General features: G+C 33.8%; 4 protein-coding genes and 1 long non-coding RNA gene across 7 annotated transcripts in view; 2 read left to right on the top strand and 3 right to left on the bottom strand.

The window, feature by feature from the left end:
* LOC129941550 (SH2B adapter protein 2) overlaps positions 1–17966 on the bottom strand; it is a 25970-nt gene extending 8004 nt beyond the window's left edge. For all 3 annotated transcript variants that reach the window (XM_056050222.1, XM_056050223.1, XM_056050225.1), the window contains exons 1-2: positions 17802–17966; positions 8007–8785 (exon numbers count right to left, since the gene is read on the bottom strand). In XM_056050222.1, the coding sequence (XP_055906197.1) occupies positions 8007–8648 (642 nt within the window). In that variant the 5' untranslated portion in view covers positions 8649–8785; positions 17802–17966. The remainder of the gene's footprint in view (positions 1–8006; positions 8786–17801) is intronic.
* A 6995-nt stretch (positions 17967–24961) lies between these two features.
* Positions 24962–47446, bottom strand: LOC129941553 (signal peptide peptidase-like 3). The gene is made up of 7 exons (XM_056050228.1): positions 46730–47446; positions 40213–40794; positions 40029–40151; positions 33733–33924; positions 33215–33668; positions 33019–33139; positions 24962–28484 (listed from the first exon to the last, which is right to left on the bottom strand). Exons 2-7 carry the CDS (start codon positions 40466–40468, stop codon positions 28416–28418), a joined length of 1215 nt encoding a protein of 404 aa, XP_055906203.1. The 5' UTR covers positions 40469–40794; positions 46730–47446; the 3' UTR covers positions 24962–28415.
* On the top strand, positions 47179–47792 carry LOC129941557 (uncharacterized). The gene is made up of 2 exons (XR_008780880.1): positions 47179–47316; positions 47369–47792. It is a non-coding gene; the product is annotated as an uncharacterized LOC129941557 (long non-coding RNA).
* Positions 47793–51127: 3335 nt separating this feature from the next.
* On the bottom strand, positions 51128–52814 carry LOC129941468 (short-chain specific acyl-CoA dehydrogenase, mitochondrial). Its single transcript, XM_056050106.1, has 3 exons — positions 52595–52814; positions 52307–52519; positions 51128–52249 (listed from the first exon to the last, which is right to left on the bottom strand). The coding sequence occupies exons 1-3, from the start codon at positions 52626–52628 to the stop codon at positions 51276–51278; spliced, it is 1221 nt and encodes a 406-aa protein (XP_055906081.1). The 5' UTR covers positions 52629–52814; the 3' UTR covers positions 51128–51275.
* A 3042-nt stretch (positions 52815–55856) lies between these two features.
* Positions 55857–67737, top strand: LOC129940120 (TBC1 domain family member whacked). Its single transcript, XM_056048370.1, has 4 exons — positions 55857–56246; positions 64781–64993; positions 65065–65429; positions 65515–67737. The coding sequence occupies exons 2-4, from the start codon at positions 64787–64789 to the stop codon at positions 66020–66022; spliced, it is 1080 nt and encodes a 359-aa protein (XP_055904345.1). The 5' UTR covers positions 55857–56246; positions 64781–64786; the 3' UTR covers positions 66023–67737.
* The last annotated feature ends 4352 nt before the right edge of the window (positions 67738–72089 follow it).

Genomic DNA, 72089 nt, shown 5'->3' with positions numbered 1-72089 from the left:
TTTTTTTTTTTTTATTTTTTAATTTTTTTTTTTTTGTATTTTTTTTGCGCCACCATGCCTATTCTACTTAAAACTAAACCCTAAAACAAGTATGTAAGCCGGCCAAGGCTTAAACCCTATCCCGACTAACCACTATCAAGTGCCGATTGAAGCCACCAAAACTGGTTCTCCTGCTTCACCCTATCAGTTCAGTCCCGCTCGGACACAGCCCTACTGAACCGAAGGAGCTCTGCTCCGCCTTGTGCCATGACGTCCCGATTGTACAGGAGTCGCCTATCTACGGTTCTTCGTCTGACGTGGTAGATTAACGGAACTGCCAATCTATCCTGTATCAGACCGCATTTGTCTAAAAAGAGGAATGCCTCTGGTGGAATGAACCCGCTCAAGCGTGCACTTTCAATCGTCGTTCGGATAGAACGCCCCGAAAATTAAATTGTTGGTCGAAGACATAGCTCTTGCAATGTGACCTCGAACGAATTTTATCACGAAATTGTCAATTCTGTTGATTCGAGCCCCGTTGTATAGGACCTCGTTGGAATAGTAATGCACATAAGAAGATTCGGCTGTTCGATATAAGCCGGTACAGCGTCGTAAACACTGCCGCTCGAACACCCGAAACTTCTCCATCTGGGAAGGGGCAACGTTGAACCACACAGGACAACCATACACTATCATTGGCCGTATGAGGGCCATGTAGCAAATTACCTTCACTCTGGGGTCAAGCCGACTGCTAAAAAACAGCCGTTTCGTCAAAGCGAAGGCTCCTCTGGCCCTGGCCAGATACCGAGGTACTTCACTACACTTTTGCTCGCTAATGGCTGCCCGTGAAGATCAACGATGACCATCTTGCGCCAATTCTTACACGTATCCCTCGTGGCCCTAGCCAACGGAGTCCGGAACAGAATTGTCTCTGACTTCTGGACATTTATTTTCAGTTTCCAGTCGTCGCAATATCGCTGAATCTTGTCGAAATCACGCTGCAAGAGAATTCTAATAAAGTCAACCTTTCGGGTCGTTCTGTACGCAATTAGATCGTCGGCGTACGTGTAAATGCTGAAGAGAATCGGCGAATTCACCGCTCCCTGTTGAAGACCATTTTTAATTGAGAATGTTGTGGTAGAAGTTACATTGCCACTTTTGACAACAAACTTTCTACCGTTAAGCATATCATAAAGTATATACAACAATGGCTTGCTGATGCCAAGCCTGCTGAGTTTTAGGTAAAGACCCTCTAACCATACGGTGTCAAAGCCCTTTTCCAAATCAACCAGAACAGCACATGGCAATGTTGCTGTTTTTACATTTGAAATGTGTAAAATCACGTTAGTTCATCCATTCGTTGTTCGCTCTCATGTGCAAGGTCCTTTACTTAAACGCCAATTTTCGTTTTTGGAGCAGTGTCGTTTTACTGGCGTTTCATTATTAGTATTGCGAACTAAAGCATCTTGCACATGAGCTACGAACTGCGAACTGTGAATGAGCTTTATTTCTATTCGCAGACAGCGGCGAATTGCCAATTTATAATCACCCTTTTCAACAAACAAAACAAGAGTGGTATAATTTTTAGGTTAAGTTGAGCTCGAAGAATTTATTCGATGCAGTGTGGATGTTATGTGGAACGCGAATAGAGTTTGATAGTTCGTAGAAGCCACATTGCAATTCGTTACTACAAAATTGTCTTGTTTAAGAGAACAAAATGCAACTTTTATTATCCTAACATGGCTGAAACACAAACACGATTCAGCTTCGGCTTTATCTGCGTTAAGTTGGTCATTAGCAGCTGTTATTTTTTCTCAAAATAAAAAAAGGAGTTTTGAAATCGAAAAATTTAAATTTAAAGCGGAAGTAGCTTACAAAGCTATTATAATAACCAATGGGAATCCCTCCAAAAGCAAATTTATTTTGTTTATTGACATTTTTACAACTGTTGAGCTGTCAGACAAAGCAAATGTTCAGCAAATTTGAACTAGAGCTTTCGTTTGGAGTCACATTACGTTATTTCCTTACGATTGTCAAATGAAACGTGAGGTCGAAGCTTCATTGTGATAACATGCATTGAATTCCTATGGCTGAACTAAACGTCAGGCGAAGCTGAAGCGTGTTTGTGTTTCAGCCATAAACGCCAGCATTTCTCTCGCTTTTACATTCCACAATATCCATGAAAATAGCCAACACTAAATATAAGTTATTAAAATTCAATTTAAAAAATTGGGTTTACATTTACATATGTTCTTTTTTGAGTTATAAGTAATATTAATTCAAAATACAATCAGCACAGAAATATATATTTTGGAAAGACAATTCTTGTGGACGACGAAGAGGAAAATAGAAAGAAAGATTTATTGCTTCAGAAGAAATGAATTCGATACAAAGCAAATCCATTAGATTTACCGAATCTAACTTGCCATTGGTGACGAAAATTTGACTTTGATCATAGGTGTCGCCGGTCTCACGGACCGGGGTTTTCAACTGAAGATTTTTCGAAATGTGTTACTAATATTTCGTGTTTTTTTTTTGTTAAATATGTGCTCCTTGACAATAAAACAATAATATTAAAATAACAAAACCGTTCTCACAGACCAGTAGGTCACCATTAAATTCTTAGTTTATTATTAGATTTAAAATTTACTTTCGTCTGAACAAAGAAAACTTCGAGTATGTAAGTTCGAAGGCTATTACAGCCTTCATTATTAAAAACACCCAATGAAATGTTAAAAATCCTTTTATATAAATTATTAGAATTATAAAATCAAAAACTAGCGAAAGTCTACTATTTTGGTGTATTTTCTCTAAAGTCGTTAGAAAATGTTTCGAGGACATAAATTGGCATAATTGCAAAAGTTTTCGCTATGAAAACGACAAACGCAAGTTTAAAAATAAACTTATGTGTCGCACAAGAGAGAAACGACAAATTAGCGTTGTCCAATAAAATTGTGATCTATATTCGACGAAGAGAAGCGAATGATGTGCTGAATTAATTACATTGTACCTTTATCTTCTCAAAAGGTAGACGTGTGCATTCAAGAGGACACAAGCGTCCACAGGTTTTTCTCAAAACCCACTTCTGTCTATCAACTCCTACTCTCACCTATTGATATTAGTTTTTTGTTCAAATTTTCTAATAAATACAAAAATAAATGAAATGAAATTTAAATGAAGTAAAATAGATCTTAGGGCCGAAAGGCATTAGTTTTAAGTGTTATAGTTTAACTTAGAGTGTCCGTATGGGACCATTAAGTTAGTTGTAAGTTATGGATAATTAGGCTAGTTTTATAAATTTTTGTCTAGCTTTAAGATAGGTTTAAGATTGAATAAATAAAAATGAATTTGAAAAAAAAAAAAAAAAAATCCTACTCTCACCTCCCCGCGGTGAACATTGGGTGCCTAGTACCTGAACTGGAGATTAGGGTCCAACTCCAGTGGAAAGTTGTTGGGGGCAGCAAATGAGAGAGGGGGGAGAGGTGTTTCCACTAAGGTACCTCTCCCTATCCAGGCGGCAGCGGACGAATTCTCGAGATGGAATCAATGGTGGCGTCTACAGTTCCAGTAAGGTTGAACTTCTTAGTGAACACCTTATAGGGCTTCTTCAACATATTCGGAGCCCAGGCCTGTAAAGAGCGGTTTATCCGGCTCCCCTTACTTAGAGTTACCCTAAGGATCTGGCCCTCTAGGTTGGGGGTTGTGCCTTCGGGGTGACTTCCTGGCCACGTAAAAAATACCTTTAGTTGCGAAGCACCAACAAGCCTCGGATACGGACGGATTCACTGTTGACAACCCACGCAAACGAAATAAGGACAACGAACTTCGGATCTGTACGTGAAATGTTAGGTCCCTAAACAGACCACGTGCAGCCGAACAATTAGCGGAAGCCCTAAACTGCTGCAAGGCAGATATTACCGCCATACAAGAAGTGCGATGGAATGGACCGAGCAAACGCAAACTAAAGACAATCCGCATCAAGGCTAAATTCGCCAACATAAGCCTAATATGCGCGCATGCCCCAACAGAGAAGAAAGATGAAGACACCAAAGACATATTCTTCGAGCTCTTGGACAAGATATATGAGCCGTGCCCTGGCTATGACATTAAAATTGTCTTAGGAGATTTTAATGCCAAGCTAGGAAGAGAAGACATCTTTGGTGGCATAATCGGGAGATACAGCCTGCACGACACCACCTCCAACAACGGATTCAGGCTGGTCGATTTCGCTGCGGGGCGAGACGTTCTGGTAGCTAGTACGTTAAGCCTAGTACATACTTGTGAACCATCTCGTGAACCCATACAAATTTCAGTTTTTGGTTCACCCGTGAACTTGCTCGTGAAGATGAGTGGAGAACAAAGTGGAGAGTTTTCGTTCACGGGCAATTCACGTGCAAAATGTACGGGAACTGTTGGTGAAGCTTTGACATTTGGTTTGTTCATGTTCACAACGTGTACTCACAAGTGTGTACCAGTGAGCAATGTCAAAAGTTCACTTTCTCCACTGGCGAACGTTCACTTCACGAGGAAGTATGTACTAGGCTTTAAAGGGAAGAGCTCTACAGAGCAATGTCTAATTTTGGCATCCCTGTCAAACTTATCCGTTTGTGCAGAATGACGATGGAGAATGCACGCTGCTCTATCAAGATCGGAAAAGATCTTACCGATGCATTTTATGTCAAAAAAGGTTTTAGACAAGGCGATGCACCGTCATGCGACTTCTTCAACATCGTTCTGGAAAGAATTATGCAAAACTCAACCGTCAACACTAGAGGCACAATCTTCCAAAGGTCCATCCAATTACTCGGATACGCAGATGATATTGACATAATTGGAAGATCAAAACGTGATGTCAGCGGAGCGTTTTTGAGCATTGCGACGGAAGCGAAGAAGATGAATTTAGTGGTTAATTAGGGGAAGACCAAGTATATGCTGTCATCAAAAAAGGACACTGAACGACGACGTCTTGGACAAAACGTCACCATGGACAGTTATAACTTCGAGGTAGTTAAGGACTTTGTCTACCTAGGCACCGCTATAAACACAGACAACGACACCAGCGCTGAAATCAAACGAAGAATAACTCTTTCAAATCGCTGCTTCTTTGGACTTAGAAGGCAATTGAGAAGTATAGTCCTCTATCGAGCATGTAAAATCACCATCTATAAGACACTCATCATCCCGGTTCTCATTTATGGCGCTGAGGCCTGAACCCTGTCAAAGAGAGATGAGAGCGTCTTAGATGCTTCGAGGTGATTTTTGGTCCCGTACGCATAGATGGATAATGGTGGAGAAGATATAACGACGAACTGTACGGGCTGTACAGCGACACTGACCTAGTTAGCAGAATTAAAGTCCATCGTCTTAGATGGCTAGATCATGTAGAGTGGATGGACATCAACGTTCTAGCCCGGAAGGTCTTCGAATCCAATCCCTAGCGACGGCGCAGTAGAGGAAGACCGCGACACAGATGGCGCACCCAGGTGAGAGAGGACCTCAACCAACTTGGCGTGCGAAACTGGAGGCAGCTAGCTAGGGACCGTTTGCCCGACGCATTCCCTGTGCTAATAAATTATACGTTGTTTTTGAGAAAGAGAGTGGTCTAGGCCAGTAAGCACAGGTAGAATGCGTTGGTCAAATTGAAATTGTAGATTTTTACAAGGAACGTGGCGGTCAAAGCAGAAAAAAATGTGCATAATTTCTTCACAAAAATTCTTTTTTGCTGTCAAAACAAATATTGAATTTTGAAATAAATTTCGTCGAGGTAAGTAATATTATTTATACAATTTCCTTACATAATAAGAATTATTTCTTTTTGTTTTTTATTTAAAGAATATGGATGAGAAAAAAAAAACAAAAAAAAAGGAAACTTTGGGGGAGATGCGTGGCAACAGAAAAAATTGCGGTGACTATTTACGGCACTGGCGGTTCTTCTATGATCCTCCAGAGTTTCAAACGCTCTTTGTTAAGCGAAGAACCGGAAGTCACTATTGCTACTGGCGTGACGACCCCAAACATGAGGAAGACTTGCTAATAGTTCGTAATGACGTTTCGAAGGGATGCGTCTTCAAACTCGTCGCCACAAATACATATGTTCAACGCTTTCGCTTACAACCTGGAGAAAGACTTTCCGGTAACTCCGTTCAATCACAAGGATTTGGGAGATATGAGAAAGGCGATAAATTCATTTGTGCAGGAGAATAAGTATAAAAGAAAATTTCTGGTGGAGGCTATTCCCACAATGTAGGAATCGTTGTTCCAGTGAATCAAACCACAAAAGTGAGCTATCGCAACTTTATGAACAACCGTCAACATCAAGAAGATCCTCAGTGCATTGGACAAACCAGGCGAGTCCTTAAAGGAAAAAGCCAAAAGAGATAGTCATGGAGAAATTGCAGCCCATCATAACAGCTTCAGTGATCGCTCTGGATGAGTGTGATTTTGGTACGAACCTGGAACTAGGAATTGACTTTCTCTGCTCCGGCCATAAGGACCTATAAAATCTTTAAGTTCCTCAGATGGCAACAAAAGCAATAGACATAAGCTCAGTATTTTGGATTGATTTTGTTGTGAAAGAAAAAGAAATTGAATTTTTTGCAAAAGTTTTGTTTGTTGTTTATTCTAGGATATATTTTCTAGACAATTAGCTTCTCCTTAATGAATTGTTCGGACCGGGTGAAGTGAACAAAGAGGATAGCTGCAGCCAGGCGAGCTTGTAGTTCTTGGTGGTTCATGTCGTGAGTCCATTCCAACCGTTCCCAGAACTTTATTAAAATCAATTTGAATTGGTTAGAATTAGTTTTATTTTCACAAATAATTTGAGAAGAACAAAAATGATTACTCACAAATTTGTTCATTAATACAAAATTTGACAGCTAGTGTTAAACAAATTTAAATTTCCAATGAAAACGTGTTCGGTATAAACGATTGTTGGGTTTTCGAAAACATTTAGCCGAAAACCCGGTTTTGGGTTTGGTGTGAAAAGGCTATAAGATGAAGTATGGTTTGTTGTGGAACTTGACTTGAGTTTGACAGTTAGTTATAATCACATTGCAATTTATTTTGAAAATAACTTAATCTATATTTCTATCGTTTTGTTTCCAATTTTGGTTTATTAATTATTTAAAATCATATTGATTCATTCATTCGTCGGTGATTGGTCACGTGAATAGTCTTGTACTTAGCCTTATACTAAATTTTTAATTTGTTGTCATCTTCATGTTGGTGTCATCCTACGTGATAATTACCGACGCATGATAACGAATTTCTTTGTGCCGAACCTGCAAGCTACATCGTACATAGATTTCATCGTGCACATGGTTCTTAACAGGATGGTGCGACCGCACACACGGCTAGAGATTCGATAAATTTGGTTTGGGAAGCTTTCCCCAAAAAACTTATCAGTCGCTTTAGCGACATCCCATTGCCACCGAGATCTCCTGACTCAACCTCAATGGATTTTTTGTATGAGGCTACTTCAAAGAGAGAGTTTACAGCAACAACTCCCGAACTCTAGTGAACCTTTTAAGGAAACATTCGTCGATAAATCAGCGCAATTAAATCATGTTCACTGCAGCGTGTGGTGCGTAACACAAGGCTCCGTTTTGAACAGTGCGTGCAACTCGACGGAACACATTTGGATGGCAGATTGTTCAAAAATTGAAATCCGCATTTAAGTCTGTCATTTAATTTTTCAAATAAAACAATATATTTTTTTTAATTTAATTATGAAAAAATAAATCTGCCACCAGACACCCTATATTTTAGTTTAATTTTAAAATAATGTCTAAATGTTATTAAGACTTTTTCATTTATTCTATTCTTAATCCGGAATTTTTGTTTAGTTTATTTACCTTCGTGATATTGTAAATAAAATAAAATAATCTGTAAGCCTTATCAGAATTATAAAAACACCAAATAAAATCAACGTTTAAAAAAAATCGTCACAATAATTATAAGAGAATGACAAACAAATAAAGAACTAAAGTATTAATATATATTTTCAAACAAACAAAAACAACACCCACCTTTAAATGATTCTTTCGCCGGGTGAACTCTACTTCAAAGCATTCTCCAAATGAATCCAAAAACTTTTGCATGAAATTTCGATGTGAAATAATTCGTGCATCGTCAATTAGATTAGTGTTAATGTAATTAATACAGGATTTGGCAAAATCTGTTGCTGCCGCTCGGGCATGTCGTTCACAGAATTCCTCCCATCCTGTTCCAATTTGATAGGAACTTCCACCAAGTCCACTGCCAACTATACCACCAGCTGTAGCACTTCCACTAACACCAATACTATTTTGCATTGTTGTTGTGCTACTATTACTATCTCCGCTTGTTGGCGCCATAAAGCTGCTGCTGCTGCCACCTCCAACACTACTACTATTTAATAACCCACCAGAAGAATTATTGATAGACGTTGCTGCTCTCGAAGTAGTGCCTCCTCTGCACTCTGTTGTATTACTGTTGCTAAAACCACCTACTGAGGCGCCTGATTCTTCACTTGTATTTATATTGCTTCGTACTAAGTTTATATTTGAAATTGTGGGCTCGCCCATTGCTGAGTAGTCTTGTTGCTGAATTTGATGGTTATGTTGTTGTTGTTGTGGCTGTTGATTGTTATAGTATATTGATTCTCCATCGTTTGGCGATGCAACAGCCATAACAATTTATCAGAAATCACAACTAAATAATACTTAATACAAAAATATATTTTGTAATTACTGCTGTTTTCTTCTTCTTATCTTTTGGCTCTATTTATCTGTTTTGGTTTTATTTATTTGCAGAATATTCGCGATTTCTGTAAAAGAAAATAACAAGAAAAAAACATAAATATATATTATCAGTCGCCGGGCATTGATAAAAATACATCTACTCATGCATAAAAGACTATTATCTGTTATTCTTTTCTACCCACAAATTTATTTAAAATGATTGTTGATTTGCCACTTTCTGTTTAAAAGAAAAGAAGAACACTTTTATTTTAGCACTAAAAAGATAACAACAACAAATTTAAGTTTTTTAGAATTTTTCTATTGTGCTTCTAAGGGATTTTTGTATTATTTAGGATTTAATATTTTTAGTTCCAGTGGCGTAATGGTTAGTGCGTTGGACTGTTATGCCAGAGGTTTTGGATTCCCTGCCCGTGCCATTTAAAGTTTTATTTCACGTGTATTGCATCTTGCGAGGAGTTGAGAAATCCTCCAAGAGTAATACTTGCCATTAAAAGTGCTTTCTCAAATTAGACGTTCGGGTTCGTCATATAAACTGTATGTTGTAAGCCACTAGGCCCTGGTTCGCTATGAACTGTTGTACCACTTAATTTTATTTATAGGATTTGATATTCCTTTGTAGGGGCATTTGTGTTACAAAAGAGCGATTCGTGACATGGAAGCGGTGGACAGTAAGTAGTAAACAGTCAATCAAATCCTTATTTGTACAGTAGGTTTGAAATATTTCAAAAACTAACCAAAACTGCATTTATTGCAATTAATTAAAATTACAAATAATCATTAACTTCATTAAGTTAAATCATACAAATTCGAATAAATAATGTTTAATCGACATTATTTAGTTCATCCGAAAATAATTTTCTATAAAATCAGATCAAATTCATATTCGTACAGAATTTTATATGCCCATTCCTTTCATTTAAACGTCTGCATATTTCAGTATTGTGTTTGAATAAAACGCCACTTGAGCTTAGAAAAATGATTGTTTAGTACCATAACGATGGTAAATCATTAAAACAAGTATCGGTCTGGTTGGCAGACAGAGGTCAAATGTCAAATCAGTACTTAAAAGCTTTCAAAATGAAAATCATATTTAAAAAAATCCGAGAAAAACCACACACAAGTAATGATAAACATGAAATAACTAAAAATCCCCAAAGTTTTGCACTTAAATTGTGTGAGAGGTTGCGCCATGAAATCAAAAAGGAAATCGACAGAAACCTAGAGGAAGTGCATTCGCGACCATGGTTTAAACGGTCGAGTTACTCGGAAAAAAAGTGTTCATAAGTGCTTTAAAAAGAGTTAAGCAGTTTAACTTTGCAAAAGAGGATCATCCAAGGATTTTGACTTCTGTAAAAAAGTAATTTTTGGATCGACGAAACCGATCGGAGATAAATTCTCACCGATTCGTCCAAAATGTAAGAATTTTGTGTCATAATTTTTGTTCCGATTTTCTCTGACAGAAAAACGCTGCTGTTGAAGACATTTCTGAGAGCAAAGGACAATGGGCATTTTTGTCCCCATAAACATGGTCATAAACAAACACTAAAAGCACTTTTATCTAAAAGCTTAGTAAATTTTATCAGGCTTTTAAATTTTTGTCAGTTTAACCAAGCTTAAAATGGAAAATTTCAGGGATATTTTAGTTAAAATAGAGTAAGGAAGTGCAATAAATTGCTTTCTCATTAATGCTATATGGTGGGTTACCTTTCGTACGATGCGGTAAGCAGATTTGGAAAGATCCTGTTGATTTAATCTGACGGGTTTATTTCGGTTAGTTTTATGCTCAAAATGATGACCAAACAAACTCAACAACTGTTCCACAGATGTTTTGGAAAGTAGTCAATATAATCATAGTCTGAAAATGGATTCTTGTGAACGCGGAATACTTTGAACGGCGAATACGTTGTTCTTCTTCGTCACATGAAGATGACCAATCTTATATTCTAATTAAGAATTAAATAGTAATGGAAATTTGAATTTGTTTACCTATTCATTCGGTATCTCCAAATATTGAGAATACAAATTTTACGAAACATAAAATCAGCTGTCATTTTCATTTTTTAATGACACTTTTAAAATTTAATTATAAAAGTTGTTTATGAAATTGGGCATAAGTGTGGTATAATTTAAAAGGGTTTATGTATAGGAACATTTTTTATTATGGCAACCAGCCTGTTATCTCTTTTAATTAAATCTCTGTCCCTTCTAACCCTACTGGAATGTGGTGTCTGTTTTGTACTATAAATGGAACAGCAAAATCTTAACTGTGTGATGTGTCGGCGAGGCCTGTACCACGAAAAGTTACCAACACTAATTATTGAGAGACGATCTATGAAGATCGTGATCAGAGTTCCCGGCGTGTATACAAGAACATCCTGATTATAGGTCCTATTGTATCGTAACATATCTTTAAACGGAGCTTTGTATAATATATATCTCTTTAAGGTTTTGAATCATTCGGATGAGTATGATTGTGTCGAGATAAGTCTATTTTTTATTCGACAGTAAAAGAACTGACCTCGACGAGCTAATGGAGAAGACATATGAGCGGATCCCTTGCTATTTCATTCTCCAATATGGCGCTGAGCATTGGGATATATCAAGGCAATATGAGAACGTCTTAGGGTGATTTGAGCGAAAAATTCTTCGGGAGATTTTTGGTTTGTCTACATAGATAGAGAGCGGAGGAGATGATAAAATGACGAAGTGTACGATCTCTTTGTTAAATGCTTCCGTAAGTTTTATTTTCTGAAGAACCTGAAGTTCAAAAACTGCATCTGTACAATTTCTTTAAAGACCCAATACGTTCAGCCTTATTTAGAACCCATCAACTTTTTCTTTATTCCCAAACATCAAAAATACATAAGTACAATTAGTTTCTGGACAAAAGAAACTTTTGGTGCATTCAAAAATTTGGCAAAAATGTTTTCAAGCCATTTTTATTAACAAAATAAATATTATGGCAGAAATGAAAGCCACACTAATAGCGTTTAACAAAGTCGTTTAGCAAAACTAAGCTTCATCACTGAATATTATTGGGTGGGTGCTGCCTTCCCCTTTTGTGAACTTAATTCTTTACACTGAATGTTTTGACTTTATAATTTTGTCATTGAATTACGGGTTCTAGTGAAAGTCCAGATATGTCAAGAAAACGCATTTATTATCAATTGAACACAACTTGAAGACAACTTTCAAAGTGTGTTCTGGTAAAAAAAAAAAGAAACATAGTAATAATAGTTTAGTAATTAAATAAGAGAATAATAATTTATTTTTTAAATCCACATAAAATAACTTCACTCATTTAAAACGTTTCATTCACCTAAATTAACAAATATTTGCTAACTTTTGACTTAGTGATTGTTGTGTGCGATTCATTTTTTTCTTGGCTCTGGCTAACATAATACTGCTAATAGAATTGCACATAGTATAGTTTCTCTTTTGTTGGAAATGTGTTTAAAACTTTTAAACTGCTTAGTCATGTTATGTTGCAGTGCAAGAAATTGAATTTTAGATAATTATTTAAGCAATCCCAAATATAAATAACGTTTCAATAGCACATTTTAACGCATTAACAGAAAGATCATTTCGTTTTAAACATTAGACACATTATTTTAAGCCCAACACAATTTTTGTAACAGACAACTAGATTATTATACTAAAAACAATACAAATTAAGTTGCATTGGTCGATATGAAACTATACGAACACTTGAAAGACTATATTTAAATCTAAATATTCAGAATGTTATTTCAAAGAAACCTCTTTTCGCAAGAATGATTAAATTTATTTATGTTTTTGTTATGTTTTATATTATTCGGATCTTATAAAAAAAATAAAATTCATTTCGATCAAGTGGGTACCGCAGAGGGCTACTTGGCGACGTATGACAGAAGTAACGAAGGCGTCAATCGTCTCGATCTTATCTTTACAGACAAGTGACTTAACCCTACGAAAAATAGTCCAACGATGTTAAATCGCAACACCTTAGAGGCCACGCCACGCGAGATAATGCTCTCACCAAAAATGTTCTTCAATAAATTGATTGATTGGACCTTTATTTTCCTTTAAAAATGCAAAAAATTGTGCAAGTTGTACTGGAATAAGTCTGTTTATTATGAAATGGCAACCCAAACTGAGCATAAATTAAGTGACAGCTGTCAAAAAAAAAAGTATTGCAAATGTAGAAAAACTAGAAAACATCATAATTTGATACGCGGGCGGTGATATGCCACACAAAAAAGGGGATTCCAATAACATTGGGACCTTAAACACAGAAATAGAAAAGCTTTGAGATAGAGGCCAGTTATGGCTATCATTGAATTCGTTCCTCAAAAATTTTTGAATCGATATTTGACAGTGTGAGTAGATATAAAAAGTGAAGGTTTTGAATCCAAAACGTTTTCAATGTAAATATTTTTTTTGCTCACTTAGGTAGAAATGGCGATCTCAAGGCAACCTGGCCTGAGATCCAATTAGCGCTGTAGTGCTCCGTTTTGATATTTGCTCCCTAAGTTAAGATAATATTTTACCCCTTTTTATTATTTTGATATAAAAATTAAAGTATTATTTATAAATGTTACGGAGCTTAGTTTTTGAAAATTTATATATAAAATTAAAACTAATTAAACACAACGCATTGTGTTTACAATTGAATATACTTGAAAAATTATGGCTCGCAGCGGTTTATTAGGGTGCTTTTTTTGGGGGCGACTATTTGCTTTTGCCGGAAATGGTGGAACTTTTTTGGGAATGTCAGGGAAAGAATTCCTACGAAAAAATGGCGTGCATCACGGGCTGGCGAAATCATTGGCATGTATTTCTTCAGTGAATATTGGGTGCTGCCCAAAGTACGATGATACTTTTTTATTTGCGGAAAATGGAAGTGTTAGACTTATAACATGTGATTTCAACAAGTAGTAGGCGCCACATGACACACAGCACGCGTAATAATAGATCAATTAAGTGGCGAGTTCGTTAAAGTTTATTTCACGTTTGGGGTAGCACCTGGATCGTGCGGTTTAACGCCTCTAGACTATTTTTAATGCAGCTCATTTATATCAAAACTTGACTAAAAGTTTTGAACCCAACTTGAACAGAAAATAAAATATTGAAGATGTTAAAAAAAGGATTGATTTGACATTTGACAAAAAAAGGATCTTTAATAGCAGACCATCTTGTGGACTTACACTACCAGATCAAAACGTTATCAAGGCTATATCATCCTCAAAATTCTTCTAGGTAGGTTTTACGTTTTTAAATTATAGCAGGGCATGTGCAGAGAATGTGATGAATTATTTCTTCCTCTTCCTCGTCCATACAGCTTCGGAAAATGTCATTTAAGAGTACAGCTTAGTTCGAGCTTATATGCCATCTGCTAAAACCTTTTGAACGCTTTAAAACTAGGGTAGTTAAGATATTTTTCGTGGCCTGACAGGTGGTGATGTTATTTCACCTGATTTTGTTTTTTTTTTTGTCATAAAATGTGTAATACACTACCATTTTTAGAGAGTTAATCTGCTATATACAAAGTAATAGAGTTTGTAAAGACCGAATCTAAGGATTTAATAGCACTGTTTGAGAAAATTCGGATATCACGTTTACTTTGAGCCAGGACAAAACCTCTTTTATCGCTTAAAGTTCTGGCATTGGGAATAAAAATCTGACATTTTTAATCGAACTGTAGTTGAAAGATGATGTAGTCTTGTGTAGTGCGTGCTTTTGAATTGATTCTAAATAATTAAGAAGTACGCAGTGGTTAATTTTGTTACTGGCACAGGCGAATAGCAGAGCTTTCAGCTATTATTTGTATGAGTATATCTAAAGGGTTCATACGGAGTAGGGTGTCCTGTGCCTGCCGTAGATGGGCCGTACGAAGCGATCCAGTTATACACAGGCAAGTCAAACGTTGAATTTTGCCTAATACCACAATACTGCCACACCGTACAGTAGAATCGGTCTGATTACCGATGATACACATCAGCAATGAGCGATTCGGGTTTGATTATTGTATTATTACGTTTCCAATTTAGTTGTCTGTTTAAAATGGAACCTAGCTACTTCTCTTCATCTGAAAACTTTAACAACATCCAACAAAAGAAGGGTAATCTTATTTTTACTGAAGAATAGAACAAAATATAGTTCAGTGTTGGTCCAGTATACAGTCCCTGGCCATATTATTAGACTATTCGCAATATTTTTAACGTTCAAGAATGGATGTATGGTTACATTTTCATGCCACACAGCCCGGTCCATACAAACTTATTTGAGGGAAGAAAACATCTCTCTGTTGGACTGGCCGGGAAAAAGCCCTGATATGAACTCAATTGAAAACATATGGGAGCTGATATAGAGGGAAGTAGCTAAAGATACGGTCACTTATTGAAGGAGTAATTCACATGTAGAATCAAGACCCACAAATGCAGGAAACAATAAAATCATGCACTGAAAGTATGCCACGCAGAATTAAAGCAAAATTCTTTAAATCTGTTGCTTTATTTCTAGGAAGTAGTTTATATTCTGCATACAAAAAATAAAAATGCATTACAATATTCGAAAACCTGATTAAAATATCTGGAAATTAAGACTTTGCATAAAATCTGAAGTGCGTCTAATAATATGGCCAGGGACTGTATAAGAAAGACATAAGTTCATTTACATATATATTTAAGGAACATACTTATAAGTTTTGTTCAATTTATGTTCATAATGCAATTGTCAAAATTTCCGAACACTTAGAACTCACACCTTGAAATTCAGTTTCTGAGTATTCTACAATTTCTTTAGTATTGTTACTATCAATATTTTCGAGCTCAAAGATTATTCGATCTGCATCATTCCAGGACACCAAATCATGTGTAGTGAATTCAGCATGAAAAAATTATGTAAGACTTCATAGTGTACAAAACCGTTTTTGCAATTGAAAATTATGTTTACCTTAGCGAAGAATATCATCTTTCTCATCAAACTTTTCATTTGAACTTGGAGATAAAATGTTCTTCCACCGCGGATACTTTTTTCCATGACAAAGTAAATGTGTAATACAACATCATTAAAATCCAGATCTTTTAGAGGATTGGTTATACACTTTCACAATTTTGCGAAGCAAGCTTTGTCTATAATAGATCTTAGTTATGAGTATGGCATTTTGATCAATGGGTTGGATTAAGTGTTTAATATTTGGTGGCATTATAACGCCCAAATTCTGCCATAATCCGTTTCTTTTATTTTTATTTTATTATTCAACCTACAAAATCACAGAGCTTACTAGCTCCGAACATTAAGCATTCATTTTCAAGACTGTGAACAAAATTTTGAGTGAATCACGTTTTGATGAAAGTTGCATTTATCCATGCATATTTTAAGTGGGTTTAGTTAACTGGTAGAGGTTTGTTTTTAAATAAACTTGGCTTTTTTGATTTTCCAATGACGAGAGGTTTAAACCTGTAGCATTTGAGCACGCAAGAAAAGTAAGACGTTCTTTAGAAATTTTTCTATAAGGGCCACTCTTTTCGTCCAATTCGTATGCCTTGGCCTTTAAAATGTTACCATTAAAAGGAACGTGGCGTTGGACAGTAAACCATTTGTACAATGTGATTTAAATCTTTTATATTCGTCTATGATTTTAATTTTTGCTCTCATTGTAAGGCGTTTGCGCGACGACATCTTGCAGAACTTTCTTATTCAGAATCAGACATGAAATTAAGAAACCATGTAAAATATTCCAGATGCCACAAAACGTAAAACAACAAGAAATAGCACTAAAAATCCGTTAAAGTTTTGTGCTTAGCAAACGGAGCAACTGTTAAAATACACATCATTTTCAGAAACTCGTTATTTTTTTGTTATAGGTATAGAAAACGTTGTTCCCGTGGCATGATGGTTAGTTCGTTGGACTATCATGCGAGAGGTCTTGGGCCGATCTCTGTCTGTGCCACCTAAAATTTTATTCACGGGTACTCCAAGAGTAATTCTTGTCATGAAAAAGTGCTTTCTTAAATTAGCCGTTTCGGTTCAGCATATAAACTGTAGGTCCCCTCCATCCTTGCAATTACTTGCACATAGGAATGGTTGAGAGTTTGTAACTCACTAGGCCCTGGTTCTCTACGGACTGTTGCGCCACCTAATTTATTTATTTAGGTATAGAAAACCTAATGGACTTGAAAATTAACGGCATTCGTTATACTGGGCCACCACTGTCCTTAAAAATGAAATTTTGTCTTTGAGGGAACTAGTTTTATACAAAGTAAAATTTCAGTTGAAAAAAACTGAACATTTTCTTTGTCGGTTTCCAGTTAATCCGCTAGATTGATGAACATGAAAAATGTTATTATTGTATTGTATAAGCTCTTTTGATACAAATTCGAAGCTAAAGGAATAATTTTTTGTATCCCGTTTTTGAAAAAGCTTAACAAAATAAAATCCTTTATCTACTGAAACTGCTATTAACTGCTAATAAAGTCCTTATAATGAACAACTCCTGAAAGTTCAAGGTGATTGGATAAAACACAGATTCAATCTACCTGTAATCATTATCTAGATGTGACATATTTTGCTACAAGGGATTTTTTATCATCACTACCCACATCAAAAAGTCTGTAAGGCAAAAATGTCATTTATGCAGTCGCCAACATAATAAACACAAAAATTAAAGGCTGGGCAGAGTGGGTAGTGTCTCTTATTTTAAGGCTTGTAGGCATCTACTAACAAATAAAACCAAAAATCATAACCCCCTGCGACAATTCTGAATTTCACTAGCAAACCTTGAAACGGACCATTGAAGCCTACAAGCATAAAGAAACCAGAATAAATGACTTGAAAGAACACATTCATCAAATCATTGTTGTTTTCTCAAGTACAGATTTGTATATTATTTATTTATAAGAAAAAATATAACATAACTATTTACGCACATCAAGTAGGTACCTACATAATAAAATAACATACGCAATGCAGGATTTTCTATGAAAAGTTGAATTTTGCGTAGGCATAATAGAAAAATTACTTGAAAAACTAAAAGCCATAATGCATTTTCTTTTTGTAAAATCTATAAAGGTATTTTCTATCCAACAATGCATAACTTACCTTAACGTTTTTCTTTTTTTGTTTATTTTTTCAAGCAGAAATGCTTATTTTAATATTTCAAATTAAATACTAAATGCTCAAGGATTGTTTTTGCACTTTTTTTTAACCATACGAAATTAAAATTACACATAAGTTTATTGTATTTTTTTTCTTTTTAGGATGCTGTTGCGGCGATTTGTTGCGACCGCAGCCATGCGCACATCCGAATTTTCATTTTTATTTTTTATTTTTCAATTTCAATTGGAATCCCACACATTTTGAGCGAGCAGACAAGAAAAGATCTATGATTTATTTTTGGAAATTCGTGTGAAATTAATTGACTATATATTGTTTTGATTGTTATTTATTGTTTAGTAATAATTCTATTTTTTAATAAATACGTTTACTATGATAAATTTATAGCGAAACACTTGTGCGCTAATAAACTAAACTTTACAAAAAAATCTTTTCCGAATTTCAATTTCAACGCCGTTTCAATTCTCACGGGGTATCATTTTCTTTCAAAATCAAAATGCAATATGGACAATGCTGCCAGTATCCTTCAAACTATGGGCGTGTTCGTCAATTTTTTTCATTAAGGGGTGCTTACATGCACGACAACATTGTTCAGAGAAAAAATTAACACTGAACAAGTTGTTCAGTGTTAATTTTTTTACTCGATGTGGTCGAGTATTAATATTTTCAAACTTTCCAATCAAACGGACGTGTGGTAATGAAAATGTTTTTAGATACGTTAATTATGATCACCAAGTTAAAAAATCAAAAAGCCAGGGCTTAGATCTCTGCTGCGTGTGGGAAATCAACGACCCAAGTTGCTCTGTCAGTTCACACAATCCTAACTCGCCATCTAAAAACTATTAAAGTATCTCTATAATCTATCTCTAACTATTTTTTCTGGGTCAGTTAAAAACTTTTTTAAATGGGGTTATCATATTTGACCATGTTTTTCTGCTCATAAGTTTCGTAATTTCAAGATGTTTTTCTGAACAAACGGCTGGAATAATAGTCAATCTGTCAATCTGTCTCGGCCGTGTGAGGCAGGCAAATTTTAACCGTGTTCAAAACTCGAGTTATTGTTGATAGCACTGTTTTCCAAAACGAAAATTTTTCGATAGTATGGAAGAATTCGCAAATGTGTAATTTTTTCATTCTGCCCCCAGGGAACAATAGACCTCTTATAGAAAATGCAAGTAGCGTTAAGGATGACACCAACAGGAAGATGACAACAAAGAAAAAATTTAGTATGGGGCTAAGTACAATACTATTCACGTGATCAATCATCGACGAATGAATGAATAAATGTGATTTTAAATAATTTATTAACCAAATTTCCGTGCTAAAGCATAGTACGCTGCTGATGCCAAACGAAAATTCCCATACAAAAATGACATGACAAAATCATAAACGAAAAATTTCGCCTTGCTTTTTGTTTTTCAGAACGATAAAATGTTTTATTTTAGTGGATAGCTGTACTAGATTTTTTAGTACAATTCTCCACTTCATTGCTTGCGAAATTTTGACGTTTATTTTTTTTTATTAAAACAAAATTGTTTACTCGTCACTTTCGGTGTTTTGACCATAGAGGAAATATATTATAATAATGATAATAATGATAATATATTTCCTCTATGGTTTTGACTTTGATTTAATATTTAAAATAAAATGGATTTGTCTTTTTGAAGAGAAGTGATGAAGACGAGCAATGAACTTTTACTCCCAAGAAATAAACCGAAGAAAAAAAATTGTTTTCTCTTCGGAGGAAGCTATTTGGAATTGGAGCATAGACTTCACAAAAATAATTCAGCCGTTGCGAGCCTCTGGAGTAATAAAGCTGCAGAAATGAAAAAAACAATGTACTGCTCAACAAAATGTTAATAAATAAAATTCTTTCCCACTTTTGTTTACCAGCAGCTGACTGTCAGAACTTGTCAATTGTTTTTGACAGCTGACAGAACTCTCCACAAATATTTTCCACTGTGGTTTTCGTTTTCATTTTGCTCTGCACTTGGAGACCGGCGAAAAAATTCGTTTCACTTCATCTGCGTACTAGGCTTAATTGGAAACAAAACGATAGAAATATTGTTTAAGTTACTGTCAAAACAAATTGCAATGTGATTATAACTAACTGTCAAACTCAAATCACGTCCCACACGTCCGGGTTTTCGGCAAAATGTTTTCAAAAACCCGAAAATCGTTCACACCGAACACATGAACCACCATGAACTACAAGCTCGCTTGGCTGCAGCTATCCTCTTTGTTCACTTCAACCGGTCCGAACAATTCACTGAGGAGAAGATAATTGTCTGGAAAATATATCCAAGAATCAACAACAAACAAAACTGTTGCAATAAAAATTAATTTTATTTAAAACATTTTCTTTTTCCTTCACAACAAATTCTATCCAAAATACTGAGCTATGACTATTGCTTCTGTTGGCCAAATGTGGCTTCAGAATCGCTATATATTGTGGACATCCGAGAAACTTAAAGGCAGGGTTAAGCAACTTCTGAACGATTTCGTTCCAGGTTCGTACCAAAATCACACTCATCCAGAACAATCACTGAAGCTGTTATGATGGGCTGCAATTTTTCTATGACGTATCTCTTTGGCTTCTTCCTTTGAGGATTCGCCTGGTTTGTCCAATGCACTGAGGATCTTCTTGATGTTGCCAGCAGTTCATCAAGTTGCGATAGCTCACTGTTGTGGTTTGATTAACTGAAACAACGATTCCCACATTGTGGAATGTTTTGGAACAAATTTTCCTAGCCCTCTGTGACGTAGCCTCTACCAGAAATTTTATTTTATACTTATTCTCCTGCACAAATGAACTTATCGCCTTTCTCATATCTCCCAAATCCTTGTGATTGAACGGAGTAACCGGAAAGACTTCCTCCGGGTAGTAAGCGAAAGCGTCGAACATATTTCTAGCGATGAGTTCTAAGACGCATCCCTTCGAAACGTCATTACGAACTATTAGCAAGTTTTCCTCATGCTTGGGGTTGCCAGTAGCCATAGTGACTTCCGGTTCCTCGCTTAACAAAGAGCGTTTAAGACTCTTGAGGATCATAGAAGAATCGCCAGTGCCGCAAATAGTCACGGGGCTTTTATTCTCGACGTTGGCAAATTTTCCCTCATTTTTTTCTGTTGCCACGCAGCTCCCCCAAAGTTTCTTTTTTTTTGTTTTTTTTTCTTCATTCGCCGCGTTCCTTGTAAAAATCTACAATTTCAATTTGACCAACGCATTCTACCTGCGCTTGCTGGCCTAGACCACTCTCTGTCTTAAAAACAACGTATAATTTATTAGCACAGGGAATGCGTCGGGCAAACGGTCCTTAGCAAGCTGCCTCCAGTTTCGCACGCCAAGTTGATTGAGGTCCTCTCCCACCTGGGTGCACCACCTGTGTCGCGGTCTTCCTCTACTGCGCCGTCGCTAGGGAGTGGATTGGAAGACCTTCCGGGCTGGAACGTTGATGTCCATCCGCTCTACATGACCTAGCCATCTAAGCCGTTGGACTTTAATTCTGCTAACTAGGTCAGTGTCGCTGTACAGCCCGTACAGTTCGTTGTTATATCTTCCCCACCATTCTCCATCTATGCGTACGGGACCAAAAATTACCCAAAGAATTTGTCTCTAGAAGAATCCTAAGACGCTTTACTTTTCGATTGTCTTCTAAGTCCAAAGAAGCAGCGATTTGCAAGAGTTATTCTTCGTTTGATTTTAGCGCTGGTGTTGTTGTCTGCGTTAATAGCGGTGCCTAGGTAGACAAAGTCCTTAACTACCTCAAAGTTATAGCTGTCCATGGTGACGTTTTGTCCAACAAGTCGTTGTTCAATGTCCTTTTTTGATGACTGCATATACTTGGTCTTGCCCTCATTCACCACTAAACCCATCTCCTTCGCTTCCATCGCAATGCTCAAAAACCTCCACTGACATCACGCTTTGATCTTCCAATTATGCCAATATCATCTTCGTATCCGAGTAATTGGATGGACCTTTGGAAGATTGTGCCTCTAGTGTTGACGGTTGAGTTTTGCACAGTTATATTTGGTCGATAGTGGACTTTCCTGGTCTGAAGCCACACTTTGTTTGATTTAATTTTAGATATAGCTATCTTGTTGATCTGCGTCGCCGAGGTTGAGTGGTTCTAACTCTCTTGCAGCGGAATTCGGTTCGTCATCGCCGTTATATAATTTGGAGAAGTGATCTTTCCATATTCTCAGCATCGACTGCGGTTCTACTACAATGTTCCCTGATCGTCTTTACAGGCTTCGGTTCTTGACTGGTACCCTTGGGAGTTTTTTTTTACCTTTTGGCAAAATTTACAAACCTCTTCTCCTCTTCTGCTCGTAGAGCTAGCGAGCAGCTCTAGTCCTTTTGTGCAGTGCCATTTTACATGCCTCTTGTTTCGCTGCGTGCGCTTGCCGGCATTCGCCGTCAAACCAGGGTCTTCGCTGTGGTGGCCGCACTTCAGAGACGGCATCTCTGACGGCTGCAAGGCAATATTGCCACTGGTTTTCAATGCTTAATGCAGGCAGCTTAAGAGTTCTTAAGAGGTTATTACATAGGACTTCTTAAGAGGTTATTAGAGACTCGATCGGAAAAGGACATGGCAGTCTCTTGCGATTGTAGCCGTCTAACGTCGAATCTTCTCACAGTACTTCCTTGTTTTGGCTTGGATCAGGATATCGGTAGACTTACCTTGGCTACAACGAGGTAATGGTCCGAGTCAATGTTGGCCTCTCGGAATGTTGGGATATCCTGTATACTGGAGAAGTGTCGTGCGGCGATCGCAATGTGGTCAGTCTGGTTGACGGTTAATTGATCAGGAGATTTCCATGTCCCCTTGTGGATATTGGGATGCGTGAACTGCGTACTAGCTACCAGAACATCTCGTCCCGCAGCGAAATCGACCAGCCTGAATCCGTTGTCGGAGGTGTTGTCGTGCAGGCTGTATCTCCCGATTATGCCACCAAAGATGTCTTCTCTTCCTAGCATTAAATGTCATAGCCAGGGCACTGCTCATATGTCTTGTCCAAGAGCTCGAAGAATATGTCTTTGGTGTCTTCATCTTTCTTCACTGTTGGGGCATGCGCGCATATTAGGCTTATGTTGGCGAATTTAGCCTTGATGCGGATTGTCTTTATATTGCGTTTGCCCGGTCCATTCCATCGCACTTCTTGTATGGCGGTAATATCTGCCTTGCAGCAGTTTAGGGCTTCGCAACTAAAGGTATTTTTTACTTGGCCAGGAAGTCACCCCAAAGGCACAACCCCCAAACTAGAGGGCCAGATCCTTAGTATAACTCCAAGGAAGGGGAGCCGGATAAACAGGCCTGGGCTCCGAATATGTCGAAGTAGCCCTATAAGGTGTTCACTAAGTAGTTCAACCTTACTGGAACTGTAGACGCCACCGTTGATTCCATCTCGAGAATTCGTCCGCTGTCGCCTGGATAGGGAGAGGTGCTTTAGTGTAAACAACTCTCTCTGTTAAACATTATATATAAATAAATTAATAAATCATCATCATCAATTCGTCGTCGATGAAATCATTATTACAACCTAAACACTTGATGATAATAAGGACAAAGTCCGTCCAGACTCATGGCCAATCGGACGCAGTTATTTTTTGAGTTGGCATAAGCTACTGCAAAACGAATTTTACTATTTGGATCGTACAATGCTTTAGGCAGGATATATCGTATTGTAATGTCAAACAAAAACAACAAATTAATGTAGATGTCACTACTTTCTATATCAGTAAAGCTTATTTCAACTTAAGACAACAGATGTCACTTGGTTGAACTTGTTTTTTTCCGGTGCGATTCGGAGAGCTAGTATAAATAAAATCTAATTTAACCTTTGTATTTAAATCTAGGTCTTATATACAAAGGTGGAACCACGTTATTCCACTTTTTTGTATTCAAAATTCACACGACTAGTAGTCCATATATAATTAATGAGAAGTCCATATCTCGTATGTCAATGGTTTTCAAGTATGTTGTAAAGTTCGAAAAAACATTAACAAAAAAAAAACCTAATAAAATTTTAAATAAAAATCATTTGTTTTATTTCAACTAGAATAAATAAATTGTTACAATATTATTTGTTCTTGTTTTTTTGTTTTTTTATCTATTATTTTATTTCTTCTCTAGCTGTACTGTATTTCTTTTTATTTTTACACTTTTTTTAATGTTAAATTATATTGTTATGCCTCTAATAATAATAGTAATAAAAAATACTTGCAATACAAAAATCACTTAAGTTTCCAGTTTTAAATTTATTTATGTATGCATTTGTTTTTGTTTTCTTTTGGGAAATATAAGAATTTTCAATGAGTATAATTAATAATTAAAATGTTGTGTTTAATTTTATAATCATAATTCATAATTATTGTATGCACAATATACAAACTAATATAGGGTGTTTCGAATAAAAGTCATGCAGGTCTTTAAGGGTGGTGAGATATTTCCGTCTTTTCATTTCATTTAAACAATTTTATTTATTTATCGGGAATATGAATGTACATATATGGGAATTTAACACTTTTGCAATGTTTCTTGAGAACCCTGAAAGTTCACATAAAACTTAATTAATTATAAAAGGAATACAATTCATAACATAATTTCGAAACTATCCAAGGTTATCAGTATTCGAAGCTTGAATTCATTATGATTCCTGTAATATATAAAATATTAAATTTAAATTTCGAATAAAAAGTTTAAAAATTAATTAGGAAGTTATCGGTGGCTCCAACTCTACTATATGTACATAAATCTGTGGGATGAGAAATTCGATGCTAAGTATTTGAACCCGCTAAAATTTGAATTTTTATTTTAAGCTATATATTCGCTCATAAAGATGTAAGGTTTTAAAATTAACTTCCCCAAATCAGCCAAGATGAAATTCGAGTTTATCGAAATTAGAATCCTGGCGTCCTAATTCAAACAGATCATTGGTAGTTCATTTTTAATGTGATCCTGCCTATAAATATTCACACCTATCATGAATTTCATCGTAATCGGAAAGTTTTACGAATCCTGAAAAATTGTATCATGAAATCCGTTCGTAATGCAAAATTGCATGAGATTTTCCGGTAACAACGGAATTCATGATGGGACTGAATAACTAGAAACAGTAGCACTAAGGATAGTAGGTATTGATTGTTTTTTTCCCTTACTGCCTACATTTAGTTGACTTTCCAAAATCTGAAAACCCAAAGATAAATCTGCATTCCAGTTTCATGTCATTATTATTGAAATAATTTATCTTTTCTTCTCGAATAGCTTTAAAAATTTCACACTTGAAAACGCTTCGCTTTGGGTTTCTTGAACAAGTCCCATTTTAATATTATTTAAAATGTTTATATTTACTTGCACAATGGAACGAGCTATAAGGGCCACAGATTCAACTCAATTTATTGAAATTCTAAAATAATTACGACTTATTTTATTCACTTCACAGTTTTTTGCAATAACACTTTAATTTGTATTTTGTTTCGATGTGAATAATAAATATAAACGACTGATAAGTAGGCTATGCGAATGTTAATAGCCAGGTTCAGACGACGTAAGGTACTTGAAAGTTAGGCAAGTTTCTAGTATCTGATTGGGCAGCTGCCAATTTAGGCAACTTTAATGGAAAGTTGACTGGAAAGTTAGTCAAGAAAAATCTCCCTAACTATCAAGTTAGGTCTACTTCTGTCAAAAAGACAGATGATTTTTCATTAAACTGAAAGCTGAACTTTAATACTCTATGATTTATTTATTTTATGCAAAAATTCATTTAATGCTTTCCCTAAAAGGGTTCCCCTTCAATTTGGAAAAGAAATATTTAATATTTCTTAACAGTGCAAAATACAAATCGTGATGGACTTGTAGCTTGCCTGAGGAGTGTTCTTTGGACAATAATTTGATTGGTACTCTTTGTACTATGAACTTAAAGTAAAAGTTTGCAAAGTAAAGTTCTGAATTTGAAATTCATGACACTTGAAAAACTAACTAGTTGCCTTGATCCAAATTTACGTTCAAAGAATGAAGTTGACTGCAAATGAAGTATGTTGCCTGAACCTGCCCAAAGTTTTTGGTATTGTTGGAAAGTCATGGCTGGAAAGGTTTGACAGAGGAGATGTGAGTTTAAGACATTCCCTTACACACTAGGTCACTGTGCATATATTGTTATTTTAACAAAATGTTAAATGGCATAAGATGCAAAATTCATGGCTGATTTCCGGGTTTTGGGCACAATTACTTAAAACAAATAAATTAGGTGGCGCAACGGTCCGTTGAGAACTGGGGAGGGAGGGGCCTGGGGCCCTAGTGATTTATAACTGTCAACCAATCCTGTGTTTGAGTCATTTAAGGCTTTTTTGAATAGTTGACTGAAAAGTTGTCCAAGACGAATCTGCCTTACTGTCAAGTCAAGTATGTCAAATGACAGCTAATCATGTTTTTTCATTTAACTAAAAGTAGATCTTATTACTTTGTATTTTTTTTATTTTTTGCACAATTCCATTTAATGTTTTGTGTGACAGGGTTCCTTCTGAAATTTGAAAAGGAATAAGTTATGTATATTTCTTTACAATACAAAACATAATTTATGATGGAATTGTAGCTTGCCTCAGGAGTGTTTTGTAGACAACAATATGGTTATTGGCACGATCAACTGAAAGTAGAGGTTAGTGATGTAAAGTTAGAAGTGTATGACACTTTAAAATCTAAATAGTTGCCTTGGTCAAAAATTATGTCCCGTATGTTGTCTGACCCTGGTCAGTATTTATACTCTTTAGAAAATTAATTTCTTAGAAATTCGAAATAGAATATAAAATAGAGTGTCTCGATATCACCCTCATAGTCCATGTCGAAAGAAAAACAAGTTGAACTTTCTGATTCAAAACAATTAACAGAATTTGATTAATAACACAATTAAATCACAGTTGTCATGCCAACTAAAACCAAGAAGTAAAGTTTTTGATTGAAATCGTGTACCTTTATACATTTTCTTAACTCGTTTTCCTTCAACCTTAATGATTAAAACTAGAACCACCCTATACATTGTTTGCTGTTAAAATATTTGCTAAATTCAACAGCTTCTTTCTAATTTTCGATTTTTTTAAAATATATTTTCTTTTAAAAACAATTATACTTAGAAAAAAAAAATGATTTTTTGTTTCTGATAAACTTCTCCTTTTAGTAATTATTTACATTAAATTTAATGATTTTATAGTTAAATTGACACAAAATTAAAATTATTAACGAAAAAAAAAAAAAACAAATCAAAAGCGCCTTTAAAAATTTCGAAACAAAATGTTAAGCTCTTTTTTTTAATTTTTCGAGATCTTTAAGTATTTTTTTAATTAGTAAATTTTTAAATTTTAATCCAAAATTATTAAAATTATACATTTTTAAAAAGAAATTCAACATGGAAAGATGAACACAATCCAGTGGTTATAATTTGATATAAGCGTTTTAATATTAAAACATGTTGTATATAATATGTATTTATATGTGCGAAAGGTGGCGTTTTTGTTAAAAATGATAAAACATTCATTTAATAGCGGCAAGTGCTTAATTTTCCAACAATTAAAACACAGCAAGAAAATAGTCTTGACAATTGGCTTCGATCGATGTGAGCCAATAAAATAGAAGCAACAAAATGTGCTCAACTTCTTGAGCTGAGATTGACAAAGAGATGCTGTAAAATCATATTTTTTTTGCAGGTATCTTATTAGGTTGAAGAGCAAATAAATTCGATAAACAAAACTATGCGAATTGAATTGAGAACAAATTATAAGGAGATAATGGCGGCGGCGTCATGTCGGTCGTGAGAAAGTAAATACATTCTGATCAAAAAATAGTACATACCATATATAAAAAATATTCAGTTTCATATTGAAAGAAAATAAAAACACTTATTGTTTTTAAGACAATTAATCAGATTGAATATTACATTTATAAAATGTCTAAAACTAAAAGGCATACAAAGAATTTTGAATTTTTTAAATATTTTTTTTTTAAATAATCTCAACACTTATTAAATTTTTGTCTTATGTTTCCATTTTTTTGTTTTTGTTTATTATTTTAATTAATGCGTATTTTTTTGTTTTTACAAGTTAAAATGATATTTATCTATATACACAGATGGACAGAAGTTTTAACGATCTAGGATAAGGTTGCTGATTTCTATTGAGTTATTTTGAGTTTTTTGATCATTGGCAGGAGGGTTCGCAATAAATTTGATAGAATAAAATTATTTAGGTATATTTTTCGTTTTATAAAATTTAAAATAATGATAGAAAAAAAAAAACTTAACACACTTTTAATCTTAAATATATTCTTATAAATTTTTAAAATGAGAAAAAATATATATGTAATAATAATAAAAAAAAAATCTTATAAATAGTATTTGTTTGTTCCTGGTTTTAATCATACAAAATAGCAATTACTTTACTTTTTGTTAGTACATAATTATAGTTACAACAATAAAATCATTGTCGATACATATTACAGTTTTTTTTGTTTTGTTTTTTATATAAAAAATCTATTATCGAACCACTTAAGAACAAAATTATATATTAAGAATATTTTCTTTTTCTGCTTAAATAAATTAAAAAAACACTCAGACTTCCAGTTGTTTTGATGGTTGATGCGTTATAAATGGTTCACTCCACATCCGCCGTAAGTCACCCTGAAATGAATTTTATTTTTTTGTATATAAGCAATTAGAGCAATATATTTCATATTTTAAGTAAGGTACATTTTTACATCGTTCAAAGTTTTTTATTTTAAATTTAGGAGTATTACAGCTATCAATCGTTCGTCGAAAGGGATTTCGATTCCGAACGGCTTAGGTCAGAAAAGAAAATTCTATGTCTTATGGTATCGCCAATGAAAAGAAACCAGGTAAATGTTATGGAAAATCACAACTCAGGATTTCAAACAAGTAGTAGTCATAATATTTTAAGGCTCTTCTTAACTCAGTTCAGGTGATACTGAAAATCTGTTTTCGGAAAATTCTTTTTCAACAACAAAAGAAACATGCATTTACATAAATTAATTAACTTATACAACAAAAATATTCGCTTTAAGTAAAATAAATTTAGAGTTAAATGGCCTTAATCAGCATTTAAAAGAATAAAACCTACTTACAATGTTGCAGAAAGAAGTGTAAATGCTTTTTCCACCACTCCCATCCTAAATAGGTGGATTCCTAATATTGAAGGGATGGATTTCTGCTATTTTAGAGCGTACAGACAAAATATTCGTTAACTCTTGGCGAAACTGATCTTTAATAAAAAAAAAAAACGCAATTAGACAGTCGGAGCAATAGGTTTTATTTCCTTTTTGCAGCCATTTCATTTGATCTAGTTTAGGTTAGCTAAATGGCCTGGCGATAAATCCATGTAGATGCATTGTGATACCCTCTTCTCTTGTTCTTGCCATTTAGAGGCTTTTATAAATCCCAATGGGCGGTTTCATATTGGCAATATTATTGAGCAGTGACACAAGAAGTGGGCTGTATCTTCCTTCTCTTCCTCGTCATTGCAGCCTCTGCATTTGTCGTCGGTGGTATGTTAACTCAACAGTAATTTACAAGCTTCGATTTGATTACTTTGGCAGAAAAAAAATATCGGCTTGGAAAACACTGTTTTGATTAGGAAGCCTAAAAGAGTTGGCAAGATCATTCGATCTAAAAAATCGTGAATTTAACATTTCAGCACTAACCCCAATAACAAAAAATCACTAATCATATGTACATAATATACAAATGTAATATTAGAAAATAAAACTCTACCTAATCCTTAAAACCTTACGAAAATCTATATATAAAGATTCGTGGTGTCAGTTAATTCGTTCCTTAGTGAAGGCAACTTCTCTCTGGTCGATTTGACTGATGCCCCTTTTGTTTCCTAGTGTCTGAGCCACACTAATGACTTAAGCAAGTAACTCGCTTTTTAACAGTAGTACAAAAAGAAACGTGTTTTAGTTCTTCTTAGTATTTTAAGTTAAGCAAGACCAAGTCTAAGGGACCGCTTAAAGCTATCAGTATAATTTGAAACCGGAGGAATCTGAAATGTTTTACTGACGAGATTTATAGCAATCATTAAATTTATGTCATCAAGGAGCCGGTTATAGCTATCAGTAAATTTTTTGTTTTTTTTTAGATTTATTTCTAGCAAAAAATTGATGCTTTAAGATAATTCCTATATTCAAGTATATTTTCCAAAAAGAAACAACGCATTTAAAGTTGTCTTTAATTTATAAATGCATTTTAATTTTTTTAATGATGAAATTTCATTTTACTGATCAGCTGACTGCCAAAAGCCAAAAAAGTTCCGATCACCATTATTAAAAATTGTACTGATGAAAGCAAAAAAATCAAATCAAATGGGGTGGCGCAACAGTCCGTTGTGGTCCAGGGCCTGGTGACTTACAACTCTCAACCATTCCTGTGTGCGAGTACTGTTGTCAGGAATGGAAGGGACCTACAATTTTAGGCCGAATCCGAACGGCTAGTTTGAGAAAGCACTTTTTCATGACAAGAATTACTCTTGAAGGATTTGTCAATTCCTCGCAAGAGGCAGTACCCGCGAAAATTATTTTTTTTAATTAAGGTGGCACAGGCAGGGATTGAACCCAAGACCCCTTGCATGACAGTCCAACGCACTTTTTTTTTATAATTCATTCTTAAACCTATCTTAAAGCTAGACAAAAATTCATAAAACTAGCCTAATTATCCATAACTTACAACTAACTTAATGGTCCCATACGGACACTCTAAGTTAAACTATAACACTTACAACTAATGCCTTTCGGCCCTAAGATCTATTTTACTTCATTTAAATTTCGTTTCATTTATTTTTGTATTTATTAGAAAATTTGAACAAAAAACTAATATCAATATCCTTTAACCAGCACTAACTATCATGCCACGGTTACTACAATGAAAGCAACAGTTAACAAATTGTCTAAGGCGCGGAGTCTCAAACTGACATTTAATTTAATGACGTAAAGGTAATGATTGCTATAAACGCTCATAAGTAAACCATTTCAGATTCCTCCTGTTTAATTTTTTTTCTGATAGCTAAACCGGTCCCTTAATGATGTGATTGGAACAGTAAAAAATTGGAACACAAACAGTAAAACGAAATGGATTTTTGTTTGCTTTTGGCCGTTAGCTGTTCAGTAAGGCGCCAGTTATAGCTATCATTGATTTTTAACATTGAAAACAAACATTGGAATTTTCTTGACAGGTCGTTTATAGATATCATTAAAAGTTTTTGTCATTGAAAAAAATTTACTAATTGAAATCCACCGAAAAAGTTTTACTGACAAAAATCTGTCATTGGAATACAAATTAGTGGAACGATTCGTTTCACTTTTGAACATAAAAGTATCAGCTGTTCAGGAAAATGAATTTCCGTCCGGAAAATAGAACAATACGTTTTTAGAGAAAATCAAATGCGCAATTAAACTTTTTTTCTTTAAAAAAAAATTCTTTGGGTGATTTCCGATCGATCAATATATAACATGCATTTCTAATCGAAGGGGAACATAGTCAAATATCGATTCAAAAATTTCCCAGATCGTTTTCAATAATAGCTATAACTGGCTCTTAAATGAAATTTCCTCATTAAAAAAATTAAAATGGATTTATAAATTAAACGAAACTTTAAATGCATTGTTTCTTTTTCAAAAAATACTTGAATCTAGGATTCATCTTATTGCATCAATCTTTTGGTAGAAATAAATCTATAACATGTTCAAAAACTGTACTAATAGATTTTACTGATAGCTTTAACCGGCCTCTAAGTCAGCTATATTCTTACTTTTATTTCTTCTTAGTCTTAACTTTACAAACGTATTTAATGTAAAAAAAGTCTCAATAAATATAATTGAATTGAAGGTGATGCGCTGTCATATGTCTGTCGAATTACTCCCATATGGTCATGACAGGTACTATTAGACGGTCAACGCATTTACTTGCTGACGTAAAAATTACGTTATTTGCAGACCTAAAATTCACATACACTTTATTTTGTAAATTCTTGTGATCGTTACGGTGAAAATTTTGAATATTGTATGACGTTAGCGAGTCAACGAGTAGTCGCTTTAAGTTTATAATGTATTTCTAACCTAACCGCTTTTTCTTTTAGCAAAGAAAGCATTTGAGTAGTGAAGTCCTATCTCGAGCAAAGTGTAGCTATATAAGACCATTATCTAGGCATCGGCCTAGATTAAGAATAGGTTCCCATCGATCACCGAAATGAAGATTGAGTGACCACGGTAGTAGACAGATGGGTGACCATCTCGAAACCTTCTGCGTACTCTTGTCATTTGTTCTTTGTGCCTATTGTTATTTTTCCTCTGCTCTTATATAGTGTAGTCGCTCAAGATGCTGTGTCTCTACTCTGTACATTTATGTGCTTAGTAGTATGCAATGTAATGTAATGAACTCTAATCATCCCCGTCCTGCTACACGGTGCAGAAGCATGGATTTTGACAAAATCGGGGAAATCACCTTGGGTCGTTTTGAGAGAAAAGTTCTTTCAGTGATCTATGGTCCCATATATGTACATAGAAGGTTAGTGGAGGAGAAGATGGAGCTGTACAGGCTACACAGACAAGACGTAGACATAGCCAGAAGGATAAAACGACTGAGATAGCTCGATCACGTAGAATGCAATGGTCCGGCCCGAAAAGTTTTCGAATCCATTTTTAAAGGACAGCGCAGTAGAGAAATACCTCGGATCAGGTGGCGGGCACAAGACCTCACTCAACATAGAGTGCACATGTGGAGAAATCTAGCTAGAGGCCGTGCTAAATGGAGAATTTTGTTGATAGAAGCCCTAGCCACCACCTTAAATATTTAAGCTTTCGATTATTTTTGTACCTCACTTAGTTATCAAAATTTCTCAAATGTTATGAAATGACTTATGGGTCTTTATTTGACTCTATCTAAAATGTTGAAAACCTTGCATGTTAGAGTTTATATCTCAAAAAGCTGATGCGATAAATTGATTTTGAAATCAAATTCGAACTAAAAATTTGAAGAATGAAGACTGTCTGTTGGCGTCCTATGTCTGATCAGGATTCCAGAACAAGACAATACCAATTAAGTTTATGTAAATTTAAATTAAATCCAAACAGAGGATATAACAAATGTTTGTTTAAAGATTTATGAGGATAACACATAACAGAATCTACAAATAAATACTAACCTTTAAATAAGCCATTGTAAGCAAGGGCAATAAAGTAAATGGTACAAGGTACAATAGAGCAGGTTGAGCTGCCTTAAACACTTCAGAGCTCACAGTAGCTGTGAGTAATCCTAAGAAATATCTGTATAAAATATAAAAATCAAAAGGAATGTTAAAAATGCTATTTTCTGTGTAGTATGGTATATTTCCGTCTTACCCTAATAAGGAACAATGAAAATACGTTAGTTTCGAGCCCATTCCTCTTGGTGGTGCAAGCGTTGGATCAGATGTAACGCCTTGAGACTTCTTATATGCATCATAACGCAAGACAAAACACAACAATAGTCCCGGCATCACAATATCTCCCAAGCCAAGCATTGAAAAATGACCACTGTTGTGTATACTGGGAAATACTAATTTCCCGGGAAGATTAAGTTTGGGTGGTTCTTTCACTATTCCACCTAAGTTCAATTTGCGCGCAACAATTCCAACTGGATTTTCAGCGGGTCGTGTGGCTACTTTCACCATCACATTCGTACTGAAAATGTACGATGAGAAAAACACCCAAAATACATCGTATATAAGTAGACCAGTTAGCAGTAATGTTGAAACTTTTAGACTAGGCAATCGTACAAATGCAATAAAAGCAACGCACAAACCCATTCCCATTGCTGCAATGAAATATAAAAATAAAATTATACACATTTAATTGTCAAATTGATTGATTTAACTTACCATCCATAAGTAGCCAATGACCAGTGAGCACCCAAATACAAACTATTGAAACTGATAGTGTGAAACTAAATAGTTCAGCTGCGGTAAATCGACCGCATATTCCGAATGATATGCGATTTCCATCCGAACAAGGACGAATTATGTATTGACACATGGGCAGAAGGAGAAATGCTAGTGCAACTGTTGCTATTACTATAAGAGAAAAAATTATACATTATTCAAAATACATATAATACATAGAACTCTTAAGCCTAATGTAATCAAAAACACCTCTTTAATAATCTTCTTCAAAAACTTCACTACTCGTTGAAACATTTGGAGCTTTTTATAATGGAAATTATTGGATCATTATCGTAAATATATAAAAATATTTGACAAGTTTGTTTGACGAATCTGAGACTGTACAGAAACAAAAACCAAAATCAAACCAAATCGAGTTTCCTCCAAACAACTTGATTAAAAAAATAATGAATTTGAACAACATCACAAATTTGTTTACTTATTTAGGTTATCTCAAGCTATAAACAAAAAAGGACTTAAAGATAGACTTAGATGTATTTTTTTTAAATTGTGTTTTAGTTTTATATTATGCTAAAGGCCTACACATTAGTTTTTAATGAACAAGAAACTTAAAACGAATTGTAGAGATTGTTTCTAAGTGACGAAAGACTGATATGAAAGGTATGCACATTGTTAGCTAAGCGCAGCATTCTTGTAATAGTTTCAAAAATTAAAATTTGTATAGTGAAACGAAAGAGAGCGGCATGTCCGACTTTCCTTAGTTAGTATAAATAAGAATCTTTTCTGGAAGAAATGGTGAGTCTATGTTTCCTGCTCAAAGCTGGTGCAGAAAGAAAATATCAGCGATTTCGAGGAGCTTTTGGAGGGTTTGCTTATGATTAAGTTTTAAACGATCTTCATAAGGTACTGCTAATAGATTATAGGATAGATTATCACAAATCAAAGAAATCTGCGTTATACAGACTCAATTCTTTGAGAGTGAGAGTTCTGATGGGAACACCAGACTTGACTAGCCTACTCATGTAGAGGTCTAACAAAGCTGGTGTATAGGAATTTAGTGACATAGGGGTTCGAGAATTCTTAATACCAACGTTAGATGAAGCCAAGAGATGAGTTATAAATAAATTGGCAGGCGCAACAGTTCGTTGAGAACAAGGGCCGAGTGACTTACAACTCTCAACCATTCCTGTGTGCGAGTAATGTTGTCAGAGATGGACAGTACCGTGGCATGATGGTTAGTGCGTTGGACTGCCATGCCAGAGGTCTTGGGTTCGATCCCTGCCTATGCCGTCTGAAGTCTTTTCACGGGTACTGCCTCTTACTTAATTTTACTGATTGCCACAAATAACTCCTAAGTCGCGAATAGAATAGACAAAATGAATGGTAACATCGTGCAGACTGTAAGTTTGGTAGGTTAGATGTGAAAGCTTGAATGTTGTGAATTGGCATTTAGAAACATTGATTTCTAAGAAATGTTTGTCGCACTGAATCTGGAAAGAGTCTAGTCATTTTGGAGTAAGACAGAATTAAATGGGGTAGAAAAAACCTTTGTTATTTTCATATCATCAGCGTAAATAGAAACAGTTGAATTATAAATGACATTAATAACGTCGTTGATAGTAAAGACAAATAATAAAAGACCAAGGTGGCTTCCTTGAGGTACTATAAAAGTTCGCATAAATGGGATCGGAGATTGAGAACTTGAAAACAACCTATATCGACGGTTCTCAAGGTTTCTATTTCGTTTACAGTTTTGGACAAAAATTCAGTATATATATATATATATATACATATATATATATATATAGTAAAACAGAGAGAGCCAGACAATGCTTAGGAATTGAAGAAAATTTGGCTATGGACCCAATTCATAACATCATGTTTTGCTTCTTTCTTATGAACAGGAAAAATAAAGGAATCTTTCCAAAGCTTTGGGAAGATAGCTTAAGAAATGAAAGACAAAACCATACTGAAAGTAGCTTATATAGGAAGGTAGCACACGTTTTTTTCTTAACAAAGTTGCTAACCATCCAAACCAGGAGAGGAATCATCTTTAAGTAGACTTAATTTCTTGTGAACAATATCATCACTTATTTCGATTTGAGTAAGGGAGGTGCATGATGTACTTACTACCTGTACAGTACCAGTTCAACATCCAAGTAGTATTAGAAGTGGTAACATTAATCCCGTTTCTATTAAAAATAAAATTGCTTCATCTAATCAAACTTTGGCTTATCCAATTCCAAGTATTCCAAACGTGTCAATCATTAAAAATAATAATCAAACTAATGAAAACAATGATATATTTACCTTTTCTTTAAAAAAAATGAATATTATATAAACTATCTAATGGTAAATCAGAACAAGAACAATTTTATATAATTGCCGATTAAAGCATCAAATATCTCTTTAGTAATAAAAATGGCAATTAAACTTAAAGTCTGTACGTGGAATACCAATAGTTTAAGGAAAAAACAACGTGAATTTTACGATTTTCTTATAAAAACAGCATTGAACTTGTAATTGAAACTTGGTTAAAAGAAAAAATTAATATCCACTTTAAGGATTTGCTACAGGTTAGGCAGAGAAATTGAAAGAGTTGGAGAAGTTTCTATATTCATTAAGAAAACAATAATATATAATTTTATTAAAATTGAAAAGATGTTTTTTGTTTGAAACACGTTCAATTGAAGTTGGCCTACATTGAACCTATATTTTAAGATTATTAGATGTAGTACTTATCAAAGTTTAGATTCATTTTCGGTCACTTAAATAGAAGAAATTTCTCAGGGAAATGTTCTCGGGAAAATAAATGGGATAAAACCTTCTTCGATTTGAACATCGTATTTACGAAAGATCCAACCTATAGTCATCAAATGGTAGAGAACTTTCATCTACTCTAGATGTTATTCTAACAAAAAGTCTTAATATATTATCTTTTCCATATGTAGTTAATGACCTCACCTCGGATCACCTACTGGTGATTTTTGAGATGAATTTACAATTTACAAATTTTTCCAGGTTAAACACAAATTTTAACTTTTAAAGACCGGATTAGAAAAAGTTTGGTAAAAGTTCAAGTCATAATTTTATTACGTCTGTATAAATAGTATAGACGGCATTGATTATTATTGATATTAATAAATTCGAACTTGCTATTGAAGAATCAGTTAGTATATCAATTCCGCTTGTTTCCAATAAAAGCAGGCATTATGATAACTTTAGAAAAAACTATTACTATTATTAAACGATTAACCAAACATATAAAAGAAGCGCTTAAAAACAAAAATATGTTGGAATTGTATCCTTTGACATTGAAAAGGCTTTTGGTTGCGTCTCGCATGACGGAATCTCTCAACTTTGTAAAAGATCATTTTTCGTAGATGATCAAAAATCAAATGGGGTGGCGCAACAGTCCGTTGTGAACCAGGGCCTAGTGACTTACAACTCTCAACCATTCCTGTGTGCGAGTAATGTTGTCAGGAATGGAGGGGACCTACAATTTTTATGCCGAATCCGAACGGCTAGTTTGAGAAAGCACTTTTTCATGACAAGAATTACTCTTGAAGGAATTGTCAGTTCCTCGCAAGAGGTAGTACCCGCGAAAATTAATTTTTTTAAATTAAGGTGGCACAGGCAGGGATTGAACCCAAGACCCCTTGCATGACAGTCCAACGCACTAACCATCATGCCACGGGTACTACGTGATGATACATTCATTTTTAGTATCTCAGAAAACTGCCAACAAATTTTATCGACACCACAAAAAGCACCAAGCACCATTGAGCTATACTTTAATTGCTGGAAAATTAAAAAAATAATCCTTCCCAAGACTCAAGCTTTAGTTTATTTATAAGGAAACGAGAGCAATGTAATCTAGGTTAAACAAATCTGTGGTGTGGAAATATTTTGTAACTCTGGCTAAAAAAATGACCCCTTCTAACCAAATTTCAAAAAGTATTAAGAAAACTTAATTTTTAATCAAAATTTTGTATCCTCTTTAAAAAAAAAAACTGTTACCTTGAAAATAAATTACGTATTAATAAAGTTGTTTTTCTTCCAGCTGTACTTTATATTTCACCGCTTGTGTGATTTGCATTACAAACTTTTTCAAAACAAAATCCTTAAAACTATTTTAAACCTTTGTTGCCACTTCTCAACAGTTGAACTATACATTCCTACTGTAAACGATAGATGTTTCATAATACATAATAACTTTATAAACAAATGCTTTTTTAATAAAAACCCAATATTAAAAAAAGAGGCTGGAACGCGACCCACACTGATAACTTCAAATCCCGTCTGTCGATTTGTCTTGCTTAAAAGTGTGTAGGTTTTCGTGTTGGGTTATTATTCTTAAAAAAATTTAAAATTACCAACAATATTTTTCATATAAAAAAATAGTTTAGAAACAGATTTTTATTTTTAGTCGAAAACAAATTTTTACCAATTTTAGTAACATTTCTTAATTTTTTAAAAATTGGATGAATGAAATTAATTTGAGAGATATCATCGAACATCAATTTTTACCAAATTTGCGTATTTAATATTTTTTGTAGATTTTACTTTTTTTTATGAAAAAAAAAACGGACCGTAGGATTTTTAAATATAAAAGCTACTGAATATCGAAAACAATATTTTCTATGAAATAAAAAAAGTTTCAACACAATATTTTAAAAAGCTTTTTGATTCGAAAGTAAATTTTTACAAACTTCTGTTAAATTTTGTTTAGGCTTTTAGTTTTTTGTAAGAAAACTGTCAATTCGATTTTTTCAAAATTTTACTGAATGTTAAAAACAATATTTTTTAAAAGAAAAAAGTAGTTTAAATCCAATATCTTAAAGTTTCTAAAAAGATTTATGAGTCGAAAATCAATTTTTCTCAACTTTTATTAATTTTTTTGTTTAGGTTTTTATTTTTTGTAAAAAAAACTGTCAATGCGATTTTTCTCAAAATCTTTACGAATGTTGAAAACATTATTTATTAGAAGTTAAAATTAGTTGAAAACCATAATCTTAAATGTTTGAACAAATATTTCTGTCAAAAACCAAGGTTTACCAACTTTTGTTAAATTTTCTTTAAGCTTTTATTTTTCGTAAAAAAAAATGTCAATTTGATTTTTCTCAACATTTTACCGAATGTTGAAAGCAATATTTATTATAAGATCAAATACAAATAAGTTTGAATCCATAATCTCAAGTTTTCGAAAAGATATTTGAGTTGAAATTAAATTTTTAGGTTTTTATTTTGTATAAAAAAACTTGTCAACACGATTTTTCTGAAAATTTTATTAGATGTAAAAACGTTATTTTTCGGCGTACAATTTTCGAAGTGACAAATTTTTTGTTCAGATTTTTTTTTGTCAAAATTTTAACCTTTTTTTAAACTGCTATGGCAAAAAAAAAAACCATGCAATTTTCTTGAGAGCCCTTTCTGCATTATTATCTGTATAGCAAAATTTATTTGAAGTCGATTTCTCTTTTGGGTCTTGAGCTATGGACAACGAAAAAAACGTCGCGAACGTACGGACGTAGGGACCTTGAAACGTCGAGAAATTGTAAAATTTTCGATTCGACATATCGGACCCATTACAATAACTTCCTATGAGAAGTTAAAAATATTGCCAATTAATAATATTCATGTTTGTTTTATGATTTTATGATAAATCCAAAGAGTTTTGGCCAGATTTATCATTATTTTTGCTGACACGCAAGTGGTGTCGTTAATCCACTTGTGGTTCGCCTTCTAATTTAACATATAGCTGATGGTATACCGATGTTATATTTCTTTACTAACAGAAGTAAAGTTTCAAATTTTGCAAGTTCGTCAAATTAGCACTTTCTCTGGATTGTCCCTATGGCCGAGCAGGGACAAAAGACGAGTATTAAACTTTTGATCTACAATTTATAGACGTTTACGAATTTCTTAAGACAGATTTAAATGATTGAATGGCTATCATAGAAGGGGCCTATAACAGTGGGAGATATCAATTCTTCTTTCAGCCAGAAGAAGTCTTATTAATGGCCAGAAGTTCTGCATGGAATTGGAAATTTGGAACACGTTACAGTGATTAAGTAGACGAGGGGAGCCATAGATTTTGTCTGTTACTTTCGTCACATAAACAAATTTATGAATTTTCATTACATATCGAGCTTAGACAAAATATCATTCGGTCTTTTTTCAATATCTAATTTTCTTTCCACACTTACATCTTATTGTTAAATTAATTTTCTGTAGTTAAAAATATTTGTAGCTTACTTTCACTACACACTTACTTGCAGTACACACGGCAAACAACAATTGCATGGAATCAAAAAAGAAAAACATCACAAGCAATGACACCGATGCTCCCAATGGTAGACACAATGCATGCATTGTATCTAATGTAGCAAATTTACCTGAAAAAAAAACGTATGAATAATTAGTTTAAAAAACACACTTATTAAAATTATAACATACTTGGCTCATTTTCTATAGGTTCTCCAGTTAGTAAATTTGTCATGGATTCATTGCGTTTCTTCTCCTGACGCTCCCGGGCTTCCTGTTCAATGTTCAAACTACGAAAGCTACCGTATACAATCAAAAGCATCGAAATTAGACATGTCGATACTCTAGAAGAATCCATTACGGAATAAGCCCAATGATATTCCCTATACTCTCCTTGTGTGTTGCTATTGTCAACGCCTGAATTCCCTGATGAGCCGCCTTGCGACATTTCTCATAGAGCAGGTTTAAAAAACTCGCACAAGTGCCGATCAGTATAAAAATGTATGAGTTTTATTTTAAACTCTTCTACTTTTTTTTATTTTTGTTTTTTATTTATTTTTCTACTGGTTCAATTTTATCCTTAAGGTAGCGACTTAGGCTTCTACACACATTCACCGGACACAAGAGTGTCACGGTGTTGCGGTCCTATTCGTTATCTTCTCAACAACCGATACCTTCTTTATGAATTTTATTCATATTAATGGCAAAAATTGCAGGATTAATTGTAGTTTTGTTTGTCTACACAGTGAGAGTCACTGTAATAAGGTGATTTATCTGAAAATATAAGAATTACGTTATTTAGAAATATTTAAAAAAAGATACGGGTGAAAATTTATTTGTTATAGATGTTATTAACCGATAAGCTTGGGGTTGAAGACTGATTATTTTAAGTTTTTACAGCCTAAATTCTTGCGGTGATGCAGTAATATATAGGTTCTATGTAATATTTATTTATCGTTATCAGAAAATTGTGATTACAAAAGTGTAAACACAATGTCTTATTAATGGACACTAAATTTATTCGAATTTTCTTTATTTATATTTGTAGTGAAATGTTATTGAGTGATAGCAAAATGCATTCATTTTAAAATACAGGATGATTCAAAAGTATGTATAAATAGTTTGACTGGAAAATTATTAATCAATCAATAAATAATGACCTAATAAACATTAAAATATTGATAAACAGCTGAACTGTTCACTTTAACCATCTATAGGTAAGATATTTGGAGAAGCTGATAAAAATAGAGTGGTAAGTCTGTTTTCAAAATAAAACAAAGTTTCTAAGTGATTTTCAATTTGCTTTACGGCTGAATCTTTATTTTATTTCCAAAACCTTAAATGAAGAATTTCGATGTTTTATTTGTGACTAATTTGGAGAGAAATTTAAGGAGGTAATAAGTGATTTGAAATCAATCGGAGTTCCACAGGGATCTGTTCTATGGCCAGTTCTCTTTTTGATTTACATAAATTCTTTATTTAGCCATTCAAAGGTTTATTGATTGGGTTTGCTGAAGATGTGAGTGATAGCTATAGTGCGCATAGTAACCTCAATCTTTTGGTTTGCTCAGCAAAATCTAATAATTAGGCCAAAAACCAAGGCTATGTTTTTTAGTTTATCAGAAAATAAAAATGTTGATGTCGATGTCTTTTTTTATGCTACAGAATGCCAAACATTTAAACTTACACCTTTCTATTTCTTGATAGTTGTTTTCGTTTACGGGTTGTAAAAGAATCAACATATTTGGAACTAGTCATTGATTCTAGAGACAGTTCTTTGCATTATTTAAGGAAAATTTTATGTTGGAAACCAACTTATTTTGGTCATGCAAAAGGGTTCTGAACAAAAATTTGCCTTAGTAGTAGGTTTCCACTTTTTGAGGAATTGAAGGTTTTTATACTGCTACAAAGTTCTGACCGATATTTTAAAAAGACATTTAAATCTCAATTTCAGAATCATTTCAAATTATAATATACTTGGGAATTTTTTTTAACCTAGTTTCTATACCGGCTTTTAAAGGGTGATTTTTTAAAAGCTACAGGAAAGTTTCCAAAAAAACACATTAAATTCAGAAAAATGCATAAAATCTTTATTTAAGTCGATAGTACAATTTCATCCGCTTAGAGAGACAGCATTCAAAAAATTCAAAAAATAATGTTTATACATCTCAACCTCATATTTACATATTTTAGGCTTAAGTGTTATGAGATTTTTTTAAGAACACTGTTGGCCAGAAAGGCATGTTCTAACTATTTAATTTGGGCGAGTCGCTATATATGAAAACATTCCAAGATCTCACATTATTTTATACAATTGTTTTTGTTTTACTGTTTATTTATTTAAAAAATAAAAAAAAACAAAGAACGTTTACCACAAAAATTTGTTCTCTTTTCCTATGTAAATAAAATTTGAAGAGTCTTCTTTTTTTGTCGTATTTTTTTCTGGCGCAATTTCCGGGAATCTATTCTGATGCTGCACGACAAATTCTTTAACAAGGATAAACAAGGAGTTCACAAAAACTCGAAAATATTTGATTCTTGAGCGATGCTCCCCCTGATTAATTTCTAGATCCACACTTGGTTGAGACGCATATTCAAAAAGAGGTCGTCAAAACGGAATGTAAGGATTCACGTAAGGGTTAGAAAATTCTTTACACCATCTTTTAACGAAAAAAATGTTCTGCAATGATTTTGAAAATTTGGTATCGTTAGAGAAAAAGGTTATTTGACAATGTTTAATGACCATGTCAATGTCATTAATTATAAGGTTAAGGAGAAGTTATACTGAATGACTACCTTGGGGACAACAGAATTTACTTCCATAGGATTGGAACGTGTGAATCTAAATAATATTCACGATTTTCAAGGTAAGAAGTAATCCATATCAGAAAATGAGATTTTTGTTTGCATTTGCTTTTATTTATTAAATTTACTAAATGCAACAAGATAATAAATATTTTAAATGCATGAACATTTACATTTACCAGGTTTACATATTTGACGAATACTTAAAATATAAATTATACACAAAAAATAAATTTTAATACATACATAAAGTTGAAATGAGAAAGAATATTATATAGAGTTAATTTAAAGAAGCTGAGAACAAAATTGATGAGGTTATTCTCTGCAATTCGATTGGTAGGGTATTCCACAAACGAACTACAGACTGCAATAGTATGTGAGAAGCGCGGTAATATAGTCGCAAGCCTCTCTGTGAGTGGGCAAACTGAAGTAGTTCCTCCAAGTAGCTCGGACAATTTTTATGAATTATGTTGTGAATCACATTCTTAAGTTTAAGATAGTTTTCCAAGCTTAAGCCTACAAGAGAATTTTGAAGATGAGAAACACTGACGAATCGCGGTATGCCAAAAGTGAAACGAAAGCAACATTTAATTTTAGCTTACATTCTGAATCGGGATAAACTGATGAGTTATCAGTAAAGAATGGTAGTATTAAACACTTAACAAGATGTTTTTTTAGGAAGTGAGATGATGGTCTTAAGGATCTAAGTGTACCATATATTTTTCGTATGGCATCTGAGATTGCATCACATGTTAAACGATTATTTATTTGGTAACCCAAGTACTTTACTTTAGTCACATACTCAACACTTTGTCCATTTAAAATTGTCATAGGTAGGTTTGTATTATTAATTTGTCTTCGAGAACAAGGCATACTCACTGTTTTTGAAGGGTTAAGAAGCAATTTATTTGAAACAGCCGATTTCTGAATATTAGCTAGGTCATTATTTATTTCGTTAACACAGCAACCCAAGTTGCTCTGGTCACAAAAGTTGTAGATAATAACATCATCTACATACATACATATGTACAAAAGAATGTTGAACAACATCAGGTAAGTCATTGATGAACATGGAGAACAACAGAGGTCCAAAAACTGAACCCTGAGGAACTCCGCTGTTCATATTATAGGATGGATGTTCCGATGTCAGTTTTTATTGATTGACTTCTATTTTATAAATAGCTCTGAAAGAATTGAATTGCCATCCTTGAAAAATTGAATTTATTGCTTAACTTGGACAAAAGGATATGGTGATCTATGCTATTAAACGCCTTTGAAAAGTCAAGCAGAACCATTATACCTATTTGTCCACGATCCAGAAATTCACGAAAATCTGTTGTGACCCTCAAAACACAGATTCACAGCTATGTTTGGCACGAAAGCCTGATTGCCATTTAGTTAAAGGGTTTTGAAGTTCCAAAATTTTGTCTGCAACTTTGCTGACAAATTGAAGTAAATTTATTTGCCCAAAGTCAGATAGTTCAGTTGCGTTATTCTTTTTAGGAATATTATAAATTGATGAATTAATTATTTGTAGTAGTGGTGCCATAATGACAGGTACAATTAAAACAAAACCAAAAAAAAAACTTGAAACGCCTTATGAAACCCAAACATCGGCGGAGATTTTCGAGACATCATTTTTTATTCCCCATTGTGCAATGCTGTTTGGATCGAAATTTAAAGAAGTTATCATATTTTGTTGTTGTTGAATATAATACGCTAAGAGTTTTGGATTAAAAGTTGCAGACAGGAGATCATAAATAAAAACGAGAAAGAGTGTTGGAGAGAGAACAGAGCCCAGAATTTATTTTGTCGTTTTCAGGTATAAATCCATCCAATACTACTTGTATTGAACAATCCGAAAGGTAAATACCAATCAATTGAAGTTGGGATTCATGAAAACTGAAGGCACCCATTTTTGATAAAAGACCTTGACGCCAAACCCTATAAAATACTTTTGAAATATTAAGTGCATTAATCTTACTTTATGTAAAACTATGTAAAGATTTGCTCCACTATTTGGTGAAATGGACCATGAGGGCCTATTGCTGCGAAAGCCGTATTACTGCTCATTAAGAAGCTTCCGATCTTCGAGGTATGTCTTGAGCTTATAATTAATCTGCGTTTCCATGAACTTGGAAAAAAAGGACGTAAGTGCAATCGGTCGGTAATAAGAGGGTAAGGAAGATTAGACTTTTTTGGAGATGGGCTGGACCAATCCTATTTTAAATTCGTTCGGAACGTTACCTAAAGAATAGAACAGATGGAAAAGCTTACGCAGTGGTTTTGCCAGCGTTGAAGAACACCTCTTCAGAATAAAATATTATGTATGTTGAGATCTTTTAGGACTCTCGCCACAGTATGAGCGCGAAAAAAGATTGGTCCCATAGAATCACTAACGCGCTCAAATACAGGCGGAGTCATAACAATTACTGGCAGCGTTGAATTGGCGATGAACACGCTCGTAAAGAACTCTGCTTTGTCTAAAGATCTAACAAATGAAGTGTCATTGAATACGAGCGCAGGAATTGAGGAAGAGGAAAAACTTCTCATGTTATTTTTTAAGATTTAGGATTTTTGGTCATTTATAAATTTGGTCCATCTAATATGGCCATTGCAGGCTTTCCTGGTTTGCGTTAACCAACTTATCTTTAAATTGAGAAAAATTGTTTTCATTTGTTGATGGAGAAATGCATTAAAAAAATACACAAAATATGTCAGACCTTAAAGTATAATGCAAAGTAAAAAGTAATTAAAACTTTTATTATTGAAGGACAAGGAGGATTGAACTCTTTCTTTTGTGATTGTGACTTACAAATTCAAAGAAGAATTTGGGATCGTTCGTAAAGTTAGCTTTATTTTTATGTAAACATTCTTTGAAAAGAGAATTGTATACATACATCGTTGAAATAAAGATAAGCATCAACGTAGTAGTCAGTAGATAATTGGAGTATAGGAAAATGTCCAACATCTTGTTACTTTGCTTACGCAGCGATCGAAGTTTAAACGACTATACCAAAGCGGATCTGACGGAGAGACTCTAAATTCGATAGGAAGGGACATGCAATGAAATTTAACAGAGTTGTTCATTGTTGAAAAAGTTAGTGTTTTTTTTTTTCTACAGACGTAGTTTCAAAATCAAATTGTTAGTTTGGAAAATTTGGAAAACAATTCCTGTGCCAAAAAAGAGTAGCCTATAACGGTGAAAGATTTTTTTTTTCAGTTTACCTCAATTAGATATTATCAAGCAAACATTCAAAACTTTCAGATTACACTAAACTTTTACTAATGCTATGCTATGTACCTACCTAGTTCTTTCATCTATTCAAAAATAAGAAAGTACTTCACATAATGCCTATGTACCTACCTACATATTAAGTTAAAACAAAAAACAAGAATCTTTACATACTTTCGTGCAGAAACTGAATAAAAGAAAGAAAACAAAAAAAAACATGTGAAAATTCATATGCAATTATTTTTTTTAACCAAATCAAATTGGAGCATAACAAATCGATACCGATTACTTCATTATAAAAAAAAAAACACATATTAGGAGCAACAGAAAGAATCATTCATTTCACAAAACAAAATAAAATTTAATGCGTATATCTTTCTTGTCAAAGAAATCACTTCATAAATCTCAATTCTCAAATGAATATGAAAGAAATCTAAAAATGATCTTCCCAAAATATAAACAGTAGGTAGTTGTTTTCATCCAAAAAACATACGTATTTGTTTTTAGAATTTTACTCGATAATTTAGATGTCTATACCTAGAGGAGAGGAGGACTGGCAATGGGACTGGGACTAGGACTGTGGCTATGGAGGTGTATTTGGTGGTCGGTTTCGTCGGTCTGTTCGTTCGGTTTCGATATTTTTTGTTGGTTGAACAAACTTAAACTTACCAAGTCAGTGTGTTCTGTTGTGCTGCATTTGTTGTTGTTTATGAAATTCATAGAATTGGATTATGGATTAGATATCTTTCACAGGAAGATGCCTTGAAAGTCTTCTATGATCTGATGGTTATGGTGTGATGATGCAGTTTAAAATGATGAATGACGACAATGGTGAAGAGGATGAAGGTTTTGCATCAATTTTCATGGGTTTTCATTTTTTTTGTTTTTAATTTCCTTTTCTTTGCCTTTTGAGTTTTTCAAAATTGATTTTATTTTGATTTTCACGAGATTCGATAAAGTCCCGATTTAAAAAAAAGTTAAGATAATTATTTAACTCTTGCGTTAGTTTTTTTTTGGTGAGAAAGTAGAAACTTTTTTGGTCTCTATTTTTCTTTTTTGTTTTATTATTTTTCTTTTTTCACATACTCCGCACGCCCATCGCGGCATGAAAAAGTGAACTGAACATGAAGAAAAGAAAGGAGACAAAATAAAGAAAACAAAATTTATGCAAGTGCAGCTAGATTTTTCTATTAAGGGGGTTCAGCAGCTTTCAGGTATTCGTTATCGCGATGGTAAATTTTGAATCACTGCTGCAGGTGAAAAGTTTTACTAAATTTTTGATTCATTTGATAATTGAATTTAATTCAGGAATAGAAATACGCCAACTTTAAGACACAAGGACAAGGGATTTTGAGAAAAAAAATTATCTTCTTTCAGCAGCTCCAACTTTTCCCGAATCCCGACAGAAAAGCAAAAGCGACAGTGACAACGGAAGAAGGCAAACAAGGGAATTGAAAGATAAACATCATGCAAGGAGAAATAGGAAAAATACTAAACAAGAAAATATCGATAGAAAATCAATCAGAGATGCCACTCTCTTTGAGGTAGTCCAATTTTTGTTTTGGTAGCTAAAAGAATATTTTAAGCTCTATGGAAATAATATTAGTATATTAAATTCGGTTTGGGTTGCCAAAAAGTGGTGTGTTGAATGCAATAGCAATAGTTTTTAATTGCATTTGGCAACACATTATGCTTATTATTTTGAAGAATAAACTCTTTGAATGTTATCGAGTATCGATATGTCTCTCAGAAATGTCAACATATTAGGTCTGTTTGGATTTTTACATTAATACATGCTTAAGCCTAGTACATACTTTCTCGTGAAGTGAACGTTCGCCAGTGGAGAAAGTGAACTTTTGACATTGCTCACTGGTAAGCCTAGTACATACTTCCTCGTGAAGTGAACGTTCGCCAGTGGAGAAAGTGAACTTTTGACATTGCTCACTGGTACACACTTGTGAGTACACGTTGTGAAGCTTCACCAACAGTTCCCGTACATTTTGCACGTGAACGAAAACTCTCCACTTTGTTCTCCACTCAGCTTCACGAGCAAACGGGTGAACCAAAAACTGAAATTTGTATGGGTTCACGAGATGGTTCACAAGTATGTACTAGGCTTTAGGGTCTAGTTGTTCGCAGTAAGTTAAAGTTTAAGCCTAGTACATACTTCCTCGTGAAGTGAACGTTCGCCAGTGGAGAAAGTGAACTTTTGACATTGCTCACTGGTACACACTTGTGAGTACACGTTGTGAACATGAACAAACCAAATGTCAAAGCTTCACCAACAGTTCCCGTACATTTTGCACGTGAATTGCCCGTGAACGAAAACTCTCCACTTTGTTCTCCACTCAGCTTCACGAGCAAGTTCACGGGTGAACCAAAAACTGAAATTTGTATGGGTTCACGAGATGGTTCACAAGTATGTACTAGGCTTTAAAAGTAGAAGGAGGTAGATATATATGTCGAAACTCGAAAGTGGGGGAAAGAGCTTTTTTTTACTTCGTATAAAGCTAAATATACACGATTGGAAGATCTTCCAATATGGGGCAGGTTCAGAGGAAATTCGGAACTTGAAAGTGAGGTAATTTTCTACCACCTGATTGGCTGTCAAAAATTGCCCTCCCATCAACGCAACTTTATTGGAAAGTTGACTAGAAAGTTACCCACGACAAATCTTTCTAACTGTCAAGTCAAGTCTACTTAAGTCAAAAAGAAAGCTAATCAGGATTGTTCATTCAACTGAAAGCTGAACTTTATTACTATGTCATTTATTTATTTTCTGCACGATTCTATTTGATGTTTTATGTAAAAGGATTGCTTGTCAAATTGGAAAAGAAATAAATAATATTTTTTTTTTAATATTAAATTCAGACTAAGATGGATGGATGTAGCTTACTTGAGGAGTTTTTTTTTGTAGACAATTATGTTGTCGTACGATCAACAGAAGGAAGAGGTTGGTGAAGTACGTTCTGAGTTGGAAGTTTATGACACCTGAAAAACTAACTAGTTGCCTTGGTCAAAATGTACGTTCAAAGAACGCAGTTGATTGCAAATGAAGTCCCTTATGTTGTTTGAACCTTCCCTTATTCCAAACTGTCAATTCCATTGACTTTAGAAAGAAATAAAACGGGTAGATGAAAGAGAATATGAAAATTTATTTTAGAAGTGAAAACAACAAGTCGTTTAAGAACTTCTTACAATAGAAAATATAAAAAAAGTGAAACAATAAAAATATTTTTTTTTAAATTCAATAATTTAATTTAAAATCCTGTACACTTGTTTGTTGTTGTTACCTGCTGTAAAACTTTCTGCCAATTAAAAATTGGATGATGTTCTTTGAAAATTATACATCTTCCAATATCCAATTATTAATAACTATTTGTTAAAAATTGGGTGTTAAAATTGCACAAACGATTGCAAGTCTTGAGGTCCTGAGAAAATTTAAATAGTTAAATAGTTCTATAAGGTGGCTTTCCTTCTGGAGCAATACAAAAATACATTATTTTTTAATTGAAAAAAGCTGTCTTGAAAAAAAAAACAAATTTTAGAGACAATTTAATAAAAAATTTAAATATTTCTTTTTGGGAAAATTTGAGTTTGCGATTTTTGACCAACAATTTTTATTTTTCATGCTAAAAAAAATTAATAAAACCCATAAAACGAATCTGCTTAAAACCTTAATTTCGAAGTTTGAACTTAATCGACACAATGTCTTGGGCTGTAGAGACGAGGACGGACAAAATCAAGGAAACTTTTTTGTCGACTTCTGTATCGAAGTCGGAATTTTTAGCAAATGCAAAAGTTCCAATAAATCAGGTAAAAAATACATAGATTAAGGAATGATTCCAACCACTTTGGATTAGAAATTACCTTTCTAACCGTTCAATACAAGTTGTATTGGATGGTTTCAAGTCAAGGCTCCGTTATGTTTCCGACTCTCTTCCTTATATTCATAAATGGTGTTATGTCTTCCACTTCTTATCCATTAAACTGTTTCGCCGACGACAGTACCCTCAGCTTTTCATACTCGTTTCTAGATTCACATCCTTGCCCTTCGGATGTGGAACTTAAACGGCAGCGTAAGATGAGCTCATTTAATTATGATCTTGACAGCATTGTCCAATGGGGAGTCAGATACCGTGTACAATTTAATGCTTCAAAAACTCAATGCTGTTTCCTGTCGTTAAAGCGTATCACACCCCCGATGCCACTATCTATGAGTGGCACTTGCATCCAGGAAACTAATCAACTGTCAGTACTCGGTATGTGTATCACAGATCACCTTTTATGGAACGATCATATATTTGATATTGCCAAAAATGCTGCCAGGTGCTAAGTTTTAAAACTTCTTGTTTCGCATTTATCAATAATTACCAAATAAATAGAGTTTTGTTCAAATATTTATTGGGCCCCCGATTTCTAATGGCAAAACAAAAATTCACTGTGCCGAAAATAGTGAGGCTAAGTGCATGTCTGGTTTTTTTTTGCTACCAAAGAGGAGTCGGTGCAAAGACCACGATGCAATATAACAAAGCAATTGTTTGTTTCTTTGAAGGCTCTTTATAATAAAGTTTGACTGTAATATCGACAGAGTAGCTATTATCAAGAACTCAACTTACATTTTCTTTCTCGATATTCTCTTTATAACTTTCATATAGGCGAGCAGAAGCGCAATATAATACTAGAAAAATTGTAAGCCACTAAAATACTAGACCATAGTTTTCAAATGCTTAACAAGATAAAACCCAAAAGGGAACTGTTTCGTTGAATGTGAATATTTGCTCTTATCATATTTCAAATAACGTAGTGTTTGTTTTATCAACTTCCTTAAACAAAAATTCCCCATTTAAAAGTTGAAAGAATTCCAAATAGGCGAGTTTTTGCTGTAATTTAATTATTTAAGATTGATCAGCACAAAGTACTTGGTGGCTAGCAAGATAAACAGATAAAAAAGGTTACTATTAAACTGATGGCGATGACGGTGTCACAAGAACTGCCATTCCAAAGTCCTCTTACTTCAGAAATGTTATTACCAACAAATAGACTACAAAACAAAAACATTCAACATTGCTTTACACAAATTACATACATAAATCCTCACTTTATTCTTACGTAATATTTTTTTGAAATACATACAAAATAAACAAAAACAAAATAAATGCAAAATATTGAACAAGATAACATGATCTATCCGGCTATAGGTAATCTAAAAATCTTATACACTCAACTCTTTTAGCACCGACCCAGCAATAACCAATTTCTGGATTTCCGAAGTGCCCTCATAAATTTCTGTTATCCTAGCATCACGATAATGTCTTTCTGCGGCCATATCTGAAACATAACCCATTCCACCGAGGACTTGAATGGCTTGGTGAGAGCAAAAAGTTGCAGCTTCCGAAGCAGCTAGTTTGGCCATGGCAGCTTCTTTGGTAAATGGTTTGCCATTATCTTTTAGCCACGCTGAACGCCATGTTAGAAGACGCGCAGACTCCACACTCGATGCCATGTCGGCAATTTTTTGTTGAATTATTTGTAATTTTGAAATGGGCTTACCAAAAGCCGTTCGCTTGTTAGAATAATCAACAGCCAGTTCGAGTGAAGCCTGGGCAATACCTAGAGCCTGTCCAGCGATTCCAATTCGTCCTCCATCAAGACCTTTCATGGCGATCTTGAAGCCATAGCCTTCTTCACCCAAAAGATTCTCTTTGGGGATTTCACAATCTTCGAAAATCAATTGACATGTAGAGGAGCCGCGAATTCCTAGTTTGTCTTCTTTCTTGCCAACGGTAAAACCTTTCAAATCCTTTGAAACTATAAAGGCAGAAATTCCTTTGTGTTTCAAGGCCTTCGATGTAGTTGCGATTACCACTCCCGATTCGGCCTCGAATCCATTAGTGATCCATGCTTTGGTTCCATTCAAAACATATCGATCTCCTTTCAGAACAGCAGTAGTAGAGGCCGCTCCAGCATCAGATCCGTTGCCAGGTTCCGACAGAGCAAAGAAACCAATTTTTTCACCGGTAGTAAAAGGCTCGATGTATTCTTTCTTCTGTTTTTCATTACCAAATGCCAGAATCGGACCCAAGTAGAGTGAATTATTAACAGACATTATGACACCAGCTGATGCACATCCCCTTGAGATTTCCTCCATAGCAATAGCATAGGCAAGTGTGTCCAAACCAGTGCCACCTTAAAATATTTACTCAATCAATGTTATTGCTACGACCTTTTCATGGTCCTAATTACCATATTCCTCTGGCACAGCAACAGCCATCAAACCAAGTTCACCCATTTTCTTGATCTCTTCGGCAGGATACAAGTGTTCGCGATCAAATTTGGCAGCCTTTGGTATGAGTTCATTGTCAGCGAAGTCTCTGACTGTCTTTTGGAGCATTTGGTGAGTCTCCGGCAATGCCGCTAGACATGCAATGTTCCTTTTCAAGTTCAATGCATGTTGAGCTATATTTAGACAATATAGAATAGATTCAAAGTCCAACTATTGGTTGATCAAAATTCATTCTTGTGCTTGCTTACCTAATCTCGAAGAATGTTTTAATAACGAAATCATATTTAATGAAATGATAAGAAATTAAAGTGTATAATTCTATGATAAAATCACAGGTTTTCGAGAAATTCAATTGACTTCGATGTCAAAAACCAAAACTATTGGCCAAGAGAAGTTAAGTCTTGAGTGCTAGGGAAACAAACCTGCACTTGTCTAATGTCTTGAAGTCACTTGGAGCAGCCCTTCCTTCAAAAGTAGAACATTTTTCATAGGTAGTGTAAAAGTGTTGCCGTGCATGTTTTGATGCATGATCGTTTGTTTTTTGTATAACAGTTTCAAAATAAATAAAGAAAGATCTGTTGGATTACTTTATTATTGATGCCTAGTTAAAAAAAAAACTTTTTTAACAAAAAAATGTCGAGCACTTGCTTTATTACAAATTGACACTAATTGAGTTTTAAAGTAATCATTAAATAGTTTTATTTATTTATAAATACATTATAGCCACTACATAAAACACTACAACGTTGTTGTTGTCAATATAGAAAAACAGGCAAAATTCTTTCCCGTTTTGCCAGACCGCGTTCTGTTTGACTGGGTCTTTATCATAATTTTCTTTTGAAAATCTGTACTTCCGTCGAAGAGATAATTCTTCTAGATCCATGAGGTTGTCTTGAGCTCTATAAATTTTGAAGGCCTTTGTTGCTTTGGGACCTGATATGTTCACTACATTTAAGTCATTGATAAATGAAATTAAAGTATATTCTCATTTTATATTCAAAAAGGCATCAGAAAATAATTTCACAATAGCAAAATTTTACATTAAATAGATGATAATATGTCAAAATAAGTTTTAAAACGGTTTTAAGTGACCTTTAAACGCAGCGGATGGCGTTTGAATTAATAGTTCTTGAGCTGAACTTAAATCTGAACATTGATTATAGATACCGATTTCGCACTTGAGAGCTAGTTTGAGGTATTTTAAAGTGATGATATTTTATAGACACCGCTAAGGATTTGGTAAAATGTAATTGTAATGTATATAAAATCTATAGTACCATCATCGATAGTGACTACGGCGATATTAGAGATTGCTATTTTTTTTACTTCACTTTTGTATGCAAAACTAACAACGCTACCTTGTGGCTATGGCGAATGTCAGAAAAGATAATACTTTATATTTTATGGCAGAGTTGAGCTCTTCTCAGCCAGCCTGTTTTTTAGTAGTGTTAAATTTGTTCTACTCTTTTAAGGTGACTCTATTCTGACATTTTAGGATTTACTAATAATAAATCGCTAAACACACGTTCATATAAAATTTGGACCTGTAGTATTGAAAAACTTTGAATCGTCATATTTTGTGAATGGTTCAATTTGTTTATTCGCTTTTTGTCTCATTTTTCGGTCACATCAACCAAGATCGGAATGTCTTTAATAATTGAAGCAGATGAATCCATTTAAAGTCTTATTAAAAATCACCTGCATTTTGATTTCCAACAAACATAAATTATAAAGTTCTTCATTATAGTTTCATAGTGTATATTATGGAGTTGTCAAAGTTGCGCGGACTGATACATTTCTCTGTTCATTGAATAAGAGCTACATTTTAACAGATTATTGGACGTTGTAGCTAAAAGGGGGAGTGGTCGGTGTTGAATCTTTTTAGAAAATTTGTTTTAACAGATAAAAATGATATTTTGAGTTTAAACACAAATAAATATAATATCATCTACAAAAGAAGTTTAAAAACACATTTTAAATAGTGTTTCTTTCAACAGTGTTTCTTTCAACAAAAATAGAATTTGGCACTGCTCTTGAGGCAACATATCTCAATTCGGAACTTGGAGGATTGTGTCCGCAAGAACTTAATTTCATTAACTGAACACTGCATCTTTGAACTCAAAACACATTTTCATTTATTCTTCTCCATCTTTTATTCTTAAATAATGGATGTTTTCTTTAGAAATAAATATAACATTGAGTTAACAACACTATTTTCACTGATATCTATTTAGTCAGCTGTAAAGTGATTTATGCAACATGAAATGACTGACGCCTGAAAGTACTCAAAGATCATGCGAGTAAACACAGCTTCACTATTTTTTGCGGGGATATGTGTGAAATCGCTAGTCTACGCCGACAAGCCCAAAACAACATATGTCACAATTACATGTTAGAAATTGTCATTGAAAATACTTCTAACTCAGGCGCGTTGTGGTCATAATCCTGAAATCACATTTAAACTTTAATGCCAGAATATTATCTGTCGTATTAAGTAAATTTCATATCAATTGAAAACAAATCATCTTTGTTTTAATCCATTAAAGAATTCTAAACAAGCACCCTCAAAAATCAAAAATCAAATCAAATATATTCTTTTGTTTCGTATATCTACTTAATTCCTAACTCTTCACAAATCTTACAGAATTATGTGAAGATGACAATTAAACATGTTTTTTCATTTGCTGACAATTTTTTTTAATGTTTTTTTTTTTTAAAGGGTTTATTATCGAATTAGAAAAAAATAAGTAATAATTCATTACAATACAAATTACACATCGAGATTTACTTGTAGCTTGTCTAAGGAGTGCTTTGTAGACAATGTTTAGCGAAGTAAAAATTTCAATTTTTAAATGTATGACACTTGAAGAACTAGCTAGCTGCTTTTATTAAGATTTACGTTCGAAGAACGAAGTTGACTGCAAATAAAACCCCGTATGTTTGTCAGAATCAACCATTGACTGGAAAGCTAGTCAAAAAAATCTTCCATTTACTGTTTTGTGTAAAAGAGTTCCTTGTCAAATCAAAAAATAATATGTTTACTATACAAAATACAATTCGTGATAGACTTGTAGCTTGTCCGAGGTGTGTTTCAATTTTTAAGAAGATAGAGGTTAGTGAAGTAAAATTCCGAGGTTAAAAATTATGACACTTGAAAAACTAACTACTTGCCTTAGTCGAAACTTACGTTCAAAGATTACAGTTGACTGTTAAAGAAGTCCCTTATGTTGTCTGAACCTCTATAATGTTGTCTGTTGCAAGACTTCGATCATTCGCCTCTTCATAACATTACTATTCCAATTCATAAACAACGATCTCCGATTTATTGCGCTCTCAAGTCTTATGCAACCGCTCCTTAAGTTCTACCAAATTAAAAATGTAATAAACCCTTAAACTCTGCCCAGTGCTAAATTTTTATTTATGTATAACACATTTAACAAAACTGTCATACAAATTCCATTCCACTAAAAACTTCCAGCTGTCAATTAAATAAAAATCAAAAATGTTTCTATTCCCAAGTGCAATCGTGTCGTAGAAAATCTCAAAAAATTACTTTTTCTTTTAAAAACATATTTAAAACAGTTTTCAAATATACCCATAGTTAAAAAATCAATTGAAATCAATTTATTAGATATTTTTTAATCCAACTTCAATTCAATTCAGTGCGAAAAAGACCAAATTTCCAAAGAAAACAACAGAATTAAAAACATAATATAAGGTGGACTGATTGTCATACTGAACATTACACTTGTTATACAAATTATTTTGTTTTCTAATTCATCTTTTTTTGTTTTAAATTAAAATGTCGATTGTTTATTTAACGTTTGTGCTTGGATTAGATGCTTAAATTAAACGTGTAATATTAGTGAACATTTGGATAGGATATCACAATCTAAGCAAGTAAGTTCTGCGTCCAAAAACAACAAAATTTATTTTTGTTTCTAACAAAAGAATTCATTGCCATCGTCGAAATTTCTTTTCGTTTTTTTTAGAATTCTTTTACTCAGTCGAGGGCTGGGCCAAGGGGAAAAGTTATTCCAAAAGTGAATGAATGATTCCAAAATAAAATTAAAACATAAATAAAACCCTCCCACATCTCAATTCTGTTTTTGTTTCGGGCTTAAGTAAATTAGTTTTTTTTTTTTTGTATATAGATACACCTTTAATTAAATAATCTATTGCTCTTAGTTAATTCATTCATATTGTAAATTCAGAACGAGTCTATAGCGAAGTCAGAATGCTTAACAGAATCAATTAACATTCGTCTCCCTGCCTGTCCCACCAATGCGTTGTGAATTATTGCGACGATGATGATGATAATAATAATACAAAATACAAGACAGAGACAATTTTGTCGTTTTATATTTTTGTAGGAGTAAAATGCTAGCTAACTAAAAAAGTGATCGTGGAAGTAGTTGGCGAGAGCGACGACAATTCCGTACTCAATTAATTGCCAACATTATTTTTCTATGCAAAACGTCCGATTACAAAAAAATGTGGGTACTCATATTTTTTATTGGCACTCTTGGTTTTAATAATTGAATATAAAAAATTAAGATTTTACGTACCCAGGTGAAATATAACATTTTTGAAAATTTTACTTGTTGCATTTATGTATAAGCTATTTTGTGGGTAAATAGTTATTGTTTTTTTTGTTATTTTTTTTGTTATTGAAGATAAGGTAAATACTTGAATTTGTTTACATAGATAACGCACTAAAGACAAAAACAAAAACAACGTTATCCAATTTTCTTCATTGAGTAAATTAGTCATTTGAAGGGTTACCATAACTTTTGTTTTCTTTTATACCCCTATTACCATTGGCGCGTCGAATGAATAAACGTGTGAGTTCGAGAAATTTGTATTACCGTTGGCGAATTGGGAACTTTCGATTCGACTTAAAGCCTAGTACATACTTACTCGTGAAGTGAACGTTCGCCAGTGGAGAAAGTGAACTTTTGACATTGCTCACTGGTACACACTTGTGAGTACACGTTGTGAACATGAACAAACCAAATGTCAAAGCTTCACCAACAGTTCCCGTACATTTTGCACGTGAATTGCCCGTGAACGAAAACTCTCCACTTTGTTCTCCACTCAGCTTCACGAGCAAGTTCACGGGTGAACCAAAAACTGAAATTTGTATGGGTTCACGAGATGGTTCACAAGTATGTACTAGGCTTTAATGTCAACATTTTTCGAAGATTGATCTCACTCTATTGTCGCTATCGAATGTTCATTGATTTTAACGTCATTCGTGTTATTATTTGTCGAACGTTTATATAGTGTGAGAGAACATCGAAGCTTATGTAAAAGAAATGTCGAAAAATAAAACAATGTATATTTTATTTCTTTTATAAAATAACATGAATCAATGCATTTTTATTCAGCTGCAAGAGAACTAATAATAATCAGTACGAAAACTTAGTCGAACTCGAATGCAGCGAGAGGTGTTGGAGAGTTTGGTTCTTCAAAAAAAAAAACCAAAAGGAATATTGCGACCAATTTGCTACAACCCTCAACTCACTTGAGCCACCTACTCGCGATGGAAAAGAAAAAAACGAAATAAAAATAGGAAGGAACATTGAACGTTTTCCTCTTTGGTACCACGTTTCAACAGCTGACTTAAGTTTAGTGGAGTTCCATACAAAGGAATCATGCGTTGATCGAGGATATCTTGAGTCAACATAACGAATACACATTTTATGGTCACACGCCTTAAAAACTTGCACTAAGAACCAATAGCTACTCTCGGGGAAAAAACTTACTATCATTGCGTTTTAACTGTAATATCCTTTTCTGATACTGATGACACTATATGGGTTCCGTCAACACATCCTATTACTCATGTTAACCTGGCCGTTAAAAAAAAGTATTTTCGTGCGTTTTGTTTCTCATCGGATGACATGTTGAGACTGATCCAGGTTGGACATAATTTGTCTTCAATTGCACACACAACTTCTTTTAATATTTAGGAAACCAAAGATTGTGATAGGCCTAAGTCAAAATCTTTTCCTACGCTGCTCTGATAACTCCCACTAGCAAAAATCTAAGGGCAGGCGCTTATTTTCGTATAGCAGGGATTAAGTAAATTAGTCATTTGAAGGGTTACCATAACTTTTGTTTTCTTTTATACCCCTATTACCATTGGCGAGTCGAATGAATAAACGTGTGAGTTTGAGAAATGTGTACTACCGTTGGCGAATTGAGTACCGTCGATTCGACTTAAATGTCATACATTTTTCAAAGATTGATCTTACTCTATTGTCGCTATCGAATGTTCGTTGATTTTAACGTCATTCGTGTTATTATTTGTCGAACTTTCATATTGTGTGAGAGAAGGTCGAAGCTTATGTAAAAGAAATGTCGAAAAATAAAACAATGTATATTTCATTTCTTTTATAAAATAAAATGAATCAATGCACTTTTATTCATCTGCAAGAGAACTAATAAAAATCAAAACGAAAACTTGTCGAACTCGAATGCAGCGAGAGGTGTTGGAGAGGTTGGTTCTTCAAAAAAAAAAGGAATATTGCGACCAAAGAAAAATTATTGAACGACGAAATAAAAATATAAATACTACCAAGCAACATTGAACGTTCTCCTCTTTGGTACCACGTTTCAACAACTGACTTAAGATTACTGGAGTTCCATACAAAGGAATCATTCGTAAATATAGGATATCTTGAGTCAACATAACGAATACACATTTTATGGTCACACGCCTTAAAAACTTGCACTAAAAACCAAAAGCTACTCTCTGGGAAAAAAAAACTTACTATCATTGCTTTTTAACAGTAATATCTTTTCTGATACTGATGGCACAACTCAATCGGAGCAACGATTCCTATATTGGCTCCGAAAACACATCCTATTACTCCTGGTAACCTGGCCGTTAAAAATAATTAGTTTCGTGCGTTTTGTTTTTCATCGGATGACATGTTAAGACTGATCTAGGTTGGACATAATTCGTCTTCAATTGCACACACAACTTCTTTTAATACTTAGGAGACCGAAGATTGTGATAGGCCTAAGTCAAAATTTTGTCCTACGCTGCTCTGATAACTCCCACTAGCAAAAATCTAAGGACAGGCGCTTATTTTAGTATAGCAGGGATTAAGGAGTTGCTTGCATTTTTAAATTGGCCTTCCAACATGTTTAATACGAATACAAATGCTTCCTTATTCAGTCGAAAATATGATCTGAAACTTAAGGAATTAATTAGAATTAAAAGAATTTCCAGTGGGTAAAAAATAATTATTCTACTTACAGATGATTAGGGAGTTCCAAGTAATTATTCTACTTACAAATGATTAGGGAGTTCCAAGTAATTAGAGTTATCTCCAATATTCTTGCGCATTAGAAGCATACTTACTTTTTTTCTGTAATTTTCATTTTCTATAAAAAACAAATCATGTTCTTATCATTTTGGTTTAGTTTGCATTTTTATTAAATATCAAAATTATCAATTAATTAAAAACACACAGTTTTTTGAAATTTCATGAGTTGACGTTTATTTATGCCTGTTATTTTTTTTTGTATGGTAGCACTGACTTTCGAACTCGAATTGTAAAGTTCGCCAACCGTAGTACGTCGAATGTGTTAGTTCGCTAATAAAAATATTTCACTTCGATCGTTCAATTCGCCAACCATAATAGGGGTATTAAATTCATTCTGAAATTATGCGAGGAAGAAGGGCAGTAAAGTTTGGAGATACAAGGCTTTAAAGTTAATCCATAGTAACTTTTTTTGTTCAGAAGTAACATTTTTTGATAATGTTAGTGAATAGATTCAAAACAGGCTTTCTTCAAAAATAACCTTTATTTTATTTAAATTTTCCAGAGTTATTAATTTTTTTGTAACAGATGACATTTTTTTACAAATTAAATTGAGTTTTGTTAAAAACATATAAAAAAGTTAGATGACCTCCATAGAGGACAAGGGCCTAGTGGGGAAGTCATTTCGAGAATGGAGGGGACCTACTCTTTTTATGCCGAATCCGAACTGCAAATTTGAGAGGAATTACTTTTGGAGGATTTGTAAATTCCTCGCAAGAGTTATTAAATTTGTGACACTGGCCACGATTGAACCCAAGACCTTAAGTATAACATTCCTACGCACTAACCATCACGCCACGGGTACTACATTTACATGACCCCAATTACCAATGTCGTCTCGTTTTTTCGACATCTCTCGTTTTCTGTGTAGTGTCGATTTTTAAATTGTGTTTTATAATTTCTTTGATCTATTTCCTTCGTAGAGTTGTGTTCATAAAAATAGCAGTGCTGGTCGCATTTTATTAGATTGTCAATTATTTAAATAACGGTCTTTCGTTTTTATATCAGAGACTTTTAGATTGAAGTTATACCCTAACTTTCCCGGTGAACACCCATTATTTCAAAGTGTCTGGGTATAGAGTGTTCATAAAAATAGCAGTGTTTTTGATTTTATAATTAAAAAGTGTTAAAAATTCGTTTTTTTTATTTTTCGTTAAGTAAATAAATTACTACATACAATTTTAAGTATTTGTAACATACTAGGAAATTAAAAATTAATAAATATTAGCTCAAAAATAAACTATGGGACCGAAAAAATTCGAAAACTTCGATTAGAGGGAAAAACCTACCAAAATATTCAAGACATCTTAGGCTGCTAAGCAAAAATGTTCAGTAACGTCTTAAAATGGCAAAATAAACCTAAAACGCGAGGCTCGAAAAGGATAACTACTGAAAGAACTGACAAAAAAATTGTTCAATTAGCAAAACAAAATAAAAATCACTCTGTCTTAGAATTTAAAAATGTATGTTATTTAATTTTTCATCATGACCATTTATCTAAAAACAACTTTTCTCTTAACTTCAAGCAAATTGTAAATTTAGCATACTAATTTGATTCCTCTTTTAATTTGATAAAATTTAAATCTGAACATAATAAGTATTAAAAATAAGACTCTATGTTTTAAGATGCTTAATGATAATAAATAAATACAAATACAAATACAAAACAGAACCCTTCCATAGTCTCTAGGAAAATAAAAAATGGACTTCAACTGTCTGTTAGCGCTGTAACAATACGAAGACGTCTTTTATAAGCGAAGTTACAAGCCTGAAGTCCACGTACCATTCTTGACGAAAAGGCATGTGGAAAAGAGAATAGAGTTTGTTAAAGCGCATGGAGATTGGGCAAAAGAGAAATGGAGGAATATTCTGTGGAGCGATGAAAGCAAAGTCGTCCTTTTTGGGTCCAAGGGTCGCCGAGAATATGTGAGAAGAACTTTAAATGCAACATACGATCCACGGTACACTATCAAAACTGTAAAGCATGGTTCAGGTAAAATTGTGATATGGGCTTCCTTTTCATATTACGGGGTCGGGCCTATTTATCCCATGGGGGTATAAGGGATGCAACCAAGTATGTGAAAATTCTCGAGGAGGTTATATTACCCTATGCTAAAGAGGAAATGCCGTTGGTTTGGGTATACAAACAAAACTATGACCCAAAGCATACGTCAAAAAACGCAAAATCATGGTTTGCACAGAAGAAGTTATCCGCTATGGAGTGGCCCGCTCAATCCCCCGACCTTAACCCATCGCAAATTTGTAAGGGGATGTTAAGAACGCAGTTCATAAAGCACAACCCAAGAATTCGAAAGAGTTGTGGGAAGCAGTGCGTGATTCGTGGAACGCAATACCAGTCGGGAGGTGTCAGGTTTTAATGGACTCGATGCCACGTATATGCGAAGCATCATAAAAAACAATGGTTATGCAAGAAAGTACTAATTGTAAGCTAAAATTATTTGTACACTTTCGTATAACTTATTACAGTTTTTCTTACTTCTTACGTAATAGATCTGGTACTTTGTCATGGACTGCTATTTTTATGAACAGCCATATATTTAAAAAGCGGTTTTTACTGTGACAAAGCTAACGGTAAAAAATCGATAATACTTCCCCCAACTTAGATTGTGGAGAAAAGAATTAGGAGCAACATTCTTAAGAACGAAAGTGACCTATTCACCGGAATTCAGAGGCAGTGGAATGACATTCCAAAAACGGTTATTAATAACCCTTTAGGTTCAATGCCCAGAAGATAAACAGCTGTTTTAAAAAATAAAGGGTATGCAATTAAATATTAACATTTCCTTGCCGTGAAATAATAAAATAGTTTGAAATTTAGTTGTAAGATCTAAGTTGCAAATGTTTTGCACAGCAATTTTACCAACTATGAAATATTGTAGTTATTTATTTTTTGTTTAAGTGAAGAGTGTTAATTATAACGTAATATCCACATCAATAGTTGCAAATGTTTTGCACAATACTGTACTTATTTACAAACTTACAGTCTACAGTTTCCTTCAAATTTGTTGTTTGTTAATTTTATTTTTAAATTTTCTCAAATTTGTTATTCGTTCGTTATATAGAATTCCTTATGGTCTTAGAAAGAATGTTTGTAATACAGATCATTCGTTATTCTGTATTTAATAAATAAATCGTTTAAATAGTTCAGAGGTATTTTTATATATTTTCCTAAAAAGTGAACTTAACTCCTTTTTTCAAACAAAAATTAATATTGTTCTAATTGGTAAGAAAACCGTAGGACTTAAGTGAAATTTCATATTTCTTTTAGTTTCCCTATGAATAATTTTCTCAGGAGAATGTGAAATTGCTTTTTTATGGAACTAGATATGCTCCCCACTTTGTCGGAAATTGTTTCTGACTCTGATATCAATGGTTCTCAAAATGGAGTTTCTACTTTAAAGCATTCTTTATAATAATGGACCGTATTTTCTTTTCTTATTTATTCAACGTTGTCACGAAAGCTTATTATTTTATTTAAAATGTTTTAAGTTGTGTTCCTGATAAGTATTAAGTTCCACTTAAAGATTGGATATTGGTCGAAAATGATTCTCAATGTTTATCATAGTACTTTTTTTATTCGCTTGCCCTTTTTATGATATGCCTATATTGTTCAGCTTTTCTGTTTTTTCGAAATTCCGACCGTTGTCCGACTTCTATAAATGTGTGGTCGATCATTGCGAAATACTTTATGCGTTGCGCCCTTGTTATGGGGTTCATGGTTGTCCTTCCAAGTCGACTAATTCAACCTTTGGTGGCCAAATTTGAATTCACCGGCTCAGTGAAAAAGCTTACAACACACATACGTCAATGAAACGCAAGACCTTCCGAGAACATTACGACTGTCCGTAAAAGTGTGTAGTAGAATCCGAAGCACTTAATTCCGCATCGCTCAAAAAAACTTGGTCCGCCGCGGACAACAACATATAAAATCCAACTGAACCAGGAACTGAAACAAAACGACCGTACGCAGCGTTCAGTGTGTTTGCTAGTTGGTCAAAGAACTATCTTTATCGATGAGCCTAATTTTTTACCAAACAGGTACGTGTGAATAAGCAAAATTGACCCAATGATGCGGCGGAAAGGCAATGGTGACAGCTGGCAGCGGCGGAAAATGGTGTCATGGCTGACCCACAGAAAAAATCTTCTTTCTTCGCTGCACGCCATCTGTCCGGTACAACAGCATTCAAATAAAATCCAATGTTCGGTGTGGATTTAAGGCTTCCGTACTTGTTCCAAAATGATGCTGGCCAGGCCATCACCGTCAACGTCGATCGCTATAGGTCGATAATCAAATACTTCTTGTAGCCTATACTGGATGATATGGACACCGAAGACATATGATTTTAACAGGATTACGCTTCGTGCCACACAGCTCAATACATAATTGATATTTCGCACAAGAGATTTCATGGCATGTTTATATCGCATTAGGACCATGCACGCACTAAGACCGTGTGATTTGATATCTTTAGACTTTTTCTTGTGGCTCTAGGGCTCCCAAATAAAGATAAAATAGAGCCATTGGGCTTTTCTCGAATAAGGAGCTTTCTATGTTGGAAAACTAAAATCCCAAAATCGCACATCTTTGTTAATCAACTTGATAACATCTTAAGCAAAAATAAAGAATTTTCTTATTTAAGGCTTTGAATTCTGTAATTATATCCCATGCTCTTATTTGTGATTCCTTATACAGAGATTGGCATCTTAAGAATTCGATTTGATGATTTTTGTTAAATAAATGTCTGTTTTAATTTGAAACAATAAAATATGAATGGTTGATTTTTGTTAAAGTTTTCGAAATTGTACGGAAACCCTGACAAATCTGTTCCTTGTTCCTTCACACTACTAAGTAGAATTTATTGGTAGATATAACGGGCATCTTATTCCTCCTTTACTCCACATATTAAATTGGACAGAGTATAATATCTTATTTCTTAGTTAGTATTAATTTGGTCCAACTAGTTTCTAAAACATTAAATATTCAAAAAAAAAACTTGAAAAATTAATGTTTAGTTAAATTTTAAGTACATATATCAATTGAATTTGAGTTTCAATTTTTTGTTTTTTGAATTTTAGAAACAAATGGCGACATCACCACGTTCTGCAGACACAATATCGTTATGCTCAACGGTATCAAGTTGTCCCGATCGAAATGGTTTCTATGGAGGCTTCCAACGTACAGATAAACCAAAAGAACCTCTTTCCAAAGCACAAATTCTGGCCCGCGAAAAGAAATGGATACACATGACTGAGAATTGGTCTATTTATATGTCAAAAAATTATAAAAAGGCAAGAAATTAATAAAAATTAAAAAAATAAACAAGTTTACATTTTTAAACATAACCCTCATAAATATTTAGATAAGAGAACGCTGTCGCAAAGGAATTCCCAAATCAGTAAGACCAAGAGCATGGTTTTATCTCTCTGGAGCTTATTTATTAAAAAAGAAACACGGTAATCTTTATGAGACCCTCTTACAAAAACCAGGAAATCCGCAAGTCATCGAAGAAATCAAAAGAGATAAACACCGACAATTTCCCTTTCATGAAATGTTCCTAGACGAAGATAAAATTGGCCAAATTGAATTGTTTAATGTGTTGAAAGCATATTCCATATACAATCCAAAAGTTGGATTCTGTCAAGCTCAGGCGCCAATTGCAGCTTTTTTACTCATGCATATGCCAGCTGAAGATGCCTTTTGGGTTTTTGTTAGCGTGTGTGATGTGTAAGTTTGTTTTTTTTTCAATGTTTAAAGAAAAAAAAACGAATTAATTCATGATTTTAATTTGTATGTATTTTTGAATTTTTAGATATTTAGAAGACTATTTCATGTCTGGCTTGGAAGTTCTTCAAAACGACGCTGCCATTCTTGAGGGTCTATTAAAGAAAACCTTCCCTTCTGTCTATCGGCATTTACAAAAACACAAAATCGAACCACTGCTTTATATGACTGACTGGTTTCTATGTGCAATGACACGAACGCTTCCATGGGAAACTCTCTTACGTGTTTGGGATTGTTTCTTAGCCGAAGGAATTCGCGTAATTTTCAAAGTAGCGCTCGTTCTGCTTGGTGCATCACTTGGCAGGCAAAAGGTTCGCAAACAATGCAATGGTCTTATAGAAACACTAGAAGTCCTTAAATCCCTACCAGAAAAAGTTCTCGAAGAGGAATTTATTTTAAATAATATCCAGCGATTGAATCTTACAGTTCAAGATTTTGAAATTGAACATACGCGTCAGAAACAAAAACGAGAAAAAATGCGAAAATTAGAACAACAGCACGAACAACAAGCGAATGGTGGAGGAGGGCCGAAATAGATCTAGAAAAATATGTTGTTGTGGGATAGGATACACATATATATACACACATACACATACACTAATTATTAGTAGATAACTTTTTTCTATCGAATAATTTACAATTTATTTATATATAAAAAAGAGAAAAAGAAAAACACTTACACCATAAACATTTTATGCACATAGTAATCGCACAAAAAATCAATATTTGCCAAACTAATATCTAAAAGAGAATAAGTCAATTATCTGAAACCAATGAAAACCTATTCACTTTTGATTTGGAATTCGATAGGAAAAATAAGGCACTTTTTAAAATTTGAAACCACCTTCAATCAGTTCGAAATATTACTTGAATTCTTATTTCTATTATTTTTTTTCCATTGAACAATGTTCATAAAATGTATCATCTGGGTTTCAACGTTTACCCTTAATATATAGCCCACAATTTTTATAAGCCTTATTTGAGTCCCCTGAATCACAGAGTTTGACAACAAAAAAAAAAGATAAATTGAAACGAATTCAAATGTATATTTCTATAAAATAACACCATTTATTGATCGATCATTTCTGCTGGTTTGTTAAAAATTAATGTTTGACCCTTATGTAAACCTATATATTTCCAAAGTATTTTAAAACTATGGAAGCTTCATAGCTGGTCTTCAAATTGACAATCAATTGATTTCTACAAATGTTTTTTCCCTTTTTTCGCTTGAAAGTTCTAAATTTCAAGAGACACAATTTATTCTCCTGAAATTAAGTATCAAAGTTTACCCAAACATACTAAGAGCCATCATTTCGGTGTCAAATCTACTTGTCTATGATTTCCAAAAGGTTTTGATTCAATCGTGCTAATCAATCAAAAACCACCTGATGTAAATTAAAATAACTAAAACTAGAATTCTTTCTTAATTAACAAAGACTTTGATGATTAGCTAGCTATAAACAACCGACCCGAAATGTTATAAAACTATTCATTTGAATAAAAAGGCTCTTCTGTTCTTGAAGCAGATAATAACACATACTTTTGTTGAATTCTTGAAATTAAGTTTTAAGGTTTTTCTAATTCTTCGTTAGTGTCTCAGTCTTTCTTTTAATTTTAACATCAACATTTGTTATTTTTATTATCATACAAAAATATAATTTTGTTAATAATATTGTCTTCTGTAACAAACTTGAATTGCAGCTTTTGTTTATAATTAAGTTCATATATAATACATAAATATTAAAATGAAGTGTTTATAATTTTGTGTTAAAAAAAATAATAATTTAAATCATATCATTAATATAGTAGATGATAAATTTAAGTTTAGTAAAAATATTTTATGTAATCGTTTTTTTTTTATTTATTCGGCTTCAAGTTGAAATTGAATTATTATTATTATTTTAGTTTTATTTTGTTTTTGTAAATAGTATTGAACTACATTTTCTTTCTCTATTATGCACCATTTATATTGATAACAATATTGCATTTTTTACTAATTTATTTTGTTTTATATTTAATAAAAAAAATAATAAGAAACACATTAAAGTATTATTCAATCCCAGATTAAAAAAAAAACAACAACAAAAATGTAAAACACAGTACAACCTTTCAATAAATTATGTAAAAAAAAAGAAAAAAAAACAAAGAATAATTAACATAAATTAAAAACAAAAAAAAAAACATATCTTCCATCATCATTCCATTGCCTAGTTATTAATTAAAAAATAAATTAAAACAAACATTTCAATCATTATACATTAAATATTTATATACAAAAGAAAAAATGAATAATTGAATAAGCCATTCAAATAAATATAATATTAAGAACTTGTTTGTCAATGTCTGTGTGAAGTACTAAATATTACCAACGCCGCAGGGTATATATAAAATATGAAAAAAAAACGACGACTATTTCTTTAAACAATTACCTTGTGTTGTCCTAAACTGTTCATATGTGCAAACTACACTCAGGCATTGTTTAAAAAAAACCTATATTCTATATATTTCTTATTTAAACTTGTGAAATATCAAATTTTATATTCTTAACAATATTATTTTCATCAATTAATTTATACTAACGAGTTTTGAAGGTGCAAATATTAAACTTTATTTTTTTATTTTTGCATTTGTAATTTTTTTGTTTTTTTTTTTTTTTTTTGTTCCAGTAAAATAAAATAATATAATACTTTAAAGTCCCCCATATTCACTATCTCGCAGAGTGTAAACACAAAATTAGCAATAACAAGCCCCCCTTTAACCGAATGCGTTGTATTCGCAGATAATATGTAAAAACTTTATTGAGATAGTGTTGACGGTTTTATTTAAACCTTTTTTGTTTTTTTTTTGTATACTTTTAATAATATTATAAAATATTAATTGTGCAATTTTCTTTAGGAAAGAATATTTAATAAATGTTGTGAGTTATATATTTGGTAAATTGATTAAAAAAAAAACATAACAAAAATTAATAAATAAAAAAAACGAAATAAAAACTATAAAATATTTCATATTTATACTATTAAGTGATAACATTTGAGAAAACAAAATTAATGTACCATACAAAAAAAGTTAAAACAAAAAGTAAATTTTATTAAGGTCAACAAAATAAAACAGTTTATACAATCATTCAATTTATAAATAAAATGCATTTTATTTTAACAGTTTCAGTAACAGTTTACACACCAAGGAGTTTTGAAAAAATGATATAGAAGTAGCAAAAACAACCGTATAGTGTACTTTCTCCGCACGGAAACATCCCATAAACGGACAACTCTTAGAACCGGCCAGATTTCAAAGAAGGAAAAAAATACACAATTTTTCATAATAAAAATGTTCTCATACGAGGGGCATTCAATATATTCTCAGTATCGATCGGGGTGAAGCTGTGGTTATATATATAAATTGACTTATTTACTCGTATCAAGTAATACTATTATTTTAGTGCATTCATGTAAAATTTCATATAAATGTGATAATTATTTACCGTTAAATCTCTATTTAAACAGAATCATAATGGCAACTGAGACGATGATGGTGAAAATTGAACATTGCTCCGGCGCCCTGGCTTATTAGGCTTAAATTTTGGCACAAAGAATTTTTTCTATAGTGGTCTATCAACTCCTACTCTCAACTACCCGTGTTGAACATCGGTTGCCTAGTACCTCAACTGGAGATTGCGTTCCAACTCCAGTGGAAAGCTGTTAGGGGTAGCAAACGAGAGGGGGAGAGGTATTTCCACTAAGGAAACACTCCTATTATCCATACGGCAGCGGAGGAATCCCAAAGATGGAATCAATGGTGGCGTCTACAGTTCCAGTTAGGTGGAATTACTTGGTGAACACCTTATAGGCCTACTACGACATATTCGAAGCCCAGGATTGTAAGGAGCGGTTGTTCCGGCTCTCGCCCTTGGAGTAAACTCAAGGATCTGGTCCTTCATGTTGAAGTTAGTGTGTCATTTTTTTGTTGAATAATCGGGAAAAACAGCCTGAACGACAACGAATTCAGGCTCATCGTTTTGGCTGCAGGGCGAAATGTCATGCAACCCAGTGCGCGTTTCTCACACCTCAACATCCACAAGGAAGGAACCACCAACACGGAGCTCCTGGTTTGATGAAGAATGTCAGCAGGCAAATACAGCCAAACAGGCACTCAAAGCGGCGCTGCATAGAAGAACAAGAGCTTCTCACGAGCTCTAAGAGCAGAACAGGCGAGAGGAACACCGACTTCTCAGAATGAAAAAGAGAGAGCATGAGAAGCGCGCGGTCGAAGATGTTAAGAAATGCAAATAAGGGAAAGAAGTTCTAAAATTTTATGAGCAGGTGAAACGAAATTCACAAGTACAAAAACCTGGAACCGAAGGCTGCAAAGACGAAAGTGAAAAAAAATAGTAGAACCTCAGTCAATGCTGAGCATATAGAAGAACCTCTTCTGCAGACTGTTAAACGGCGACTACGAACAGAATTCATATAGACCACGAGAACCAATAATCCCGCTTTCCCGACTTAGACGAAGTAAAGATTGCAATATATAGCTAAAATCTAACACAGCCGCTAGAGCAGATGGCTTAAATGCCGAGATCTTCAAAGCAGTTGCAAATAATTCAGTTAGGAGAATGCACCAACTTATCTGTAATATATGGTCGGAAGAGAGCATGCCGGATGACTGGAACCTCAGTATTGTTTACCGGATTCTGAAAAAAGGAGACCCTCTAAACTGCACCAACTATAGCGGCATTAGTCTGCTAAACATCGCTTACAAAATCTTCGCTACCGTAATATGTGAACTTCTAAAGCCCATCGTCAACAACCTGATAGGTCCTTATCAGTGTGGTTTTAGACCAGGAAAGTCCACAGTCTATCAAATATTCACATTATGGCACATCCTGGAAAAAACCCAAGAGCACCAAATCGACACTCACCATCTTTTCATCGATTTCAAGGCCGCATATGACAGCATCTACAGAGAAGAGCTGTATAGAGCCATGCCTAGTTTTGGCATCCCTGCCAAACTCGTCCGTTCGAGTAGGATGGCCATGGAAAATTCACGTTTCTCCATAAGGGTTGGAAACAACTTAACAGAACTTTTCGATGTCAAAAAAGCTTTTAGACAAGGTCATGCGATTTTTTTAACATCGTACTTAAAAGAATAGTGCAATGCTCACGCGTCAGCACTAGATGCACTACCTTTCAAAAGCGTGTCCAATTACTAGCATATGCTAATGACATTGACATAATCTGAAGAACTCCCTATGATATCAATGGGGCTTTTGTTAGTATTGAGGCAGAGGCGGAAAAACAAAGTACATGCTGTCGACACAGAAAACGCATAAAACAACACCAGCGCTGCGATCAAACAAAAAATACCTTGCTAACAGCTGTTTCTTTGGGCTAAGAAAGCAATTGAGTAACATAGCCTTCTCTCGAGTCACCAAAGTGTCGCTATATAAGAACCTCATCATCCCCGTCCTACTATACGGGCTTAAAAAAAAACAGATTATTAAAAGTTATAAATTTAAAAAGTTTTTTATTTTGTACCGGGTTGTCCAATTTGCGGTTTCAAAAATGAACGTCAATAAAGCACATAACATTTTTGTTTTGTATTTTAGCCATAACTTGACGAATGTTAATTTTTAAGTGCTAAAGAGTTAAAGGTTTATCGCATTAAACATGGTCTTACGCCCCACAAAAAAGTCCACGATACGAAATTACGCGGCCAAGAAAAAATGTCTCTCAATAAAGCCATATTCACTCGAGTTATGTGACATGTCCCACCGTTTTGTGGAAACCACATAGTCTTCAAGTCGTATTTTTTAGTACCATACAAAAACAAGTCGGTTATTATATTTATGACCACAACCCTCCGAATTTACGGTGACACTGACAGTCGTTCGTTCCATCGTCGTTTTCGAATAATCAAGGTCCGATCACTTCACACCTTCGGAACAAAGAGCGCGCCAAACAGTGGCTTTTTATGGTTGTAATGAACTGTCTTCAATTTCCTACTCTGGGATTCTCAGAACCCCAAATACTACAATTTTGTTCATTAACATCCGAGTAAAAAATATGCTTCATCGGTGAAGAAAATTTTGTTCGAAAAATCTTCGTCCATTGCCTGTTGTTCAAGCGTAGATATTCGACATATCTACGAAGTTGTGAATGGTCAGCTGGATTCAGTTATTGTATGAGCTGGACTTTACATGGTGCAGATCCTAAGAACGACTAGGAATCGACTCATTCGGGTCTTTGCCAAGTTTCTTTTACAGCAGCAATATTTTCAGTTGTACGAGCAAAACGAAACGATGATGCACAGGCCTTAAAATATCTCTAACCAACCCAGTCTCTTAAAATTATATTTGGTTTATTTCTGCTCCAACTTAGAATTTACACATCATATCGTACTCATTTAGAATATGCTTTCAATATTATTTAATTTCTTAGTCATGGGGTTTCATATGTAAACTGTTGCTAATGCAAGACGCTATGAGGAGGGCAGGCACCAGGTGGAACAACATCACCACGTGTCAAGTCACAAAAAACATCTGGCCAACACTGGATTTAAAACGTTCAAGATGCTTGATCCCTCTAAGCAGATCGCATATAA

The sequence above is a fragment of the Eupeodes corollae genome, chromosome 1, assembly GCF_945859685.1.
Source record: "Eupeodes corollae chromosome 1, idEupCoro1.1, whole genome shotgun sequence".
NCBI lineage: Eukaryota > Metazoa > Arthropoda > Insecta > Diptera > Syrphidae > Eupeodes > Eupeodes corollae.
The sequence above is the reverse complement of the archived record's forward strand: the minus strand, read 5'-3'. Positions and strand labels throughout refer to the sequence as shown.

Coding starts and splice junctions, on each gene's coding strand:
- LOC129941553 (XM_056050228.1), bottom strand. CDS start 40,468: ATGTCGCAAGGCGGCTCATCAGGGAATTCAGGCGTTGACAATAGCAAC. Junction 33,925..40,028: donor GTTTGCCGTGTGTACTGCAA/GTAAGTGTGTAG, acceptor TTTCTCTTATAG/TAATAGCAACAGTTGCACTA. Junction 33,140..33,214: donor TTTCATTGTTCCTTATTAGG/GTAAGACGGAAA, acceptor TATTTTATACAG/ATATTTCTTAGGATTACTCA.
- LOC129941468 (XM_056050106.1), bottom strand. CDS start 52,628: ATGATTTCGTTATTAAAACATTCTTCGAGATTAG. Junction 52,520..52,594: donor AAAACATTCTTCGAGATTAG/GTAAGCAAGCAC, acceptor GTCTAAATATAG/CTCAACATGCATTGAACTTG. Junction 52,250..52,306: donor TGCTGTGCCAGAGGAATATG/GTAATTAGGACC, acceptor AAATATTTTAAG/GTGGCACTGGTTTGGACACA.
- LOC129940120 (XM_056048370.1), top strand. CDS start 64,787: ATGGCGACATCACCACGTTCTGCAGACACAATATCGTTATGCTCAACG. Junction 64,994..65,064: donor TGTCAAAAAATTATAAAAAG/GCAAGAAATTAA, acceptor ATAAATATTTAG/ATAAGAGAACGCTGTCGCAA. Junction 65,430..65,514: donor TTTGTTAGCGTGTGTGATGT/GTAAGTTTGTTT, acceptor TTGAATTTTTAG/ATATTTAGAAGACTATTTCA.